Raw genomic sequence first — 72,089 nt, 5'->3', positions numbered from 1 at the left:
GCTTTGACCATGTTTTAGTTTGGGCCCAACGCCGACCTGCATGAACTCGGCTGGTTGGCACTCATTCCTGTCTGACCCTTTAAGCTCAGCCGTATCTTTCTTTCTTTCTTTTTAATCCAAGGCAAGTCAGAACGGCAAGTTGATTAAAGTATCATTGGTGTATTACAGCTCTCCATGTTCCAAGTGAGTCCATACAGCCGTTTATTATGGGAAATATAATATTCCATAACAGAGTTGTCAAAGTATTAAATTTGGATAGGATACCTGATCAAACCTGAATCCAATTAGTGGATTTGGAGGATATGGCAGCACCCAATTAGTAATCGGATTCAGATTAGGTTGAAGGTTTTGCATCCGAATTTGAATATGAATAATATCCAGATCGAATGACATGTAAAAAAAACATGTCTGCAATTTTAGCCAATCAGATCCAGACTCTGTAACACGAGCTCTAGCGTCTGATTTTGGAACCAATTTAATTAATAGGTGTGTCAACGGGTCGGGTTTACCCGGAACCAAACCCTATCGGGTCTGGGTATGGTGATAAATAAGAAGACCCAATTAAGACCCGGGTCTGGACCCAAAGGTTTGATTAATACATGGATCCAGTATAGTTTGTGAAATTTTATACCAGACTCGGGCCCGACCTAAGTTTACCCGCAATTTTTCAATGTAAAGATGATAAAAAATATTATTTTACCGGGTCTTTACAAGTCAAGTCAAGCCACGGCAAACACTAGGGTTTGGGCTCTAAACTTATTGCATGCATGAATTGCCTATTTCATGAGTTGGAACGAGCTCTTTACAAGTCAAGCCACGACCGACTTGTCTCGTTTCCCAGCGCTAGGCATACCCTATCACATCATCGATTTGGTTTTTCATCGAATAAAAACCCGAACCCAACGACCCGTATGCGTCCTTGTTTCGGTGCCTCCAATTTGTTAAACTGCATGGGCCCCTTTTTCCAGACCCTGAGCAATCTAAGTTTCTCTTCGGGGTGGGTTCAGCGAGATCCATATCCAAGCCCCAGCAAGGCGCACCACGACAGGGTTCAGGTTTGACCAGGAAGCGTATGACCTACATCACCACAGTTTGCAAAAAGTCGGATCGGGTCCCACAATGATCGCCCCGTCACCGAACGCGCTGCGCTTTTACGAGAGGAAATTGCGTGTGAAACCGGGGAGGAAGGGCCGAGGACTGTCCACACTCTCTCTCTCCATTAATACTCACCTACAATGAGCCTCGGTTTTTTTGACCAAGCAGAGAGACCAATAAGGACAAGCCAACTCACGTATCGACTGTCCGAGCCCGGGCTTCGGGAGGGGCACCCGACTATGGATAGACTGTAGTAGCGAATATTCCGTTTTACATTCCGTAACAGCAACTCTCCTTCTTATAAATATAAGGACACCTCCGCCCTTCCTTCTCAACCCAAACCCAACCAAGAGCCAACAATATTTTCCCCTTCTCTTTCTCTTCTTTCATCCTTCCTTTGTTTTTTTTTGGGCGACTAGGACACTGTCCCCCAACGCCATGGCGAAGAGGCAACTGGAGGTTCTGAACGCCCTGGACGCTGCCAAGACGCAGTGGTACCACTTCACCGCCATCGTTATAGCCGGCATGGGCTTCTTCACCGACGCCTACGACCTTTTCTGCATCTCCCTCGTCACCAAGCTCCTTGGGCGCATATACTACCACGTCCCCGGCTCCGCCAAGCCCGGCTCCCTCCCGCCCAACGTCTCCTCCGCCGTCAACGGCGTCGCCCTCTTCGGCACGCTCGCCGGCCAGCTTTTCTTCGGATGGCTGGGCGACAAGATGGGGAGGAAGAGGGTGTACGGTCTCACCCTCCTCCTCATGTTCATCTGCTCGATCGCCTCGGGTCTCTCATTCGGCAACTCCCCCAAGTCCGTGATTGCGACGCTCTGCTTCTTCCGGTTCTGGCTCGGCTTCGGCATCGGCGGAGACTACCCACTCTCCGCCACCATCATGTCGGAGTACGCCAACAAACGCACCAGGGGGGCGTTCATCGCCGCCGTGTTCGCCATGCAGGGGTTCGGCATCCTCGGCGGGGGGATCGTCTCCATCATCGTATCCGCGGCGTTCAACAAAAGCTTCCCGGCGCCCTCCTACGCGATGGACGCCACGCGGTCGACCGTCTCCCAGGCGGACTACGTCTGGAGGATCATTCTGATGTTCGGCTCCTTGCCGGCCGCGCTCACCTACTACTGGCGGATGCAGATGCCAGAGACGGCGAGGTTCACGGCGCTGGTGGCGAGGAACGCGAAGCAGGCGGCCGCTGACATGTCGAAGGTGCTCAACGTCGAGCTCGAGAACGAGCAGGACAAGATCGATGAAGTCACAAGCAGCCAGAGCTACGGCCTCTTCAGCCAGGAGTTCCTGAAGCGTCACGCCCTCCACCTCCTCGGCACCACTTCCACCTGGTTCCTCCTCGACATCGCCTTCTACAGCCAGAACCTCTTCCAGAAGGATATCTTCTCCGCCATCGGGTGGATCCCTAAGGCCGCCACCATGAACGCCATTGAGGAGGTCTTCCGCATCGCCCGCGCCCAGACACTCATCGCCCTCTGCTCCACCGTCCCCGGCTACTGGTTCACCGTCGCTCTCATCGACGTCATCGGCCGGTTCGCCATACAGCTGATGGGGTTCTTCTTCATGACCGTCTTCATGTTCGCCATTGCCATCCCTTACAACCACTGGACGCAGCCCGACAATCGGATCGGGTTCGTGGTCATGTACGCATTCACCTTCTTCTTCGCCAATTTCGGCCCCAATGCCACCACCTTCGTCGTGCCGGCCGAGATCTTCCCGGCGAGGCTGAGGTCGACCTGCCACGGTATCTCGGCGGCCGCGGGCAAGGCCGGCGCCATCATCGGTGCCTTCGGGTTCCTGTACGCTGCGCAGAGCAGGGACCCCACGAAGACAGACGCGGGCTACCCCACGGGCATCGGAGTGAAGGACGCGCTCATCGTGCTGGGTGTGTGCAACGCGCTCGGGTTCCTCTTCACCTTCTTGGTGCCCGAGTCGAATGGTAGGTCCCTCGAAGAGATGTCCGGCGAGGCCGAGCAAGACGAGCAGGGAACTCAGCCCAGCTACGCTCGAACCGTTCCCGTCTGAGCTCTCTCTCACCTGTTTTTTTTTTATTCTTGGTGGGGGTTCTCCGGGTAAATGTTAGGGGTTTGGGGGTGGGGGATGTGCAGCAACAGGTGATCTTGTGTTTGACTTGGTTTAGTGGATGCTATTGTGACTTTTTTGCTTGTTGCCCACTTCTTTCTTCTTCCTTTTTTGATTTGCATGGCAACTTTTTACGTTTGGGATACTTGTAATATGAATCTAGAATCTCAAGTAATTAATAATGAAAAAAAAAATCTTCGAAATCAATGTCATTGTGAGTTATTTGCATTTGTTGTGTTTCTTAGAAAACGAGCAACATGAATGTCTGTTCTTTTCCTACCCTATTGTGAATTCCTAAAGTTTTTTTTTTTTTTTTTTGAAGAAAGAAGGAAAGTTATATTAGAACGAAACAGCAGAGACGATGAAGAATCTTTTATACAGAAAAGGGCACAAATAGTCGGGACAGGTAGAATATTTACAGAAGAGAGTTAAAGGCAGTCCATCAAGGAAATGGACCCCAAAGCCGATTACCAATCCACGAATATGATCTTGGTTCGGGTGAAACATATCCGATTGAATGTCTACGATTACGCGATCCACATCTTGTTTTTTCCCCAAGAACAGCCTGTTGTTTCTTTCCTTCCAAGTCTACCACCAAGCATAAGAGATCCAACAATTTCATATCCTGCCCATTTCTTAGAGCCCTTGAAAAAATTGAGACAAGCAACAACCAGGATGGACAAATCCATCCATGTCTGTCTTAAAAGAAGAGGCTTGACCAAAAATAAGTGTATGGTTGTCTCGTAATCATGCTCACACAAGCAACAACCATTAGGAAACTGCACCTCCCATTTCTGGATATGATCGAGCTGAGTATACATGATCAGCTAACAAAGTCTTAAGTAAAAAATTGTGCACGAGACGAAGGACCCACTCTCCAAATCTATCTCTTCGGCAACCAATCCATGCTAAGTTCCAAATATGTTGCATAACAAAAAGCAACCGAGAACTCATCAGTTGAAGTGAAGAACCATCTGATATTCGACCCATCACCCAATTTGTATTTCCTCTTTAAAAAACCCAAGGTTGGCATTTCTCCATATCAGCTAGTAGCCATCACCACCACGACACAAGAGGCAATATTGAAATCTCTCTCTCTCTCTCTCTCTCTCTCTCTCTGGTATGCATCTTAGTGATCTTCCACTCCCTCCTGCTGATGCTACCTATCCTTTGTCGCAATCTGGGCAAGCGGCGTGAGCCCATTTTATCTGTCTCATGTTCTATTCTCTTGTGCTTTCTTTACTTGTTTTGGCTTTTGCTCTTGTTCAGTTCATGGGTTCAACATTTTGTTGATCTTCATGAGTGGTAATGTTGAATTACTTTCGGCTCTCTCTCTCTTTGAATGATGCCTTCTACTGCAAATGAAACCGTAACCTTATGTGTTTCTGTCACCGCTCAAAACATTGCAGGGATTCTCATTAGGGCCCTATAACAGGGCCTACAACACAACATCATTCCTTTATAAATATCATAGTTCCCAAGTAAGCAAAATTTCTGGAGTTTTTTGGATGGATTAGTCTTGATCCTTTTGAGACTTGCATTTAGCAAATTAAACAAGACTCGTATATGCCGAGGGGATAATAATTACACAATTGGATTATACATGAATTTTAAATGATTTATTTTTGGGGTCAATTAATTAAATAATTGTTTTAAAAATCGTCTTTTATAGTTTATTATACGTTGCTTTGCCTATTTATTTAATCGATGGTACTTTTTTTTTTTTTGCCTTTTTCTTTTTTTTAATAATTGTGTTGCTTGAAAAACTTGGGTCATGGCCAAAACGTTGCTTTCAAACACCTAACAGGTCCATGTGAATGCTGCGTATAATTACATTAGATGACAAGACAATTAGTAAGGGTGTCAACGGTCGGGTTTGGTTCGGACCCAGGTGAAATCTGACTTGGATCAGATTTACCCGAGTCTAATTGGGTCTACTATAAGAGAAACCATACCCAAACCTGATAAGAACCAGACCCTGATCATACTCTATAAAATAATATTTTTTTATCATTTTTACATTAAAATTTTGTGGGCCTTAATCCGAACTTGGGTCAGGCTCGAGTCTAATATAAAATTTCACAAACTATACCCGGATCTATGTATTAATAGGACCTTTGGATCCAAACCCAAGTCTTAATTAGGTCTTTTTATTTATCACCATACCCGGACCCTATAGGATTTGGTCCGGGTCGGGTCTGACACCCCTAACAGAGGCGTTGATGGCTTATTGCAGCTGACGAGTCGGGATCCAAGCATGAGCAATATTCTCATAAGCATTTTTGTAGAGAACGGATCGGGTGCCCAATACCGTTCATCCACGTGATGAGCGTCTACCAGAATAAATAGTCTGCTGCTTAGATGGGTCCCACAAATATTTTTGAAGCCATTTATGTTTTTAGATGAGCCGCATCTACAAAGAATGAATTATTAAAAAACAAAACAAACTAATGGTGTTTTGAGTGCCGTTCATCAATCCGGATGATCAACGGCAGATAGACAGCCATAGACTTAGATGGGCTTCCATTAATTTTTTGTCAGAACACCTCTTACTGTCGATATTACAGTTCAGGGTATTCCTGTGCTGAACTTTATTCATCACCAGTGTGTTATGTCGCATGGCGTAATTGTGGTAGTTCTTTGGTGACAGGCTCATTGGCTACGTGACACCCTTACCTCATGATTTACCTCCCGCCTGATTTAATAAAAGAAAGAGAGTGGATGAGGTCGGAGACGCCTTGGATGCAAACGACACCCATCAAACAGTAAATAAGGCTCATTGTGAGCCGTTCATTTTAAAGCATTCAAATGACATCGGGAAAAAAGAGTGGGACTCGCAATGAGTCCGACACAGCTTCTATCCCATCATCTATGCCTTTGGACTCGAGTTATGTGAACCAACCATTCATTTCACACTTCTTGTCAGTACTCGGACGTACTTGTCTGTGCATTCAAACGCTCAAATTCTGAAGCCGTAGGTAGGAAATTAGGGCTGGTTCCGAGCCGTGCTGGGTCTGTTCAGGCTTGCCTCGTTAAAGGTATACCCTTGCTAGGACTTAGCTCTTGAGCTCATCACGAGTTGAGCCGAGCGCAAGCTTGTTAATGAGCCCATCTTTATAGTCCAATCACGGGCTAGCTTGTTTTCTTAAATAAAATATTTTAAGTGTTTTTTTAAGCTTGATAATAATATATATATAACATATATAATATATTTATAAAATAGCCTATACATAATATGTAAAATATAATGTATAAATACATTTACCTAAATGAGCTGTCTTGCAGCTCGGCTCGCCGAGCTTCTCATGAGTCAAGCCGAGCCTAAAGGCAAGCTAATTGTCTGGTTTTCCAGCCCTAGGTGGGGTTGCCAGTATGTCAGATTTGTCTCAGGTATTTGACCCGATCACATATCCAAGAATGACCGAATGAGCATAAAAAAATTGTGACTCTGAATCTTCTTTGGTCGATCACAACCCGACCCAAGTAACACGGTGATCTGGTATGGGCAATAATTGTGTTTTCTGTTCAACCCGAGCTGGCTGACCCATGTACTTTCGTATATGTAATACCCTCCAAATTATGCCCATTGGCATTGGGATTATTTTTTTTGTTTGACCCAACATAATCCAAATCCAAAATCCAAATCCGAGTACTTGTTATTTCAGCAGCTTTGGATGCACCTTGATCGGTGACTTGTAAATGTTTGGGTCTAGTCTTACATGAAGCTACCTGCCTTTGATAAGACTAACTTGGGGTCGCCTTGTAGAATTGCCTGATTCACCGGTTTTCCAATTAGGTTGAGAATGTGGGGGCATTGATTTGATGCAGTTCCAGAATCAGCAGATCAAGTGTGATAGGGGGCATCCCCAATGTACACAAGTGGATCATGAAGCAATGGACGGTGAAGATGTCAAATCACTTTAAGAAAGTGATTTTGACCTCCCACCTCAATAAACTTTTTACAACCGAACTTGGGCACAGATGTAATATTGAAACTATGCAGGAAGACTAAGCCTAAAGCTTAAAAAGACAAGACAAATCACAATTGGCATGAAAAACGAAAAAAACGAGTAGTTAAGATTTTCTAATTTCAGGTAGTTGGCTGATCTAGACAAAGGATCCAAGGTGCAAGGACAGAGGTGTTTCTGACGTCATCCTCTCTAGCAATTAATGGTAAAATCTTAAACGCGATCTTCTATTTTCAGTTACAAATGCATTCATCATTTGCAAGAATATATAAATTGTTTTAAAACTTAAATAATTTTAATAAACCTACCTATTTAAGAACTATAACTTATGAATTATGATATATTGTAATTTTGAAAACCATTCATTATTCAGTTTTCTTCCTTTAAGGCCAGCTGTTATGTGGTGGTTCATATGTTCAATAAAAAGCAATTGGGACAAGGTTGACATCCCATCCCCATATGAGAAAATTGCTTACCTAAAAAAAATTTAGCATGCCCCAAAATTTGTTCATCTTTACAATCGTATATGTTCATCTTTTTTTACCTCTTTAAGTTTTATTCCTATAATATACATAACTTTCTTTTTTTGCTTTTAACGTGGTAACTAAAATTTAATTTTTCTTAAACTTTTTTTCATTTGTTGTGCGATCGTAGAATGCCATTGCGGTTAAAGAGAAAGTTTTATAGGACGACTATTAGACCCGCTTTATTATATGGTACGGAATGTTGGGCTGCCAAGAGACATCATATTCAAAAAATGAGTGTAGCTGAGATGCGGATGCTTAGATGGATGTATGAAAATACAATAAAAGATAAGATTTGGAACGAGGAGATACTTAAGAAGGTAGGTGTTGCACTCATTGAAAATAAGATGCAAGAGAATCGTTTACGGTGGTTTGGACATATTCGACGAAGGCCTAATGATGATCCGGTTAGAAGGTTGGAGAAATGGAAAAATATATTAGTTAAAAGAGGTCGGGGTAGGCCTAGGAAGACTTGGATGGAGATGATACGAAATGATATGAATGCTTTGAACCTCACCGAGGACATGGCATTGGATAGAAATGATTCGAGGAAAATGATTTATGTAGAAGACTCAAAATGAATTTATTTTTTTGGTTCATATCGCTGACCCCAATTGTTTTGGGATGAAGGGTTTTCTTTCATTTGTTGGATAGTTGGAAAAACAATATGTGACAATATTTTATAATGGTATTTATTTTATTTTGTTTTTTTCTTGCTATAGTAAGCTGTATAGAAAAAACTATAATGACAGTTATTTCCTTTAGTTTTTTCTTGCATATTTACTTGTTGAAGAGTCGACCCAAGTCGTCGCCGCATCACCATTCTAAAGATGTCGTCGGCGCTGCAGTCTCTCAGAACGGACAGACGGGAGACTGGACCTATGGAATATAACCGGGCCTGCGAGGCAGAGACCTTGTAACGCTTCCTGGAGTTGGAGGTGATGATCGGTGGAGGATAGGGATGGCAGTGGACTGTGGCAGCGGCAGGATACAAGGCCTCCACCCTCACCCCTTTTCAAAATCCGGACCACTTTCCCTGGGACAACTTCTATTGGGATTTCTGTAGATGGTTAGCCAACTTGGCTGGGGACATCGTCGGAATGACAGGCAACCGGTGAAGCTGAAGGCCTTCCGGTAAAAGGGCATTCTGCATTGCTGGACAAACAGAACGATCCACAGCATACCCCTCTTTGTACCTTTCTACATCGTCCACCTGCTCTACATCTATGGACGAATTCGACTTGTTGAAATCAGTTTTAGAGGAATTCGATTGGGATGATGAGTCTGTTGGACCCGTCCCTGGGCCACTATGTTACAACGATGAAGCTTCAGCTTTGTAAATTTATCCTTGGATCCAGTTTTGACTTGTCAGTGGGAGTCGATCGATGAATCGGGCATGTATGTGTTTGTCAAGTGAATCGTCGATCCACAATGTAAACAGAATTAGTGTTTTTTGTTTAAAAATCTTATGAGCCTACGTACGTTGAACTGTAAAACTGTCCTGGGTTCAGGACCTGTCCTGTTCATATACAGTGTCTTGAAGAAAAGAATGGAAATTTAGAATCGCAATTTCGACCAACATGAGTCATTTGCACCCTTGATTCATTGCAGAAAATTTGATCAGGGATGCATATTTCCACAAATGCTCAGTTCTTGGGAGGCAAGCCGATACTAGATGTGAGTACGTTTGTTTCCTCCAGAAGAACCGGCCATCAAAGACCACTGCAACATCTTGTCATGTCAATCTATAGAGATCTCGAAGCGCATCTTACCCATCATACTGGCATGGCCGCTTTGGGCGATGAGCCAAAATTCATAGAACTCTTCGTTATGCTAGCCCATGAAGGAGTTGTAGGAGAAGAAGCTGACGGCCTCGACTATGAGAAGCATCATGACGCTCTTCTCCGGGGAACACTCCATCGATTTGACTTATCTTATAGGGCCCGGCGATAAGGGCAGGCCGATCATCTAACAGTCAATAAAAAAAATGGCTAAAATTTCAATAACTTTTTACAGCTTTAGCAAATAGAGGGATGACGAGTTTTTTTTTTTTTTTTTGAAAGAAGAGATAACATGAGTTTGTTTTAAGGAAATAAAAGGAACAAAAGAAATTGTGTATCTCGAGTAGGTATTTATGCCATGGTACTATATATATGTGAACAAGCAGGCTGTTGAATATAACTAAAATGTTTGGAGGAATTATGGTAAATAGCTATAAGTTGCCTTTTTTAAAAATTACTTTAAAAGTTGGGATCATACTTTTGAAAGATAATGCTTAATAATTGTGTAAAAATTTATTAAAACATGAATACATGAATAAAAGTGTTTTGCATTTTAAAATAAGACAATAAAGATATAGAAATGAGTTAATCATGGAAAGTAATTAACGGCACGAGTTTAGTTTGGTTTTAATTTTCAAGAACAAGGTAATATGAATCTAAGATCACCAATGATGCTCAAGCTTGAAATTCAGTAAAATTAGATCCATATCAAAGTTTCTCGGAAGTGTAGCATGAACTTAGTCCATGGCTTAACCCAACTTAGCTGCAAATCACCCACAAAAGGGTGACTATGTAAATTTAGATATATTATAGGACATAGGTGCAATTAGGGGTGTCAATCGGTTGGGTTTGACCCAGACCCGACCTGCATCAAAACCTATTCCTTAGGGTTTGGTGATAAAAAAAAGCTTGTCCGATTAGAATTTGGGTTAAACTCAAAGGGCTATTTAATTGCTATAATGAGTCATCCGATCCCACCGAGTGGCTGTGCATCTATTTTTGTGAAAATAAACAACTGACAAAACATGTTACCATTGAATCAGACTCATTTGCCTTTTCGCACAGTTTGTTGGTACCATAAATGGACCACACTAACGCAGGGGAGGGGGTTGTTTCATTCATCTGGTAAATTGTGCACGATACCATGTGATTAGGGTTGGCCGGGCTGCTGGTTGCTTGGCTTATGTTTGATAGGCTCGGTAACTGGGCTCTATGAGATAGCTGAGTTTGTTCCGATCTCTTGTCATCTCGGGAGAGGAAAGAGCGATACAAGCATAGTGAGACATCTTGAGTTTTTGAAAGCTGAAGGTACCTCTTATCTTCGTCTCACGAAAGTTAAGGGACAAGTCTATCAATGAGTCCTAGGTGGTATAGTACCACAATTCTGTAGAGTTAAGAATGCATGCTCAATTTTTTGCTTGCGATTTTGGTTTGGTGTAGGCTAGGACCTGAGACTTTAGTTTCATTCTTTCAACCGCTGTAATGCAGGATTGAATCGTTCAAAAAGAAACCAGTTAAGCCATAGAAGGCCAAATAAAATACATAGAATAATAAATACTCTTACGATTATTTTTTAATGTCTATACCCTTTATTGTACTAAATAAGTCTAAATAAATAAAAGAAACAATGAATTAGATTTTTATAATCGTTGTGATCATATGCATACACATATATATATACATACGTGAACATGTAAAAACTACTAAGATTTGCATGTCATTGCATGTGAATAAAAAGACATGTTTATTTGGTCATGCAATTGACCAGTTGATACAAGCCACGAGCTTGATTGTTGCATGTAAGGTGCATGTGTGTGAGACATACAAAAAAGGTCGAATCAAGGCTTATATATATATATATATACAAAGGTACATAAATATTTTAAGAATGAACATGAGAATTCATAATTTGGATAATGCATATCATAGTCATGAATATACTCTTTTTGAGGATAAAGAAAGTAAAAGTTTACATTCCCATGAACTATTGTGTTTTATTTCACATTAAAACATACTATGAATTATGAGTTCTCATTCATTTATGCGAACACCTAACATGGATATGAATGAATGTAATGTTTATTGTCATGAATGAAAATGAATGTGAGTTTGAGTATGGATACAACTTATGTAATTATGAATGCTATGAAATGAATGATGATAAATGTGATTTAATGTTTTGTGCATGTTTTGATGTAGATTCTCTTGACCCTCATTTTTTTAAACAAGAAACACACTTTGATTGTATCATTACAAACTTGATTTATATTTTTCAAGTTTACTTTTGGGTTTTTTATGGGCAAGTGGTTGATGCCCTACAATATTACAAATAACTTCGTGGAGAATAGAAGTGAAGTACGAGTTTTTGTACGATTGAATGCTCAACTTTTACTTATTATGATCCCTGAAAGACCCAGATAGTTTTTTATAGTTATAAACTTATAACAATTTAGCTCTTTTATGTATGGATCTTTATGTTTGAAGAATTGCAATATTTTGGAAAGAAAATATTTCTTAATTTTGTCCTTTGACTTATACAATGGTTATGCTTATGATTTAAAAATTTTAATTTTTTACGTAACTCCTCAATTGTCTTAAACTTTAAATAAATTGTGTCTTTCATATTTTTCTACATGTAAGGATTCTTAAAGTAATAACTATTAAAAAAGTTTTAAATTGGTGATTTTGTTCCCACCAAAAGTGTTTTAATAAGTTTAGTCCCATATCTAAGAGAAATAAGTTTTTCTAGTGGTTTAAATAGAGGGTTTGTTCTTTATTCTTTACTTTGGTAATCCATGTGTCCTGGGGTGGCTTGCGGACGTTGTTGCGCATCGTGCAGGAATGAACGCGCCGTTCTTGCACACGCTTGGGGCACTTGAGGCGCAATGTGGCATTTTGAGGTGCATAGTCAAAGGTGGGTGACCGTTCAGGGACCTTTTTCATCCTTATTTCAAACCATCACATTTATGGCCATTAATCTCATTTATCGCAAAACGTTTTGATCTTTTTAAGAAATCTATAAATTTCTTCCTTCTTCCGTCTTTTGGAGATACGAATTTCTGACTCTTCAGGTTTCTCCTTTATCTCTTCCCGATTTTGGCTTGCAGAGTTCTGGTGTGGGAGAGGTCATCTATTATTGCGAAGCAGTGACTATCTTGAGGTTTAAGCCTAGTTGTATCCTGGGAACTCAGTCGAAACCAACCCCTTTTTCGCATCTTCGAAATTCTCGGAGTGGGGCGATTTAAGTTCTAAGAATAGCGATCTTAAGAACGTGCCTCTAGGCTTGTGATCTCCATTTCCACAAAATCATTGTTTTGTTACAGATTTGGACTAACAATTTTAGAACTTCAATATGGCCTCTGGTTCTACATCCAACTCTATCAATCTGCTCAGTCGTGACCTTGAAAAATTTGATCGATTTGATGGGTCAAACTTCAAGTGGTGACAATCAAAGGTCTCTTTCTTGTTGTCCGAACTGCATATCGACTATGTCCTCAAAAAGGCTTGTCCCACTGTCACTGCTGGAGAAGTTGAGACAGAAGAACAGAAGAAAGAGCGAGAGAAGTGGCATACTGACAACTACCTATGCAAAGGGCATATCTTGAACAGTTTAGCTGATTATCTCTTTGACATATATTCTCCATTGGAGTCAGCTAGAGAGCTGTGGAATGTTCTCAAGATCAAGTACAATGCAGAAGATGCTGGTAACAAAAGGTTTATCGTAGATCAGTATGTTAATTTTTTTATTGTTGATGATAAGCATATACTTGCTCAAATTCATGAGATGCAAACATTGGCCTATAAGATCAAAGGAGAAGGTATTTATCTTGATGATGACTTCTAGGTTGCTGTCATCATTAGAAAACTACCGGATTCCTAGAAAGAATATATGAATCATATAAAACATAAAAATGAGAAAATCACTTTAGTTGATTTTCTTAAGGACATCTGAATTGAGGAGGAGGCTCGTCTTCATGACAAAAAGAATTTGAGTCCTAAAGAGGGTTATCCTAAAGTGAATTTTGTTAGTAACAAGGGTGGCAAAATCATGAAAACCTAGAAAATAAAAAAGAATTTCGTGAAAGGGAAAAAGTCAACTGATAAAAAGAAAACCAGTTGTTATGTTTGTGGCAAGTTTGGCCATTTTGATAGAGAATGCAAAGAAAGGAAGAGGACTGGTCCTAAGCCAAATGAGTCAGAGGAGAGGCTTGTTGTTGTAATCTCTGAAACCTTCATGGTGGCTGCAAATAAGGACTGGTACCTGGATAGTGGAAGCATTGTTCATGTGGCTAACGACAAGAACTTGTTCAAGTCGTATGAAGTAGTTGGGAAGGGATCCAATCTCTTTATGGGAACCTCTTCCTCAAGTTAAGTGTTGGGAAAAGGGAGTGTGGAAATTAAGTTCACATCCGGGAAAGTCCTAACACATGAAAATGTCTACTATGCTCTAGAAGTTCAAAAAAATTTAATATCTGCAGATCCACTGTCATGAAATAGTTTTAAGATTGTTATTAAGTCTAGGATTGTAACTGTGACTAAAGGGAAAATCTTTGTAGGAAAAGGGTTTGCCACTGGTGTCATGTTCTAGATGAGCGTAAATGAAGCTACTACTTCTGTTTATATGGTTGACTCATATTTTCTTTGGCATTCACGATTAGGACATATAAATTCTTGTTGCATTCATAATATGAATAACTTTGGATTTCTTCCTTGTCATGTTAGAGTAGTGTTGAGAAACTTTGTTTTGATGTCACATAATATGATACACTGTCTCATTTGATTTTATATAATATGATAATATGTCCTCTTGAAATATGTTATATTATGACTGAATATGTTTTGCCATAAATCTAACGAGTATTTGATGCAAGGATATCTCACCCAATAAGGATGGAGACTTCCTGTTCAAGTACAAATATGGTGCAATCATACTCCTTGAAGAAAAAGCTTGATGAGCCATGCATTCCTAAAGTTCAAATGAAGAGATCGGCTACCTCAAGATGAAGACTTCTTTCTTCTTTAGAGTCATATGTAACAGAACCTTTAGGAACTTGCATATTGCATATTACATACTCATTCATAAACACTATATCATAAAAGTATACGATAGTTTCAAAAAGCTCTTTTTTGAAAACCAATAATTGTACCTTCTTACAACCTTTTATGAAAAAGATATTTTGTCATGTAATAATTGTACCTTACACTATATACAAGACAACATGAAAAAAGGAATGTAGGAAAAAGACAAAAACATAAAATCGGCTACATGGAGAAAACAAATATAATATGTTTTTGAAAAGACTCTAGTTACCGTCTTTAAAGAAATATTTCTAATATAAGAAGAAGACAAAAAAACATAAATCGGCTACACAAAAGAAAAACAAATAAAATATGTTTTTGAAAGGACTCTAGTTACCTTTTTGCAAAACCATAAAATGTCGACTTACTTGAAGTCATCATTCTCTTTACAAAGCATTAAATACCTCCTGTAACAAATCCTTGTTAATATCCTTCTCAAAGAATGTCGACCTTCTTTTGATCCTCATTCTCTCTGGAGACTTTGAAAAACACAACATAAAGAAAACACTTGACATGACTATGTACAAATAAATATCTCAAAGCACTCATTGTACTTACACTCATTTAAAGCAAAGAAGTACTAATGTACCTCAAAGCATTAATTAGAATAAAGACAAAATTACAACCCAACGTTCAATGTACTATTATAAGAAATAGACTTTTTACATAAAATATGTATTACCTAAAATATTACAACGACTAGTGTACCCTCTATTTTACTTTTATGAAAAAAGGCATTCTCGAATTTCTCTAAAAGATATTTTTGAAATGACATAACATTTCACATTTCAAAAAGTTATAATCCCAAAATGCAACGACTACTTTTTAAAAGCTATATAAACACACTCAAATAAACTATTCAAACAATGGAATGGAATAGACGTGTGAGCTTACAACGAGAAAAATTCCTATTCGATATTTGAAAAGAGAGCCTTGAAAAAGAAAGAGAAAAAGAAAAGAAAGAAAAGAGAAAAAGTCAAGTCCAGCTCTTTGACAAAGAGTATCCTCTGAGTGACAAACAGAACATTCTGAGAATCCTTCATTCGTGCATTCATATCATTCTGAAGGTTCTATAGGAAGTATTGTAACTCTGTTATTCACTGTATTCCTTCTTTGTTGAAAGAAGTAGACCTCTGTGAAAGAGGGTGTCGCCCTTCTCTGTTGAGAGAAGAAGACCTCTGTGAAAGAGAGTGTTGTCCTTCTCTGTTGAGAGAAGAAGACCTTTGTGGAAGAGGGTGTGCCCCTTCTCTGTTGAGAGAAGAAGACCTCTGAGGAAGAGGGTGTTGTACTATTTATCCGGTGACTCGGATGTTATAGTGGAAAGCTCAAGTGGTTTGCTTGGGGACTGGATGTAGGTCTGGATACTGACCGAACCAGTATAAATTCTGTGTTTTATGTGTTGTGCCTTATTGCCTGATTATTTTATTTTATCGATCTTTATCATATTTCACTATTCACCCCCCTTATAGCGGAATTTCAAGTAGAACATAATCATAAGTGTGAGACATGCATTCAAACCAAACTAACTAGACTCTTGTTTCCTAGTGTAGAAAAGAATTATAAATTGCTTGAATTAGTACATTTTGATGTGTGTACAATGGATAATGTTTTGAGTCATGGTGGCAATAAGTATTTTATTACCTTTATAGATGACTACTCAAAATTTTGTTATGTTTATTTGATGAAACATAAGTCTGAAGCATTTTCCAAATTTCTTATTTATCTTGCTAAAGTACAAAATAGGTTTAAAACAAAGATTATGCATTTAAGAACAAATAGAAGATGTGAATACTTAGGTGGGGAATTTGATAATTTATGTGGGGATAGTGGTATTATCCATCAAACATCTGCTCCTAAAACTCTTGAACAAAATGGAGTAGCAGAAAGAAAAAACAAAACACTTGTAGAAATGATGAATGCTATGCTTCTTAATACGGGTTTGCATTCCAACTTGTGGGGCGAGGTACTTACTGCTTGCTATATTCTTAACCGAGTTCCTTATTCCAAATCTGAAAAATCACCTTATGAATTGTGCTTTGGTAAGAAACCTAATCTTAGTTATTTTCGTGTTTGGGGTTGTTTAGCATATGTAAAAATTCCAGAAAATAAAAGAAAGAAGGTTGGACCTAAAGCATTTAAATGTGCATTTGTTGGATATGCTGAACATTGTAAAGCATATAAATTTCTAGACAATGTTAATGATGTTATTGTTGAATCTAGAAATGCATCTTTCATAGAACATAAAAATGCATTTGATTCTCTTCTTGATGGCAGTCGTATTATAGTAGATGAATATCCTGTTAATGACATGATTGAATATTCTAATGATTGTGTTGTTGAACTAGAAACTGAAGTTAGGCACAATTAACGCATTAGAAAACCAATCAATTTGGGTTCTAACTTTTATATCTTTCTAATTGAGAATGATCATGTGTCTTTTCGAGAGGCAATGTCTTTTCAAGATGCTACTTTTTAGAGAGACGCTATAAATGATGAAATTGAATCAATTATGTCTAATAATGTTTGGAAATTAGTGGATTTACCTGTTGGTTGCAAAACTATTGGCTGCAAATGGATTTTTAAAAAAAATAAAAGCTGATGGTACAATCGATAAATTTAAAGCTCATTTGGTTGCAAAAGGTTTTAAACAAAAAGAAGGTATTGATTATTTTGATACTTTTGCTCCTGTAACCAGAATTTCTATTATTAGAATTCTGATTGTCATGACTGCCATATATAAGCTTCAAATCCATCAAATGGACGTGAAAATGGCCTTTTTGAATGGAGAATTAGATGAAGATATATATATGGATCAACCTGAAGGTTTTATAGTGCTAGGGCAAGAGCGCAAAGTTTGCAAATTTGAAAAATCCTTATATGGATTAAAGCAAGCCCCTAAGCAATGGCATAAAAAATTTGATAGTTCTATGATACATACTGGTTTTAAAATTCATGATGCTGACAAATGTGTCTACAGTAAAGTAGATAGTAGCTCAATTATTGTTATCTCTTTATATGTTGATGATATGCTTATTTTGGGTAACAATAGTGAATGCATAAATCAAACAAAAAGATTTTTATCTTCCATGTTTTGCATGAAAGACTTGGGTGTTGCAGATGTTATTTTAGGAATCAAAATTGTAAGAAATAATAATGGCATTGCATTATATCAATCACATTATATTGAGAAAATTCTTACAAAGTATGAATATCTTAATAGTTCACCAACATGCACCCCATATGATCCAAATATGAAATTGACTCCTAATGTTGGTGCAAGTGTTCAACACTTAAAATATGTCAGTGTTGTAGGTAGTCTTATGTATGCAATGAACTGCACAAGGCTTGATATTGCCTATGCAATGAGTAAAGTGTGTAGATACACTAATAATCTTGCTCATAAACACTGGAATGTAGTGAACATTATTCTTAGATATCTTAAGCATACTTTAGACTATGAAATTCACTATATCTAGTTTCTTGCTATTATTGAAGGGTATAGTGATGCAAGTTGAAATACCGACTTTGAAGATTCCAAATCTATGAGTGGTTGGGTTTTTACCGTTGGTGGAGGAGCAGTTGCATGGGGGTCTAAGAAACAAACATGTATAACTCATTCTATAATGGAATCTGAGTTTATTGCTTTGGCTTCTGCCTGTAGAGAAGGTGAATGGCTTAAGAATATGCTAATGGATATTCTACTAGGTGAGAAGCCTATACCTGCTATTTCAATATTTTGTAATAGTCAATCACCTATACATAAAACAGGTAATATGAAATACAATGGAAAGTCTAGACATATTAGTCCAAGACACAGTTTTATAAGATAAATGATTGATGACAATATTATATCATTGAAATATGTGAAGTCATGTCAAAATTTGGCAGACCCATTTACGAAAGGCCTTTCGAGAGATGTCATCAATAAACATCAAGGAGAATGGGAAATAAGTCAATTAAGTCATCACCTAAGGATACTCAACCTAGAGTGTTGGAGATCCCACATGCCTAGGTTCAATGAGAAACGAATTGGTGAATGACAAATATTGAGCATATTTATGTAAGCACATTACTGATGTGTGCTCATGAGCTGTAACCATGTGAGGGTTCAGCTAATAGCTCTTAATGAGTTTGTAGGCCTTAAGGCTAGGGTGTGTGTTACAGTACACCTAGACAAACTCACCTATGTGAGTGTAGAAGTGTGAGTTACTTCTTATGAGAATTGACAATTCTCTAGAGCACTCATGAATCCAGGAAAGCACAAGGCTCTAAATGTGCGAACATGAAATCCACACAATTAAACTTTTGGAGACCTATGTATGATTGAAAACTCCGTTAACAATATAAGGAGCTAAGTTCAAGGTAAGTTCACTTAGCACCTTGGTTAATTTAGGTTTTCTTTCAATAAGTGGGGGTTCAAGTCTTGCAGACACTCTCACTGATGCATAAGTTTCTATGCAAGCCAAATATATTTTAAAACAAGTGGGGGATTGTTAGAAAAGTTTATAAAGTGGTGATTTTGTTCCCACCAAAAGTACTTTAGTAAGTTTAGTCACATATCTAAGAGAAATAAGTTTTTCTAGTGGTTTAAATAGAGGGTTTGTTCTTTATTCTTTACTTTAGTAATCCATGTGTCTTGGAGTGGCTTGCGAACGTTACTGTGCATTGTGGAGGAACGGATGCACCGTTTGCGCACATGCGTGTGTGCTTAAGGGCGCTTGAGGTGCAATATGGCGTTTTGATGGCGCACTTTGCACTTCTCACGCTCGCAGTAGTGCGAGGTGCGTATGAGGTGCAAAGGCCCATTTTGACCTTTCAATTTTCGGATTGTCTGGCATTTTAAAAGGTTTTAATTTGCTTTTATGGTGCATTATGACTGTTGAACGGTTTTGAAGACCTTTGAGCATAGTCAAAGGTGGGTGACCGTTCAGAGACCTTTTTCGTCCTTATTTCAAACCATCGAATTTATGGCGATTAATCTCATTTATCGCAAAACGTTTTGATCTTTTTAAGAAATCTATAAATCTCTTCCTTCTTTCGTCTTTTAGAGATACGAATTTCTGACTCTCCAGTTTTCTCCTTTATATCTTCTCAATTTTGGCTTGCAGAGTTCTGGTGTGGGAGAGGCCATCTATTATTGTGAAGCAGTGACTATCTTGAGGTTTAAGCCTAGTTGTATCCTGGGAACTGAGTCGAAACCAACCCCTTTTTCGCATCTTCGAAATTCTCAGAGTGGGGCAATTGAAGTTCTAAAGATAGCGATCATAAGAACGTGCCTCTAGGCTTGAGATCTCCATTTCCACAAAATCATTGTTTTGTTACAGATTTTGACTAATAATAACCTCAATCGAATTGTGTTTATAGATGATTATGTACTGAATTTGATACTAGGAGGTACATTTGTGCTTTCACTCAGACGAGCCGTCTAATATTTATAACGGTTGGAATGTGGTTATAGATGAATTTGTTGACATATTATTTTCGAGAATCATGCAAACTTTTATAATTAATAAAAACTTTCAAATCTTTCTTAAATTTTTGGGTTTAAAAATGTTAATTTAAAAAAAAATTGTTATAGAAAATGGCTGCCATGGTACTACTATGGCTATGATTTTATGGTATGCAAAAGAAGTGTAGAACAAACAAAGACAAGGGAGAAATGAAGAAAACAATGAGAAACAAGGAGACATATATAATAAAAGAAAGCGTACAATTAAGAAAAAAAGGGTAATGATGGGATAGGTGTGAAATGTGTAGAAAATCCAAAACGCGTTGAATAAGTGATTAATTTCATCACAGCAAACTCATGGTCATAGCATGTAACCATGGTTAATTAGCTAAAGGTCAAAGTAGTTAGGGATTTTGAGTCTCTTTTTGGGTAAGGGTCCTTTTCTTGAAAAGAACTTGGGTGGGTGGGCTTTTAGAATAATGAGCAGACCTTAGCTAGATAAACGGATATTTTCCATATATTTTGCTACCCACATGTTGCTCTTTTACTTGTTTACTCACCATTAGGGATGCAAGCCGGTCGGATCCGGAACAGCTAAATACATGAAAAAAATTAAGGATCTGAAACAGTAAAACATTTCGGGTCCGATCAACCCATTTGCAACCCTACTCACCATTCGAGCTAATCAAAACTCTACCTGCCTTGTCCCCATATACCAGTCCCACAGAATTTTAGAAATCCATAATTGGAAGAGGACTACCACTACGGCTCTATTTCGAGTAGTGATGAAAATTAGGCCGGCCTATGTTCAGAACGGGACCTATGACCAAACTTTCTAGCGGTCAGCTCAAGTTTGGGCTCAGTTATTACCAGACCCAAGTTGAATGCATGTCTCAAGAGTCAAGACCCAGCTGTTTGGCTTACTTAAGGTAATAGGCAGGGTTCATCACCATGCTTGGTTGCCAACAGGCAACGCCAGGTCCGGTTTATGCGACCCCCAGACTGGCCAAAATTGGGCTTAAGCCCAGTTTGTGAACAATATCCAAAAGCTAGTCAACAAGCACATGGTCTGCCAATAATCTCGGGTTTATCATGAACTCGAGCTAAGCTCAGTTCACCCAACTGGGCTCACCACTCACCAGAAGCACAAGCAGAGCCTGAACACCCATACTATAGTCCAGTTCATTTGCACCAACCCTGGGAAAGACTCTTGGACACCAGCCCTGTCGGAACCAAACATAGGCCTTGCTAGGCTATTTGCATGGGCTGGTTTTGATGACCAGTGGCCCATTGCCCACCTCTAATATGAATCTCAAAATTAAGTTAAAATAATAAAAATTAATTTATTATTCAAGAAAAGTGGTAGCTGCCTACCACTTTTCTGGCCTACCGTCAGCTTACTGCAAAGTGTTTTCGGGTTGTTTTCTGTAATCTTAAACCCTTAATTTTTAAACCTTATAAAAAACTACCTGTGTCAAAATAGACCATCCAATAGTCGATTCCTATAAAATCAGGCATGTAAAACACATCTGTGTGGTCAGATTTAAGAAAAACATAAAAAAAAAAATCTTAAAAAACCATATACACTGGTGGTAGGCTAAAACAGTGGTAGGCAGATACCATTTGCTTGTTCAGTCATTATTCATTTTTATAAGTTCGTCAAGCTAACGTATAACTGTTTAGTTATACACTGCCGGTCCCAAGCCCGGATAAAGGAGGAGGGTTGCGGTAGGCCTGTGACAGCCAGCATAAAAACTTAGTCATACCCTATGAAAATGAACCAATATGAGAATTTCGTTGGGGCGTTCCCTACTGAGCGACGCGCTGTACTCTCTAGGCCCGGAGGCAGTGATAAATGGGCAAGGGTTACTAGGTCGTCGCCCAAAAGCGACGCGTCACACCGGCGCCCGAGTGTGGTGTCAAATAGGCAAGGGTTCCCTCACTTTGTTGGACGGGTGGGGGTAAAGAAGTTAGTCTAAGACCATAAAATTATGGTTAGCCACTTGGAACATAGGGTCTTTAACTAGTAAGTTGGTAGAGTTAGTAGATGTTATGTGTAGGAGAAAGATTGATATTTTATGTCTACAAGAGACCAAATGGGTAGGTGAGAAAGCAAAAGTGATAGAATCTTGGGAATATAAGATTTGGTATACATGAATAAATAGGAATAGGAATGGAGCAGGGATTGTTATGAGTCGTTAGTTTATAGATAATGTAGTTGAGGTCCGTAGGAAGGGTGATAGAATTTTACTTATTAAATTAGTATTAGGTACGGATATTATTAATATTATTAGTGTTTATGCACCTCAAGTAGGTTTAGATGATTCCATTAAGCATGAATTTTGGGAAGATTTAGATGGAGTAGTACAAGGGATATCTTATGGAGAAAAGCTTTTCATCGGTGGTGACCTTAATGGACATGTAGGCATTAGTAGGGATGAATTTGAGAGTATCCATGGAGGCTATGGTATAGGAGAAAGAAATGAAAGTGGAGAAAGGATTTTAGATTTTTGTTTGTCCTATGATATGATCTTAGCAAACACTTGGTTTAGGAAGAGGGAGTCTCACCTAGTAACATTTAAAAGTGGGGTTAATACGAGTCAGATAGATTTTTTCCTACTTAGAAAAAGAGATAGGGGTTGTTGCATCGATTGTAAGGTTATACCGGGAGAAAGTGTAGCTACACAACATAGAGTCTTAATTTTAGATCTTAGAATTAGACAATGCCGCAAAAGGGATAGACATAGAATAGATCCTAGAATTAAGTGGTGAGCACTGAAAGGAGCTAAACAAGGAATGTTTGTAGAGCAGGTAGTTAAGGAAGTTGATTGGTGTCTCGAGGAGGATTCAGAATCAATGTGGAATAAGATAGCGAGTGGCATGAGAAAAGTGGCTAAGGAGGTATTGGGTGAGTCTAAAGGCGGTGCACCACTGGGTAAGGATACATCATGGTGGAACGAGGATGTCAAATCAGCTATTAAGGTTAAAAGAGAGTGTTATAGAAATCTAAGAGTCGTGATAATGAGAATTTGGAGAAGTATATGATAGCAAAGAAGGAAGCTAAAAAAGTAGTTCGAAATGCGAAGGCTAAGGTATATAAGGGGGTTTATGACAAGTTGGATACCAAAGAAGGCAAGAAGGATATTTATAGGCTTGCAAAGATGAGAGATAGGAAATCGAGGGATTTGGGTATGGTTAGATGTATCAAAGATGAAACGCAAAGGGTTTTAGTCAAAGATGAGGAGATTAAGGAGAGATGGAAAGATTATTTTGATAAGCTATTTAATGATAGTCATGCTCAAGATCTTGGAGACTTCTTCATTCCTTTTCATGAGATAAATCGTGACTTAATGCGCAAGATCAAAAGAAAGAAATTGCAGAGGCTTGGAAGAAAATGAAATCAAGAAGGGCAGTTGGTCCAGATGGTATACCTATCGAGGCTTGGAAATGCTTGAGAGAGAAAGGTTTAGAATGGTTGACAAATCTTTTTAACTTGATTTGGCGAACAAATAAGATGCCTAATGAGTGGAGGAAGAGTACTTTGATGCCTTTATATAAGAATAAGGGTGATATACAAGATTGCACAAACTATCGTGGTATAAAACTCATGAGTCATACTATGAAACTTTGGGAGAGGGTGATTGAGTCTAGGTTGAGGAAGGTTGTCATGATATCGAAGAATCAATTTGGTTTTATGCCTGGAAGATCAACTATGGAAGCTATACATCTTCTTAGACAACTTATTGAAAGATATAGAGAGAGGAACAAAGATTTGCATATGGTTTTTATTGATTTAGAGAAGGCATACGATAGAGTACCTAGGGACGTTCTCTGGTGGACAATGATGAAGAAAGGTGTTTCTCTCAAGTACATTAGTATAATTAAAGATATGTATGAAGGAGTAGTAACCAATGTCCGCACTTGTGGAGGGGTGACAACCAATTTTCCGATAACGGTTGGGTTACATCAAGGATCTGCTTTAAGCCCTTTTCTATTTGCGATAGTGATGGATGAGCTTACGAGATCAATTCAAGAAAATGTACCGTGGTGTATGTTGTTTGCTGATGATATTGTTTTGATTGATGAGTCTAGAGCTGGGGTTAATGCTAAGTTAGAATTATGGAGACAGACATTGGAAGCAAGAGGTTTTAAGTTGAGTAAGAGTAAGACAGAATACATGGAATGTCGGTTTAGTAAGCAACGAAGTAGTGATGGGAGTGTAGTGAAGCTTGGTGAGCAAGAAATACCGGTGGATGATTGTTTCAAATATTTGGGATCTATCATTCAAAAGTATGGAGAAATTGATGGAGATGTAAATCATAGGATAAAGGTTGGGTGGATGAAATGGAAAAGTGCAACTGGAGTGTTGTGCGATCGTAGAATACCATTGCGGTTGAAGGGAAAATTTTATAGGACGACTATTAGGCTCGCTTTATTATATGGTACGGAATGTTGGGCTGCCAAGAGACATCATATTCAAAAAATGAGTGTAGCTGAGATGCGGATGCTTAGATGGATGTGTGGAAATACAATAAAAGATAAGATTCGGAACGAAGAGATACGTAAGAAGGTAGGTGTTGCACCCATTGAAAATAAGATGCAAGAGAATCGTTTACGGTGGTTTGGGCATATTCGGCGAAGGCCTAATGATGCTCCAGTTAGAAGGTTGGAGAAATGGGAAAATATATTAGTTAAAAGAGGTCGGGGTAGGCCTAGGAAGACTTGGATGGAGATGATAGGAAAGGATATGAATGCTTTGAACCTCACCGAGGACATGGCATTGGATAGAAATGATTGGAGGAAAAGGATTCACGTGGAAGACCCAAAATGAATTTCTTTTTTTGGTTCATATCGCTGACCCCAATTGTTTTGGGATGAAGGCGTAGTTGTTGTTGTTGTTTGTTGTTGTTGTCAAGCTAACCTATTGGACTAAATTGGGCATAATAATAGGCAAGCAAACCTATCATACTAAATAAAAATGAATTTATTATCTATAATTATAGGTCCATCCTAGCCCCCCATACAATTTAGGAAGTAGATCAGGTCATGCTGAACATGAGCTTTTTTGCTCATGCCAACATCGTGGCCGTCTGTTTGCATTTTGGATGAATGCCACGTAGCTGCTTCATAAAATTTAGGCGTAGAATCTCAAGCCATGATAATATATATACGTGGAACTTAAGATGATGAAAAATGAACCCGTCCATGAAACCCGTTTGCAAGAACGATTTAATCAGGCAGGCAAAGAATGAAAATGGTTTTTGGATCTATGCACCTAATCCTTTCCTCTTATAGGCAAGCTCGCAAAATTCTTTCAGTTCGGCATGCAAATGGATTGGATCTGGTGGGGCGCTCCAATCTGAATCTGGTATATTATCCTAATATATGGATCTTATACTACAATCGTAACTTATTTTATTACACCAGTAGTGACTGAGTTGGATCCTTTTATTAGACCAGTACTCAGAATCATATTCGAACAGTTTCTATGCTTTAGCTGCAAAAATTAATGCCTCAAACCAATTTTTACCGGATCTACAGCACCATATAAAACTAAAATGCAAATTCATCACCGTCATTAGACATTAATTTGTAGGCAGATAGAGGGGAAGGTGGGGGGTTTTAATTTATAAATTGTATTTAATTTAAGAAAATAATGTTTTCCCTTTTTTTCAAAAAAAAAAGAAAAAAATAATAATTTTTCCAATTTGTATTAATCATGGTATCAATAAAAAAATTCATTTATTGGGCTTTAAAGTCCTTGGCACTTTCTACTAGGTTGTTTCGAGCGTGGGACACTGCTGCCTGGTTTTGGCCAAGCTATCACATCCCAGAAGAAAGCGACCGTTGGGAAGGGAACAAGTCCATTGACTTGACTTGTTAATTTTCCGCCTGACATTTTCCTGTGTGTGTTCCCTTTCTCAATAAATATGACATACTGTTCTTCCCGTCCTGTCTAAATTTAATGCCTGTGTGTTCTGGTCACCTGGAAAATGTTGATGACGAGAAAGTCTAAAAGATGGAAAAACAATCACAATTACTTTTTCATGTTTCACTAACCTTGAGAAAGTATGATAATTGTGATTTATAATCACAAATACCAAAAATCACATAGCATTGTGTCGATTAGACCAGCTCTTCAGAGGAGGTTAAAACTGGAATGATTATCCTATCTCTTACCCTCTACCCGAGCTTGACACTTCTAATACTACTTTGGGCCTATCAAGAGCTTTTCAGCGAGGCTGAGGTAGGGGAAACAAGTTTCCTCGTGTAACAAGAAGCTTCTGGTAACTATGGTCACGACAGTAGTGTTGCTTTTGGGATATTTGTAATATGATCATAAAAGCAATTAACTAAAAAGATAGTGGAAATGAAAATCATTGTTTGGTATTTATTGTTTATTCTTTGATAATGAGTTAGGTAAACAATTATTATTTCCCTACTCTTGTGATCTCTCTCTCTCTCTCTCTCTCTCTCTCTCTCTCTCTCTCTCTCTCTCTCTCTCTGTGTGTGTGTACTGTACCCATTAGGGCTTTGACAAGCCTACTCCATCCTTTCTATGCCCTAGTGGTTGCTACGCAAATTGGGTTGGGTGAAAACACTCGAACCTTCAAATGGATTAGTCTTGAGAGCAAACAAGGCTCGTGCCCGGTGGCTATATAGTTCATTATTGGATGCTTGGCTTGTATTTTCTGTAATGTTTTTCTTAACCGACAGAACCACTTCATTTTTGGTGATCTTTACAACTTGTGTTGAATCCATTGGTGTCTTTAGCTTCTTGAATAGGGGAGAGGGCCCCTTGTAAAATATTGATGCAAATGAGTCGGACCCAGGATGAAAGGTTTTGCAATTTTTTGTTCTTCTAGATTCAATCTGGATCCGACTTCTCAAGTATTTAGCTGTTCCTGATTTAAACTGTTTGCACCTCTATTATAAAATTGAGGGCAGATCTGGTGAAATTACATTGCACACTTTAGTGTGCCGCCGCACCTGGAGTATGACATGTTAGTTGTGGGACTCGACAGAAAATGAAGGGCAGATAAGGTGCAATGTAACACTAAAGGTGTTGGATCCAGTGTGGTTAAATGGGTCTCACATGAAATCCAATTACTCATTTAGTGGGCCATTGAGATATGCACCACCAGGATAATGGTGTGGCCCATTACATATTGGATTCTCCAGCATGTTTGAGAATTCAATGAGACAGTTAGCCTGGATAACGGCTACCCAGGGGAGGTTAAATTCTTCAGCCTCTGCCTCTACACAATACAACTGAAGAGGTTCAAGGATCCCTTCTGATGCAGGCCGTTAATCAATCATCTTCTTCTCGAGTCTTCTTGTGCACACCCTGATCCAAAATCCATTAGTGGTATCAAAGTCATAGTTCTGGTGTGCACAGAAACTCATCGTTGATGCAAGAACGGGAAGGCTAAGTCAACACCCTGACGTAGCACTGCCTTCAGATACCGCTGGTCCATCCTTGGCCCCATCCCATATTGATCGTCGATGAACCCGACAAAAGCAGGGGAGGAGGTTATGCACCATCTTCACCAACGACACAATGTAGTAGCCCTAGCCCACTATCGGACCGGGCATAAGCCAGATGGAACTAGAGGGGTACACTGCCTAGTCTGGCACCTGCACAGGTCTATCGGGCGCTGGCGTTGACGGTGCTCAGTAGGCCGGAGGCATCCCTGCTCCCGGTGGAGAGACCACTGGTTGGGGTTGTGTTGGCTGGTACCGGATATTCTCCTGAACCAGTCGTCGACGCCTTCCATACGGTGGAAACGCCCAACTTCCACATGGCGAGAGTAAGATCCAAAGTCGTCTCTGGTGAGTTCTGCTGATTAGTCGCGTCCTCATGGTCAGAATGTGGCCTCATCGACGATCTCTAGGGGCGGCAGTACACCATCGTCGATGTAAGACTGGATCTCAGCGACCTCTGATGGGCCACTGATGGAGAGAGCATACTCACCCACCCTAAGCAGATGTTGGTGGATGAGATCCCGGAACACCGTCGAGATGAGTTCTTTCGGCGACCATTTTCATGGAGGCCGAGATGCCAGAGGTAGAGGAGTGTTGGATGCCTCCTAGCCAGGGTAGGGCGAGCAGAGCGATGGCAAGCAGGAGGCATCTAGCAAGGAGCCTCAGAACTTTGTGATTAGGTAGATGCAAGGCAAATGGTGAATGTGTCAGGCTGCAACCAATGATGGTGATGTCAAACAGGGTCTTCCAAGACAAAAAAAAATGCAGCGAAGCTTCTGAAGTTTTTGACTGGAAGACGGGCGAGGGTTTGAAGGAAAACATCCTCATGGAGGAGAACGGTGGTGAAGGATTGGTCGATCATCTCCAGCTAGGGTTCTGTGAGAACGGAGGCATGGTCACAGCTGGGCAAGGCAACGAATCGATGGTGTCATCATCATCATCGTCCCCAATCACTCTTTTTCTGACCACGAGCAGTAGAGCCATCAGAGCACTGACCGACCTCTTTAGCGAAGCCTAAGGGAGCAGGCTCCTGCCGGGAAAAGAAGGGAGGCTGCTAAATGGGAGCAATGTGCCTAATAAATTTTTTTTTTTTGCAGATGATGCATGGAGAGCTCGTTTAAGACCAGAACTCAGAACCCGCTCAAGAGGACGGTCTCATGGCAGAACCAGACGAAACCCAAATTGAGGAAAAACCTCGAGCCCAGCCCAGAGACAGCATCTCCTACCGGGGCAAGAAACTTCCGGATGACGAGCGAGTAGTCAGAATCTGACTCGCACCACAAGTAGATGAGGTCGAAAGAGGTTGAGGATCGACAGGCTGTTAGACTCCATCCGCCAGAGGTCAGACGCTTTCAATGGTAGGGAGGAGATGAAAATGTTGAAGCAGATGTTGAAGTGCAACACGACCCTTCGGAGCTTCTCAAGGTAAAGAAGGACTTGGCTGGTCGACGGCATTCGATGGGCAGCGACATTGCCAGAGGGTGGAGGAGATCCCTCAGGAGGCCAGCCATTACCAGATCCGTCAGCTGAATTTTATGGCAATAGTAGTGGCGATGGCTACGACCATCGTCCCCATTTTCCTATTTTGTTTTCCCCTTCCCGTAAAAAGGGGGAAACCCTAATGGATTCCCTTTTGTGGGTAAAAAAAAAAAAGAGAAATAAGGTTTTGAAAAGGGGGCACAATTGCCGCCCCTGTTCTTTTTTTGAAGAAGGAAACCCTAATGGGTTGGAAGCAGATACGTTGGTGGTGCAACATAGGGAAGTCGTCACCATGATGGTGGAGTTGGCGAAGGCGGCCGAGATGCAGAGGATGGTCGTGCTATTGGAGGTGCAGGCGCTGCTCGTGGATGAGTGCAGCTTCTCAATGCTCATTCAAGGGTAGAGGAGACCCGCTGAACGGTGGATGCGGAGGCCATGGCGGAGGCATTGTCCCTCCTCTGAGTAGGCAGAGGTGGTGAACACCCCCTGTGTCGAATGGTAGTGGCAAAGATGCCACTGTGTTTCCTTTTTTTTCTGTTTTCTTTCTTTAGGTGAGGTGGTGGAGCAGGCTTCACTACCCTGCCGGATGGGTGGGTGCCAGGAACTGCAGCACAGAGCGACCGTCAAAGAGGAGGAAGGAAGCATTGTTGTTGATTGAATAGGCGGTGGTGACCTCAGAGATCCCCATCGGATGCTCGTTGGAAACCTCTGGCCGAAAGATGGCAGAGAACCCCATTTTCGTGGGGTGGTTGCACCAGCCGAGTTGTTGCACCAGTCGAGCGGTTGTCGGATCTTCAAGCGAGGAGGCGACGCAGTTGCCGCATCTCTCGACGAGGCTTTATCTCCACCAGACTCTCACCAGAAATCGCGATCGCAACACCGACCATAGAGTAACTTGAAAAAAAAATAAAAACAAGGGTTAGGGTTTCTTAAAAACTTGAGAACCCTTTATCTCTTTCTTTTGTTTTTAATTTTTTCGCATTCACTCCATATTTTTATGTGATATTACATTTTGGTAACTCTATTATTTTTAGAATAGAGGCTTTAGTTTTGAAATTTTCAAAAACAAGTCAGTCTTCTGGTTAATACCCAAGACAAGGACATGTTTTTTGAAATTACAGAAGACCAGTTTAACTCAAAGATATTATGTTTTTAATGTTCTATTTTTTATTTTACTCAAAACTATTTCTATCTTTTCTGATTTTGCAGAAAAGTGCTTCTGGTTAGCGGAATACCTCATAGAACATCATCCTGATAGGTTTGGATTCAGTTGGTACATGTATTTTTGTAAAAGAGTTGGTTGAATCCGGTAAAACTTTTGGATCCAGAAGTTCTTTAACTTATTGCATTGTTCTTATGCTTAATATTATGATTCATGTTTTGGATATGACATCGATTGGATTTATTGGGTCATAATTTGTATAAATTTGGATATGGTATGACTTAGTATAGATTCAATTTTTATATGGATCAAGTTGAATTTGAATATGATCCATTGCATTGGTTGATTGGATTTGATCAGTATTAGATCAGATGTCTAGATCTAGTAAGGTAACATAGACCTAGTTGATCTAGTAAATCATATTAGATTTGCTTGAACATATACGAATCTGAATAGAGCAAATTAATTGAATATAGATCCAGTTGTATTAGTTTTAGATCCAAACAATATTATTGGATCTTGTTAAATTTGAGTGAATCTAGTGTTATATCCGGACAAGTATAATTACCATAGGGGATCCAAGTTTGTGATTGATTCGGATAAATCTATTACCATATGAGATATGGATCTAGTTTGATTCAGTTTTGGAGATTGGATCCAGATGAGTATTATGCTCAGATCCAGAATTGATCCAGAGACAAATCTAAATAGATAAACACATACCATATGGATCTAGATTTGATCCAAGTTTTATATTGAATCTGGATAATATTAGGCTAGATATTTGAATCTAATAATGATATATTTTGTATGGATCCAAAATTTACACAGTTAGATCCAGATAAGTGGAACACTGGATGTGTAATATGGATCCATTGGCATTTGAAATATATGGTTTTGGATATTGATTTGGATTATGTCAAATCCTGTAAGATCCTTGATTTTATTTAAGCTTGTATGAAGATCCATTTTAATATGGATCATGTTTGACTTGATAGATAACATCTCAAGTCGGTTTTGAATATGAAAACCTACAAATCCAATAGATTTGGATATATATATATATATGGATCCGATAATGGTTCTAAACTTAAATGTTCAAACTTGTGGTTTGATTAAAGCCTTGTAATTGACTTATCATATCTAGGATATCCAAATGATAATGAGATGACTCTCATTGGATATGGATCTAATGCATATCCAAATTGAATTTGGGTATGGGATTTATGACTTACTTCATGATGGAAAAACAACCTAGTTTGTGAATAACCTCATGATAGGGATATATCGTGAAGGAAAAATTCAACTAGTGTATGTAAAACCATATGATGTCATGGCTTAATGCAAATATTGTTTAAACGTAATGCATTGGAAAAGTGGGAGCAGAATTATAATTTTACACATGTATGTGAAGATATTTATGTGATAATGCTCCCTATGGTATGTTTGTATAAATGCATAAAGAGATATTTTTGTTAAGACAAGGAAGTTGTACACGATAATTCAAGTATGATATTTTGATAATGAACAACTGGAACAACTGGATTTCAGCTATGGAAATAAAGAAAGAAGAAAAGAATTGAAGAAATTTACAAGTGAATTGATTAAAGATTTCGTGCAAGTGTAAATCTCTTTAAATTCTTAGATTTTTGGAAGAGTCTTACTTTGATTGCATATCTAACTTGCATTACACCTAAAAATACTTAGAAAAACTTTCCTAAAAAGAACCCTTTGCAAAAATCATTTTAGAAAGCCCTTTACCTATATTTTTAGTTTTATCAGTCGACCAATAAGTCTTATCAGTCGATCGATTTTCTAACACCTATTTTTCAAAACCAAATGCCTATTTTCTAATTAGTTGACTAATCTACTCTTAGTCGGCTGACTTGAGAGTTCGATTTCTGGAAAGTTTAACAGAAGTCGACTGAAAGTTTTCTTTCATTTTACTAATGATTTGTCATCAGTCGACTAATTTTTCTTTAGTCGATTAATTTTTAAAATCCTGAATTCAAATCTTTTCGGCTAGACATAGTAGTCAACTTATTTAATAATCAGTCTGCTAATTTTTTATTTCAGTGGACTGATAACTTTTTTAGTCGACTAATATAGCCATTTTTTTTAACTTTTCTAAAGTCGCGTTCTTTTATTTTTCAAACATTTTGATTGTTCAAAACTGTCTGTTTGACACCCCTTCGTACCACCAATGTCTAAAATTCTTCAGTTATAAATAAGAGTGAGATCTACACTCAAAATCAATGAATTGAAACATCAAATTCTATATTTTTCACTCCTATTCTTTCAAGCATTTGTTTTTTCACTCACTAAGTTTTTTTACTCAAGTTTTTCACTCCAATTTCTTTTGTGAGACAGTAAAATCATGAGTTGAGTATTTTTGAAGCCTCTGCAAACCTATTCCATTTTCTTTGCATTCATAAGAAAGGCTCATAGGCTGATTGTAAGTTGTTTATTTCAATTTTTCTGTAAAAGGATAGAGTTTCCTTGGTTTAAAGGCGAAGTTTGCTTTCAGAAGGGTTGTTGCTGAAAGTGGAATCGATTTTGGTCTGTTTGATCTTGTGGTGACACAAGTTTCATAGTAAAAATCTCAAGCGAGTTTTGCTTGGGGACCGAATATAGGTCTAGAGGACTGAACCAGGGTAAAATCTTTGTATTTTTTATGTGTGTTTGCTTTGCAGAATTCAAAATCTTTTAAATTTTAAAGGTGAAGTTTAAAAGCACTATTCACCCCCTCTCTAATGCGGGTTGCATCGATCCAATAGTACTTTCATTTGGTATCAGAGAAAGATTTGCTACTATTTGATTTTACCATCATCTAGCATGACAACAACATCATCTTCTCAACACAAAGAAGGATGCTTCTCAGTCTGTCATCATCTCCTTAATGGAACAAACTATGGATACTGAAAAGTAAGAATGACAATATTTGTACCATCCATGGATCTTGAAATTTGAAGGGTCATTTATGAAAAGTATCAAGCACCATCAACAGATTTTAGCGTATGGATCGATGAAGCAAAGAAAACCGCTTTACTCAACGCCAAGGCTATGAATGCTCTATATTGTGCCATTGACAAGGTAGAGTTCAATCGAATCTCTCAATGTTCCTCTGCAAATAAAATTTGGCATACTCTTCTTGTGACTCATGAAGATACGTTAAAGGTCAAGGAATCTAAAATTGCTTCTTTAGTTCATAAATTTGAATTATTTAAAATGAAGCAAAATGAGTCAATTTCTGAAATGATAACAAGAATGACTGACATTATAAATACACTCAAATCCCTTGGAAAATATTATTCACAAGTATAATTGGTTAGAAAAGTCTTGAGGCGTTTAACTCCAAAATAAGAGAAAAAGACCACAGCAATAGAAGAAGCTAATGATTTGAACACCCTTTCTCTTGAAGACTTGGTGGGTAATTTGATGGCATATGAAGTTCAACTTCAAGATAGACAAGAAGAAGAACCAAAGAAGAAATCTCTTGCATTCAAGGTCACTTCAAATTCTGAAGATTCAGATGAGGATGAAGATATTGTCCTTATCACTAGGCAATTCAAAAGATTCATAAAAAAGGGAAGATTTCAAAGAAAGGTGAAGAAAATTGAACCATCAAATTCTGATGAAGTTAAGTGTTTCAACTGCAAAAAGGTTGGACATATCTAAAGAGATTATCCTCTTCTCAAAATCAAGCCTAAGGACCAATTCAAGAAAAAAATGGCATTTCAAGAAAATTGGGATGAAAGTGACTCTTCTTTTGACGAAGAATCAAATGAAGAAGTCACCAACATGTACTTTATAGTACAAGAAGAATCGGTAAGTTAAACTGATTATGATGAGTTATTAGAAGCTTTTAATGAATTATATGCTAAATTTAAGAGTCTAAGTTCTAAAAATAAAGAGTTGAAAACATAAAATTTGACTCTTGACTTTAAGAACAAAGTGTTACTTCAAGAGATAGAAGATCCTAAGAAGGAAAACTTTTCTCAAGCATCTAATATAAAAGAAATTGGCATTAGAACCAATGCTTTACAAGAAGAGATATATAGTTTGAAAGAAAAATCAAATTATATTCTATCTATAGTAACTAAGTTGACTAATGGTCAAGAAAATCTAAAAAAGCTTCTTGGTTCTCAAAGATGCTTGGTTAACAAAACTAGATTGGGATATAGTTTCTTTGATACTCAAAATAGACCAAACTATGTGGTAAAGAATCATCAAAGTCAAAACTCAAAATCATTGGTTCAAAGAACTCAGTTTTGTAGTCATACATATCATGGTAGAAACATACCTCATCATGGTACTTCCAATGCATATAAGCCTAGACATGTTTATCCATCTTATCATGCTTCTTTCTACAATTCTAGAAATGCTAAAAGATTTTATGATAGAAAGAGTGATTATTTTCAGAGGAAACCAATATCCAAATGAATTTGGGTTCCTAAGACTAACTCTCATGGACCCGAAAATGAAAAAGGGTCAAATGTTTTGTCTTCCAATTCTATTGTAGATACACAAAATAAGAAGCAAGTGGATCTTGGATAGCGGTTGTTCCAAACATATGACTAGAAGGCCGGAGTTATTTTTCACCCTTCAAAGTAAGGAAGGAGGAACAGTCACCTTTGGTGACAATAGCAAGAGAAAAGTAATCAGTATTGGTAATATTGGTAATCCAAAATTTTCTTGATAGAAAATGTTCTTTTAGTAGATGGATTAATACATAATTTATTATCTATTAGTCAATTATGTAACAAAGGTTTTCTCGTTTCTTTTGAACATAATTTATGTTTGATTTTTTATTCTTGTTCTAAAAAGATCATCTTTAAAGGAAAAAGAAGGAACAATGTGTATGAAATTTATCTTGATGAGTTACCCACCCTCAATGAAAAATGTATTATTGCTTCTAATAAAATTCAATGGTTATGGCACAAGAGACTCGGACATATTAACTTCAAATTAATTTCTAAGTTATCCAAGAATGATCTTGTTAGAGGCCTACCTAGAATATCATATAAAAAGAATCACTTATATGATGCTTGCCAAATGGGTAAACAAATCAAGAGTTCTTTCAAAGCAAAAGATATAATTTCAACAAAGCGTCATCTCGAACTCTTACATTTAAATCTTTTTGGACCATCAATAATTCAAAGTTTGAATGGTAGTAAATATGTTTTTTTCATAGTAGATGATTATTCTCATTTTACTTGGGTGATTTTTCTGAAAAGAAAAAATGATGCTTTTTCTGAATTTTCTAAACTCTGTAGAAGAATTATAAATGAAAATTCTACCTCCATTATTACTATTCGTAGTAATCATGGAGGAGAATTTGAAAATGAATCTTTTCTAAAGTTCTGTGATTTACAAGGAATATCTCACAACTTTGCTTTTCTTAGAGCGGTTCCCCAAAATGGAGTTGTTGAAAGAAAGAATAGAACATTGCAAGAATATGCTAGAACTATGTTTCAAGATAAAAATTTACCAAAATACTTTTGGACTGAAGCAGTAAATACAACATATTATATTTTAAACTGTGTTCTTATTCGACCGTTGTTACATAAAACCGATTTTGAATTGTATTATGATCGTATACCAAAGATCTCATATTTCAAAATTTTTGGTAGCAAATGCTTCTTGTTAAACACCAAAGATAATCTTGACAAGTTTAATTCAAAATCAGACAAAGCAATATTTCTTGGATATTCTTCTAAAAGCAAAGATTACCATATTTTTAATAAAAGAACTTCTTGCATTGAAGAGTCTTTGCATATTGTATTTGATGAGAATGGTGAGCAGGTTGTACCTCTAAGCAAAGAAGAATAAGTCATACCTCAAGGAGAACCTTTGATAGAAAGCACTTCACAAGAAAACATTTCTCAAAATCTTCCACCGATTTGAAAAGAACTTCGTAATCATCCACATTAGCAGATTATTGGAGAAATAAAGAGTGGTGTCTAAACTAGAAGTCAGTTTGAAGAATATATTACAAATATTGCTTTTATATCAAAATTAGAACCAAAGAGTATCAATGAAGCTTGTGATGATAAATTTTGGCTTTTGGCCATGTCTGAATAACTTATCCAGTTCACTCGGAATGATGTATCGGATCTAGTTGATAGACCAAAGGATCATTCAATAATTGAAATGAGATGGGTCTTCCGGAACAAGCTGGATGAGAACGGCGAAGTCTTTCGAAATAAAGCAAGGCTAGTAACATAAGGCTATAACCAAGAGGAATGCATAGATTTTGATGAAACCTTTGCTCTTATGGCTCAATTGAAGTTAATTCGAATGATGCATGTTTTTGCTAGCTACATGAATTTTAAGTTATACCAAATTGATGTTAAGAGTACATTTTTGAATGGATACATAAATGAAGAAGTTTATATAGAACAATCACCAGGCTTTGAAGATGAGAAATATCTAGAAAGAGCCTACAAATTAAAAAGAGATTTGTACAGACTCAAACAAGCACCAAAAGCATAGTACGAGAGACTACAAAGTTTTCTAGAACTATCTGGTTTTTTCATCGGTCGGGTAGACTCCACTCTATTTATTAAAAATCTAAATTCATATATTTTTATTATACAAATTTATGTTGATGATATAATATTTGGTTCTACTAATGATTCTCTTTGCAAAGATTTTGCTAAAGCTATGCAGAAAGAGTTTGAAATGAGCTTGATGGGCGAATTGAACTACTTTCTTATACTTCAAATAAAGCAAACTGAAGAAGAAATCTTCATAAACCAAGTCAAGTATATAAAGGAACTTTTTAAAATATTTGGCACGAACTCATCTAAATCAAGAAGAAATCCTATGAGCACAATTACCTCTCTTGACAAAGATGAAAATGATAAAACTGTAGATACTAATCTCTATAGAGGTATAATCGGATCTCTATTATATTTAACTACTAGTTGACCTGATATAATGTTTAGTGTAGGTATATGTGCTGGATTTTGAGCTAATCCGAAGGAATCACACTTAATTGTTGTAAAACAAATTCTTTGATACTTAAAACATACTTCAGACTTTGAATTCTTTTACCCAAAGTCATCTTCTTTCAATTTAGTTTCATATAGTGATGCAGATTTTGCTGAAAGCAAATCTGATCGCAAGAGTACTAATAGAACTTGTCACTTCTTAGGATATTCCTTAGTCACTTGGTTTAGTAAAAAGCAAAAATTGGTATCACTCTCAACAACTGAAGCAGAATATATAGCAACTAGTTTAGCATGTATACAAGTATTATAGATGAAGCAAACCTTAAAAGATTTTGGTTTGAATTACTCCACATTAATTATTTATTGTGATAACACTGGTGCTATAAATGTTTCAAAAAATCCTGTTTAGCACTCACGAACTAAGCATATTGAGGTGAGACATTATTTTTTATGAGATCATGTTTTAAAAGGTGATATTTCTTTGAATTTTATATCCACAAATGCACAACATGCAGACATTTTTACTAAACCACTCAAAAATAAAGATTTTATGAGAATTAAAAGAGAACTTGGTATTTGCTCATTATTGGACTTATAATTTTATTTTACTTGAAATTTTTTAAGACTAACATTTTTCTTGAACTTTGATTGCTATGATAACATTTTTTGTTTGTAATATTTTTGAACTTGTATTTGTATGTATCTTTTTTATACTATGACTCCACCTACTCCTTTTGATCATGACAAAGGAGAAGAACAATATGCAATAATATGCATGTGAATAATGTGTGATATATGGAGAACAATATGCATGTGAACAATGTGTGATATATGGAGAACATTATGCATGTGTGATGTATGTTATTTGATATGCTAACTTCTTATATTTTGACAACATATTGATAAGGGGAGTAAGTTATTCTATCTGTTTATCAATGTTCTATTTGTGACTAGTTTGTCATCATGAAAAAGTAGGAGATTCTTAAGACAAGAAAACTGTACATGATAATTCAAATACAATATTTTGATGATGAACAACTGGATTTCAGCTATGGCAATAAAGAAAGAAGAAAAGAATTGAAGAAGTTTACAAGTGAATTGATTAAAGATTTCGTGCAAGTGTAAATCTCTTTAAATTCTTATATTTTTGTAAGAACCTTACTTTGATTGCATATCTCACTTGTATTACACCTAAAAATACTTAGAAAAACTTTCCTAAAAAGAACCCATTGAAAAAATCATTTTAGAAAGCCCTTTACCTATATTTTTAGTTTTATCAGTCGACCAATAAGTCTCATCAGTCGACTGATTTTCTAACGCCTGTTTCTTAAAACCAAATGTCTATTTTCTGATCAATCGACTAATCTACTCTTAGTCGACCGACCCGAGAGTTCGATTTCTAGAAAGTTTAACAGTAGTTGACTAAAAGTTTTCTTTCAGTCTACTGATGATTTTTATCAGTCGACTAATTTTTCTTTAGTCAACTAATTTTCAAAATTCTGAATTCAAATCTTTTCGGCTAGACATAGTAGTCGACTGATTTAACAATCAGTCTGCTAATTTTTTATTTCAATCGATTGATAACTTTTTTAGTTGACTAATATAGCCATTTTCTAAACTTTTCTAAAGTCACGTTCTTTTATTTTTTAAACATTTTGACTATTCAAAACTGTTTGTTTGACACCCCTTTGTACCACCAATGTTTGAAATTCTTCAGCTATAAATAAGAGTGAGATCTACACTCAAAATCAATGAATTGAAACATCAAATTTTGTGTTTTTCACTCATATTCTTTCAAGCATTCATTTTCTCACTTACTAAGTCTTTTCACTCAAGTTCTTCACTCCAATTTCTTTTGTGAGTCAGTGAAATCATGAGTTGAGTATTTTTGAAGCCTTAGAAGCCTCTACAAACCTATTCTTCTTTCTTTGCATTAATAAGGAAGGTTGATCATAGGCTGATTGTAAGTTATTTATTTCAATTTTTCTATAAAAGGACAGAGTCTCCTTGGTTTAACGGAGAAGTTTGCTTTTAGCAGGGTTGTTGCTGAAAGTGGGACCGATTTTGGTCTGTTTGATCTTGTGGTGACATAAGTTTGATAGTGAAAATCTCAAGCGGGTTTTGCTTGGGGACTCGATGTAGGTCTGAAGGACTGAACCAGGATCAAATCTTTGCGCTTTTTGTATGTGATTGCTTTGCAGAATTCAAAATCTTTCAAATTCTAAAGAAGAAGTTTAAAAGTACTATTCAACCCCCCCCCCCCTCTAGTGCTGGTTGCATCGATCCTACAGTACTTTTAATTTTATTTTCATGCATAAAATACTAAATGATGTTGATCAGTCATATTTATAACTATTTAGATCCAAATATACTAATATGAAATGTTCAGGTAGTGGTCAACATGTGATAATGCACATGAAAAGTGGGAGTATTTTCTATGTTTGACAAATCATAGATTTATGAATTTAATAAATTTCATATTATTCCACCAGTGTGCATGCCTATAGAATAGTCATGGAAGAGCCAAAGAACCCTATGACTATGTGAGACCCAGATTATGATGTATTAATTTTTATCTATGGACTGCATGACTTAGTATGCAGTGAACAATGAATACATGAAATCTATGACATGATGGAAAAAACAACCTAGTTTGTAAATAGCCTCGTGATAGGGATATATCATGAAAGAATAAATTCAACTAGCGTATGTAAAACCTCATAATGTCATGAGTGCAATACATAATGCACTGGTTATGATAAAATATGAGTGTTCGCCCCATATGGCCAAGTGGGAGATGTTGGATCTTGTGTGGATAAATGGGTCTCACATGGAATCCAATGACCCATTTAGTGAGCTATTGAGATATGCGCCACCAGGATAATGGTGGGGTCCATTACACATTGGATTCTCACTACAAGAAAAATGTGAATTAGCGATGAACACTATCTGTCACTAATCCGTCTCTAATCCATCACTAAACAGTTTAGCAATGGATTAACGATGGATAATGTCTGTCGCATAATCCTAGCCGCTAATTAATGATAGAACTTATTTGTCGCTACGTTCATCGCTAATTTGCGGTAAATTAGCGACGGACATGATCCGTCGTGAGTATATTGTTATTTTAAATTAGCGATGGATAATATCTGTCATGAGTCCATCACTGTTTTAAATTAGCGATGGATAATATCCGTCGCTAAATTTTTAAAAAAAATAAAAAAAAATTGCTCTATGTCGGGCGGTATTCCGGCAACAATAGGTCAGACTTGTACCACACCACACATGCATTACACCCGAGCGGCCCGGCCTGCCATAGCAGGGTCTTTTGCATAGAACCGGCATGCTCTCCGGTGTGCTCTTTAGTGTGCTCTCCTACGAAGGCGGCAATCAGCGAGGTGATCGTCCAGACGAGGCATAGCTTCAGTCCGTCGTTCATGTAAAATGACTCTGGGATGCCTCCTTGGTCCTCAGGGCCGCAATTGGGGTCCCTCTCGGCTTCAATGGCGAGATTGATGGAGAGATCATAGCCAGCAGCGGGCCACCGGTGGAAGGAGGGGGCGACGAGGATGGCACAACTCTCGAATGAGCCCCCGAACTCGGCCTGCCACTTGAGGAGGGCGCCACTTTCGATGTCGAGCTTGCCGTCGGGGAGCTTGATGCAGAGCCGACGGAGCTCCTTGAAGGAGCGGAGGACCTCGTAGGGGGAGTGCTGGGAAACGGTTTAAATCAAAAAAAATTGAACGAAGAGAGATGGAAAATTTTGGGCCTCAGATGGGACAGTTTAAATAAAAAATTAGCGAGGGATTAGAGAGGGAATTTGTCTGCCGCTAATCCATCACTAATTAGCGACGGATTAGCGATAAAAAAATTCTTTTGCTAATCCTTTGCTAATTAGCGGCAGATTAGCTACGGAATAATTCCCTCGTTAATTTCATTGTTAATTACCATTTTTCCTTATAGTGTTTGGTGATGGAAAAATTCCATCGCTAATTCGTCGTTCATTAGCGACGAAATTACGAGGGAGATATTTCTGGCGCTAATTTTGCAAATATTTTGAATGTTAGCGACAGATAGTTTTCTCTCGCTAAACTGTCACAAATGTCCGTCGCTAATTCACGTTTTTCTTGTAGTGTCTCTAGCATGTTTGGGAATCCAATGGGACAGTTAGGCTGGATAACAGCTACCCAGGGGAGGTTAAATTCTCTAGCCCCTGCCTCTGCACAATACAATTGAAGAGGTTCAAGGATTCCCTCTAATGCAGACTATTAATCAATCTTCTCCTTGAGTTTTCTCGTGCACACCCTGATCCAAAATTCATTAAAAGGGTACAATGTGATTGCACCTCATCTGTCGTCTGTAACATTGCCTTGTTGCTAGAAAGTCACCCTCGACCTCTGCGGGTGCATGTGAATGGGTACTCGTACGAATACAATGCAGTGTCAAGTTATCGACAAGGCATTAATTTGAAAAAAGAACAGCTACAATGTGTTTGCACACTTTTAGTGTGCCGCTGCACTCGATCACCCTCCATCTTGGAGATAGGACATGCCAGTTGTGGGGCTCAAGAAACGATGGAGAGCGATCAGGTGCAGCGGCACACTTTTAGTGTGCAATCACATTGCACCTGTTCTTCCCTCAATTAATTTAGGTATAACATGATATGTACAACTGACGACTTTCTTTTAGGTTTATAACCTAAAGAAATCGCACCTAGCACAAAGACCTGGTCGTGCTGGCTCAGCCTGCCATACCTACTCTCATCATGTTGGTGTTACAAAATTCTGAGGCTAGGATCCCTAACCCCAAGACTTGCACAGAGTGGTGATGCCCATGAAAATTGAACCTAGACTGGCCATGTAGCAGTCATGGCCCCACCCACCAAGCCAACCCCCCCCCCCCCCCTTGGGGCGGCAGCTGACGAGTTGGGCATCCGAAGTAACCTGAGCAATTTCATCAGACCATAATCACATGGCTTTGATTTTTGAGAGGGGGCCAGTTCTGGTGTTGTCGGTCTCATGCAATGCTGCCCTGTGGTTCGCCGTTATGATCTCCGTCACCGTCCGGTTTGGGTATTCTTTCCAAGATGGGGACGTACTCGCGAGTATAATCAACGACCTCAGTTTCAGTGGACCCAGCGATGACTTGGGAATTCTGAGTGTGAACCAAAATGAGGAGCAGTTTCTTGTAAATATCGATAGGTTGGATGCTTTTCCTACAGTTTATTCTAAAAACTCTGTCGTCACTGTCTTGAAAGACAATGACTAAGAAGAGAGGACAATAGAGCACCTACTAATATTATTGAACATATTTTAGCAACAAGTGAAACGGTAGGAATTCCTTACAGATAATGAGCACAACGAAACGAGGAAGGTGGCTTTTCACTCAGAAAGACGAATGAAAAGCTGGCATAAGATTTTTTTTTTCTCAGGGATAATCCCCCACCCACCACACCTATATTGGCTGGACCACCCTCTTGGTGAGATACGCCAATTTATCAGAAAAATTTGAATCTCATATATTCCATTAATTGATGTAATATTTTTTTCTATATGCGTTGTTAGTGTGGGCCCCATCCACGTTTAATCTATGGAATTGGAGTTCAACGCCGGCCTGCTCAAGGCATCTCAGTTGTCGCTCCATAGTCGGGAAATCGTTTTCCTTCCTCCTTGATAAACGACGTGACACCTATCCTGAGGGAACATTTGCATCGCAAGAAATGCCTCAAAAATGAGGTGTTTTCCCCCGGTTCCACTTTGCCAATGCAAACGTTATAGTAGTTTAGCAAGAAATCGGTGGCCCCAAAATCACCTTAAGAAGAAGGTGATCTGACATATCAGAGCGGGCTATATGGGTGCCACTTGTACTGAGCTACAGTAAAAGAGGGAGTGGGGTTTGTGGTTACTAATTCTGGGTGAGATTACTTATCTTATTTCACCCAGCGTGCTGACAGTGCAAGCCTTCCTATAGTGGGACGTTGCAGGTTAAAAAACCGAGTGGTACTTTGAATAATAACTGTTAAGGTCTGCCTAACCTCAACTTGCTTTTCAAAAAAAAAAAGAGATCTAATATCCTCACCATCCATTGATTCCATCTGATGGTTCCTTGTGCAAGTCATGGGGTCCACCAAAAAAGGTGATGTTAAATCACTTTTCAGAGTAGGGTTGTGAATACCAGATATTGAAATACAAGGGTATTACCCTATTTGTAGTTTTTCTGTTGAGATAGTTTTCTTGTGTATTCAAAATCTATTTCTCAAAGTCCGACCTAGATTACTCCTAGTGAATGGTTTTTAATGAAAGATTGTGATTTAGCCAAGGAAGTTTAATTTTGTAAGAAGGTTTAGAACTTGAAATATTATATTCCAAGTTTAGAAGGAGGGTGGGTGGTTTTATTCAAAGGGCACGCATTTTGAGACCGTCGATAAGTGTTGATGACAATTTTGAAACTGCTAATGACACATTGAAAGTGCTAACGATAATTCATCATTTTTTAACCCTTCTGATGACACATAAAAACTGCTAACGATAATCCCAAAACTGTTAACAACTTAACAAAATCGTGTAAAACAAAACTGATAGATTCATTTATTTTGGTCATAACATCATATCCGATTGTCAATTTAGGTGATTTTTAATGTGTTGAAAAAATAAAATCAGTAACGCTTCAAAATTTTAACCCAAAATTATGAGATTTTTTTTTATAGTTTGAAAATCACAGAGAAAATTATATACAAACAAAATCGGTTAAAGAGATTGGGCGGGTTACAGATCTATCAAACCATTCACCGTATAAAATTGACTTTAACAATCACATAATTAATTTAATTCAGTCTCACAGTTTGAAAATAATATCAAAGTCTTAAATACTTAAATAACAACTCAATATCTGTATGATATATTGGGGTAAGACTCACTGAATCCCTAGTAAGAGATATTATTTAATACATGTAAATCAAGACTAGTATATATGAATATATTCTGATAAATTCACATAATTATTCAAGAAATTATCTATTCCAAGTATGCATAACATCGCACTGCATAATAAGAATATTATTTATAAACAATTATCATTTTATGCATGAGTAGGTAGATAATATATATATTTAATGATGTGAAACATATAGCTTTTTCATGCATAAGTGACTTGTAATTTCTTTTATTTACTTTTCTTTTTATGTGATGCATGTCATTCTTAAATAAATACACAAATAATTATGGTTTTCACTTCTTAACCTTGTGGGTACTACACGGGCTTAACCTGAACCAAGACCATAGCTCATGATGGTAGTTTCAAATAATTTGTAGCTTAACCTTGATAAGCTTATGCTATTTTAGATACGAAGTCATCACGTCTTTTCGTATCAAAGCGCTACCACTACGAACCGATCACGTCTTTATTGTTAAAAGAAAATCTAATAGAGTTTTACTTAATGCAAACTTAAGAATCCTAAGCTCAAGTTCACTTAAGATTGTTCTAAAACAACTTAATGTGAAGGCTCAACATTGTTCAAGCTTGAGCTCATAAATGTGTATAAAAAATTTATATGTGTATGCTTGTTGGACTCATTCTTCATATGAAATACTAGAATTATTGATGTGGACTCGGTAAGCACCGATCCAAGATCCAAACAGATCTTAATATGGGCGGAAGTTTCTTTCACTAAGATTAGTCTGATAGGACTCTGGGAAACAACGTTTTCAAGGCTTGTGTGCTCTGATTTGACAGAGGCAGCCTAAAGAAAAGTTGTATATGATTCACACACCTTTCCAACAAATTTGAAATCACTGGATTCGGATCAGGGGTGTCCATTCCACAGACTCGCAACTGGGACAGGTAGTCAAATCTATGACAGACTCCCCATATTCGGTGGTCAGCCTGTTCGAAGAGGGTTTTGACTTCTCAGACTGTAGAGTTAGAAAAAACACCTAAAATAAGAATTGAAGATCAAATTCAGACCTTTTCCAGAAAGCTATGGCTCAGAATTTTTGAGCAACTCAATGCGCCTCTACTGAATTTTAAAAATCCTTGACGAGCTAGTTGTTAACAAGCCTAACCTGATAAATGGGTTATAGTTGTCCACACGAATCACCCCGGATTCGGGCACTCAAATGAGGGTTTCAGAAGAAACCCCAAACTTCACTATTGTGCAGCCGAATGTTATCTAATTAGACTAACTTTCATATTTCGATTTCATATCATAAATATTCAAATATTCAAAAATTAAGAAGCCATACACAGAATGCTATAACAGGGAATATCATATTCAGACTTAACAAAAGTACAGAAAGATGAATTTGTTTGGACTACTTGCAGGCTGAATCAGTTAAAATGGAAAACATGAAAGTTATAGATCTTTGTCTTAGCTTTCAACAGAATCAAACGGATTAGATTTTTATGGAAGGTATTGTGATAAATTTTCAAAATACAGGACACCATTCACAGTGTTCTGGACGGGATAGGAGCTGACAGGCTCTGTCCAACCGACGACTTGATAGGGAGTTTCTGAGACCCTTTTGGCTTAATCAGGCCACAACTTCAACTGCAATGTTGTAGGTCTATGTCTTATCTTATCAAGAAGTCTAAGAACATTGGAATTGGACCAGTATCTTAGCAGATACAGTTGATTTGTTGGAATCTTCTCTAACAACTCTCGAATCGGGATTTTAATTTTTGTCAGAAAAATGAAATGGATAAACCACAATGCTCAGAATCAAGATATGACTGGAAATCACATTCAATAACATAAAATGCTTCTAAACACTCCATATACTGACATGAATCAATTTGTTTGCATTTATATTCAACAAACATCAAGATCGAAGCACAAAAATAATAAGAGATCAAGGGATGAAAACACAGTTTCGTAAAGAAGATGGTGCGGTTGAGCGGCAGCCAACACCATCACCAGTTCATGGACGGTGGGAGATGTTGAGCCCTCTAGCCGTGGATGTGACTCTTGCAGCAACTCATCCAATGTGACCTTCTCCAATCGAACCTTCAACCACACACCAAGCTCCAACTCGCGTTTTCCTTTCACCTTCTTTCTTGATGTGTCAGCAAGCAACATGTCTGGGACTTTAGCAGCTTAACCAATCCAAATCAAGCCAAATGGTAAACAATAAACTTGTAGCGCAAGATCTTAGCTTTCCAGAAAGATATATATCATGCAATTTGTACTAGTATCTAGGGAGATACTGTCAAAATACTGAGATTATATTCACCCTTCAAAGAGTCTCTTCCCCTCTTTCATCATCATTTCGAATTTTTTTTTTTCTCAAAACAACAACCTTTATCCCTCATGGTCGACCACCATGAGGATCTTAAGTTCTCAAATAGTGAAATGATGATGCCACCTCCAGCTCTAATCACTCACAAAGGGGGGTGGGGTTCTCCAAGTTGCCACCCACTTGCCCAATGCATGGGCTCCTTTTGAAAAAAGGCATCATTGCCTCCAACAGCCACATGCTCTTTTTCTAAGTCAAACTTTGAGTTTGACTAGGGTCCTTGGTTGTCCATATGAGGTGGTTCCAACTAGGATTGGACCTCAAGTGGTTTGGATCTTGTGTAAGATCCAAACATTCAATAATCTGAATCCAACTCTAAAAATGCAAGAAAAAAATTTTACCTGACTTCCCCATACACCCTCTAGTGCCACAAAAAGATCCTAAAAGGCACTAGAACTATCTGGATCCATAGAATCTGGCACCTAAAAATAAATATAAAAAAAATAACATAAATAAAATACGTAAAAAGTCTAAATGATTCCAGATATATAAAATACAATCAAACATTGAAATACAATTTATGAGAAAAAACAAAATATCTCATAAATTTGAACATGATATTCAAAGTGGATCTCGGTACACAAAGATCCAATTGGACCTAGATGATCCTGCATGATTGGATCTGCCACGGATCGCATCCAAGATCAAATCTAATGAGTTTGATATGAATCCAACTTGTCTTCAATGCATGGACCCTCAGGATGCTCTGCATCAATTATACCCTGCAATGCTCTTTTTTGTTCAATTGGTTACATATCTGGATATTACTATGCACTTTTACCTATTATCCAACTTTGGTATAAAACATGATAGTGACAGAGATGGCAGTTATAGTAGGAGAGGCAAAGAAAGGTCCAAAACTTGCAACTATATATATATATATATATATATATATAGACACACACAGAGAGAGAGAGTAATGAGTTTGTACTAAATAAAATATGTGCTTTTATATTTATATTTACCATCATGTTAAGTTGCTTGTCTTCTTGAAAAATAATTAAGTCCAAAATCATGTTAACTAATCTAAGAATAGAACTGGTTTTTTGAAATACTCTTATTTACTTTTTTGTTTTTTATGCATTCTTGTGCAGCTTGTCAATGAACCACATTTCTCTGAGGACATGTTTAACTTTGACTACAAGGTAAGCCTCTATCAAGTGTTTTGTTGTTAATCTTAAATTATTATTAATGTATAGGAAGTGAATAATATTTGGTGTATTTTCTTTTTCCTTTTGCCCCACAAAATTTCATCTTTAAGATAGTAAAACATTGGAGCCTCACATTTACTTGAGTGTTTGTGATTTTGAGCATTATGTTCTTAATAGTTGTCATAGGTACTAACATGTTTTATTTTTTTATGATAGAGAAGTAGAATTAGTTCGTTGGCACATGAAGTTAATTATTTGATTAATTCACTATTGAGAGATTAAATTGGGCCAATGATGATAGAGATTCCAGTCAATCATGTCAATGATTGGTCAACTTGAATTTCTGTTTTTGTTAATGAATATTAAAAGCTATCAATCATATACTTTCATTTGACTATGTAATTATTGTTGTTTGATATATTATTGTTTGAGTGATTCCATTTGCATTTTTATTGTTTGAATTTTGTTGAATGTCATGTTTGAAGTTGAATGCATGTTTTATATGAAAAGTTTGTAAAAAAAAACTAATAGAAAATTTTATTCATGCCGATTTAAAGCCTATAACGGCGGCATTCCTATGTCGCCATTATAGATCTTAACTTTGTTAAAGTCTATAATGTTGAATTCATACTTGTCATTATAGGCTATAACAAAATTCAATTCTCATCGTTGTCTCCTATAATGTCGACTATGAAGTCACCATTATAGGGTCATGGTTCTTATTGGCTAAGTAGCTCCTATTGGGATGTATCCTTTAAAGGCTACTTGTAATTATTGTTGTTATTACTTAACAATGGCCAAAACTAGATGGCCACTTTTTGTCACCATTATAGGTCTATAACAGTGACAAAGAGAGCAATAGCGGTGACTTTCATCACTGCTATTGACCCTCATTCTTGTAGTGTGTGTATCACCCTCCATCATATTATTCAAGATTTTTTAGATAAAGGAAAGTTCAAATTCGTTGGAGAGGAGCAACTAGCTGAAAATGATAACCAGGACATCTACACAAATATGTTCCTTGATCATGAGCAAGCGAATGGTGTAGAGGCGATCAGACCAGCATACAATTTGGGGCAGCAAAGGCAGTCTCCATCCCGCAAATGTCCTAGCGTGGTGGTGATTCCTTGTATCAATGCCAACCAAGAGGACATAAACTAGTTCCAAGTTAATAGCATAGATGATAAAATTTGGTTCCCGTGGTGCCTTAATTTGTAAGAATAATACTAATTTTAAACTTGTGGATGCTAACAATATTTATGGCTTGCACAGAAGCATGAAAAAGTTTTGGAATTTTGTCGACAAGTGAGAGCTTATGGATATTCCATTTTATGGATAATCGTTTACATGATCCACTACAACAAAGCAGTAGATTAGCGACGACCACATTCCGTCGCTAACATGGTTAGCGACGGATTAGCGACAACGAGGCGACAGTATGCTTACGTCGCGAATATTTCGATGCTAACTGGCGACGGAATTATTCTGTCGCCAGGTCCGTCGCTAATTGCGACGGAATAACGAGCGCTATATTCTGTCGCCAATCCATCGGTACTAAACGACGACCACGGCTTGGTGACGGATTTACTTCCGTCGCTAGATTAATATAAATAGCGACGGATGGTTCCGTCGCAAACACGAAAAAAAATTAAAAAAAAATTATTTGAAAATTAAATACCGAGCAATTTCTATTTCCTGTACAATTTATATTTCCTGTAAATAAAAAACAAACCACACAAAAAATTTCATATAACAAGAATCTACAACAATTAATCGTTCCACCTTAAAATTAAGAAGTTTAATTATTTACAATTCAACAATTACAATTAGGAAACATAAAAAAAATAGAACTTCTTCAACACAGTCCTCTAATCATCGCCAAGATTTTGTGTGTCTTCTTGTTCATTGTCTTTATCTGTCCCTTCAGCTCCACTACGCTGATTATCGCTAGCAGCCTACACAAGAAAAGAACAGTCAGTATTGATAAACAAAATATAATAAAATAAATTACACACTATATGTGATTCTATCATGTGCTCATGTGTGATCTAAGGCAATAAAAAAACTCTATATGTGATTCTATCATGCTCATATGTGCTCTAAGGCAGACAAAAAGTTTTATATATATATATATATATATATATATATATATATATATATGTGTGTGTGTGTGTGTGTGTGTGTGTGTGATTCTATCATGCTCATATGTGTGCTAAGGCAGTCAAAAAATTGAATATGTGATTATAGCATGTTCATATGTGTTCTAAGGCATCTAGAAAAACTCTATATGTGATTCTACCATGCTCAGATGTGCTTTAAGGCAGGCAAAAAACTATATATGTGATTCAATCATGCTCGTATGTGTTCTAAGGCAGTCAAAAAATTGAATATGTGATTATAGCATGTTCATATGTGCTCTAAGGCAGGCAAAGCAAAAAAATTTATATGTGATTCTATCATAAATGATATATAGCATGTTCATATGTGTTCTAAGGCAGTAAAAAAACTCTATATGTTATTATAGCATGCTCATATGTGTGCTAAGGCAGTCAAAAAAACTGAATATGTGATTATAATATGCTCATATGTGTTCTTGGGCAGTCAAAAAACTATATATGTGATTCTAGCATACTCATATATGTTCTAATGCAGTCAAAAAAACTTTATATGTGATTCTATCATGCTCATATGTGTTCTTAGGCAGGCAAAAAAACTTTATATGTGATTATAGCATGCTCATATGTGCTCTAATGCAATAAAAAAACTCTATATGTTATTATAGCATGCTCATATGTGCTCTAAGGCAGTCAAAAAACTGAATATGTGATTATAACATGCTCATATGTGTTTTTAGGCAGGCAAAAAGTTATATATGTGATTCAATTATGCTCATATGTGTTCTAAGGCAGACAAAAAACTGAATATGTGATTATACCTGAGAGGGACCTGGAATCGAAGATCCCCTATCCTAAACAGCGGCCTTGATCTCATTTCGGAGAAAGGGGGCGACGGTGTATTGGAAGTAGTTATTCAGTGATTCATTAATGATCTCGCGTACATCATCACTGGAAAGAATAGTCGGCTGCTTGGAGCTTATGTCGGCGCAAGAAGTCGGTGAGTCGTAACTGGAAGAACCAATAACTGGTGAAGTGTTCATATTACTCCCAAACCCGAACACGCGACCTTTTTTGGGTTCACCTGCTGCAGTCACCCATGCTGTAGGATCAAATGATGGATGTTGAGTAGCGTCATTGCCATATCGCTCTACCATCTGTTGCTCATATGCCTCCTACAAAATAATGTTTAAAGTATTCATTAATAATTAATGATAACATTATGATAACTTGCATATATATTGCATTGATTATTAATAGAATTAATACATACCGTTGTCGTTCTCGCCTTCTCTGATACGAAGACTCCCGTGGTCTTCCGTTTATGTGTTTCTACAAACACATCTTTATATGGTACACTGCCTCCTTTTTCTGCTTCCTGCGAAGTTAAATGACAAAAGATTTAGTACACAAGTTTGCAACAATACTTATAAAATTAATATTATATATTGATGAGTTACCATTTTCTTTAAGTGGCTCCCAAATGTCTTAGATCCACCTGTGTGTAGATGGGCTTCGAGCATCTTCGATCGATTTTGTGCAGCCTTCGTAGAGCGATTTCTAAATGCATCTCCATCCTACTTATCGCACATTTCATCCCAATAATCTCTCCTGATAGTAATAGGACCATGGCCCTTCCACAGTAATGGATCATCTACTACGCCAGATGCTTTTTTTGCTGCAGTCTTCATAGTGTGCAGCATGTCTGCAAATCGATTGGCAGCCACCTTCTGCCACATCTTTCTTGCATCATTTTCTTCCACCGTAGTTGCGAAGCGATTCGAAGCCTACAAATATTTTCAGTCATTCTGTAGACATTGCTTAAATAAATTAACTATGAAACACATTAACTATGAGGAACAACTGTATACCATGAATGAGGACCACAATCTGTCTAACACCTCCTTTGGGTACTCTTTCCATTGAGCAACTGGTCCTGGTAGATGTTGAAGAAGTGAATTCCTAATCTCCCATACTACTTCTTGTGGCTCAAACCTCGTGCTGCACATGAATTGTTACACAGTAAATATCAATATAAAATATTTAAAAGATATGCAATAATTGAAAACAAAATACTTACGGTCGATTATCGATATACACTATTCGAATGAGTCTTCTTGTGCCAGCCTGAGAAGACCTTGTTTCCTGTGTTGGCTGTTGACTTGTGTGATCAACTGGTGTAGGTGGGTCATGTACAGGCGCAACATCATCTGTAAAAAAATACATTAGAAATTCTCAGAATGCGCATTTGAACTAATCAAGCATCCAATTAGTTATATGATATACCTATCATAGGAGCCCGTGAAGATGAAGGCTGAGCCTGGCTACTACTGGATGAGCAACCACTATAACCTCCACGAACCATATTCTAACAAATAACATATGTCATACAATACATTCAAATAATTCACATCAAGTATTACAATGCATTCAAGTCATTCACATCAAGCATTGCAATGCATTCAAATAATTCAAATCATTCACATCAAGTATTGCACTAATTCAAATCATTCGTTGCATAAATTATAATACATTCAGATAATTGAAATCATTCACATAAAGTATTACAATGCATTTGAATCATTCGTATCAAGTATTACAATACATTCAAATAAAATTTTTAATCATTCACACCAAGTATTGCAATACAACTCACATCAAGTAATACAATGCATTTAAATAGAGGTTTATAGTATAAGATTTTGCTCACTAGTTTGAGAATTCTTCCTCGTCACTAGTTTGACTTTCTTCTTCTTCTTCTTCTTCTTCTTCTTCATTGTTTGCCCATCCACTTGGTACATCATTTGGATCACATTCCTCTATGAATGTTTCATCGGCCAATGGAGATATGACATGCATATCATGCACAACATCGTGACCATAAGCGAAGTCATAGACATCATCTGATTGATAGTAATCACTGTCTTCAACTAACTCATCTTCCTGTAACTGATCATACTCGGGGTATAGTTTGGATTTCACCTTGCAACTGCCCACCATTCATTTCTATCTGACTTTTTTATACTCGGATATGAAGTATAATAAACTTGTTGAGCTTGCGAGGCTAATATGAATGGTTCATATGTTCTAAACCTGGATTTATGATTCACTTCCACAATGCCTGAAGCTTTGTCGAGTCTTGTTGCAGTTGGATCAAACCAATGACACTTGAATATCGTAACCCTGTTATTCATGCCTAAGTAAGTCAACTCCATTATTTCCTCTATAACACCGTAGTAATCATGTTCATTTTCACCGTTGCTGCTACCCTTGACACACACGCCACTATTTATCGTTGATTTGTTTATACCGTAGTCTTTTGTATGGAATCGATAACCATTTACGATATACCCGTTGTAGCATTGCACAACTTTGGTCGGACCATTTTCTAAATCACATATTCCTTGATCTTTAACATCACCATGGCGAACCTACGCACAGACATAAACAATGATTGTGATCACGATCAATTAAGTAACTTAGTGTTGTTTATAAGTACAAAATTTATGTTAGCTTCTTTACCAACTGTTTCAACCACTCCACAAACTTAGTTTCACGTTCTTTTTGTACTTCTGCATCAGTGAGATGTGAAACTTCGCTTTGCAACTCCAGATCAAATCGTCTGCAAACCACAATACTTATATTACCGAGCCATGTATCCACATATAGAACATAAAAGGATTTATAATTGAGTTGCATATACATATACTTACTCGATGTATGGGTCGATCGCTGAGCAATTAAAAAGAATATAGATGTGTGCTGCATCTTGCTCTCTATCTGTCAATAGCCTTGATCGGCAACTACCAAATGCATGCCCAAGTGGTTGAAATATCGACAGCTTGTCAGCTACAGTTACTTGTTCTCCATCATCGTTACGGGGCGGGCATGTGTAACGTGTTGGAATATGAGGTTCGAAGTACATAGATGAGAAATTTGAAATCTCTTCTAAAGTGTACGCCTCACAAATAGAGCCTTCTACTCTTGCTTTATTACGAACCTTTTTTTTTAGGTCGAACATGCATCTGACAAGAATATACATTTCAAATTTTAAATATCTGTCATTAAAGAGACAAATATAAAAAAACATATACCTTTCAAATGGGTACATCCATCGATATTGCACAGGGCCACCAACCCTTAGTTCATATGGCAGATGTATGATCAAATGTTCCATAACATCGAAAAATGCTGGCGGAAATATCTTTTCTAACAGACAAACAGTGGTGATGACAGAGTCCTCGAGATTCTTTACATCTGATACAATGACCTCCGATGCGCACAATGTTCTGAAAAATCCGCTCAACTCAGACAATACCCCCCATATAGGTTTGTCTAACATATTATGGAATGCTAGGGGTATCAATCGTTGCATAAAGATATGACAATCATGGCTCTTCAACCCATATAATTGTCCATCATCAATCTTCACAGCCCGAGCAATGTTAGAGACATATCCATTTGGAAATCTCAGTTGTCTCAACCATTGACATACATGTTTTATTTGATCAGGTCCGAGCACGTACTTCACCTTTGGTTTCAGTACTTTGCTATTATACTCTTTGAGTTCCAATTCTGGTCTTTTACATATTAATTTTAAATCCATACGGGCCTTCGGATTATCTTTCATTTTTCCTTTAATATTCATTACTGTATTGAACACATTATCAAACACATTTTTCTCTACATGCATCACATCCAAATTATGTCGTATCAATAGGGTCGGCCAATACGGTAGTTCCCAAAAAATAGATTTTTTCGTCCAATTGTGATCCTTCCCAAATCCACGGAAGGGTGTAGGACTGCAGGCATCTGTTAATACATCTGGAAAGTATCGCAATCTTCTTAGAATCTCTATGCTGAACAATCTTGAGGATGGACCTTTCGTTTCAGTTGTGCCTGCTTTAAATGCATTCTTTTGACGTCGGAACGGATGATCGCTGGGTAGAAATCGACGATGGCACTCAAACCAGCAAGGCTTCCTTCCATGCCTCAATCTAAAAGCTTTGGAATCCTCCATGCAGTACGGACAAGCCAACCTCCCATGTGTGCTCTAACCAGATAACATACCATATGCAGGGAAGTCACTGATTGTCCATAGAACAGCGGCCTTCATGTTGAAATTTTGTTTTTTGTGGGCATCATACGTGGTAACACCGTCATCCCACAGTACTTTTAATTCATCAATCAATGGCCTTAGATATACATCAAGATTTTGGCCAGGTGAGGTCGGACCAGGGATCAACAGAGACAAGAAAAGATTTGGACGTTTCATACACAAGCTTGGTGGAAGGTTGTATGGAGTTACAAATACTAGCCAGCATGAGTATGGAGTTGATCTACCCCCAAATGGATTAAATCCATCTGTACATAGACCGAGTCTAACATTTCGCACTTCCATTGCGAAGTTCTGATGAGTACGATCAAAGTGCTTCCAAGCTTCAGCGTCAACAGGATGTGTGATCTTGTTTTCATCGTGTTGAACTTTATTTGCATGTCATCTCATGTGTTTAGCTGTCCTTGAAGACATATACAATGGCTGCAATCTAGGAGTGATAGGAAAGTAGCGGAGCGACTTGTATGAAACTTCCTTTGATCTCGTGCTACCATTGCCACTTGTCTTTGGCTTGAACTGAGGATGCCCACATGACGGGCATGATATGTCGTTTTCCTGCTCCTTGAAATACAACATGCAGTAATTTGGACAAACATCAATCTTTTTGTAACTCATACCTAGAGCGTTGACCATAACTTTCGCACGATAGAAATTTTGTGGCAATTTCTCATCTTTAGGCAACATACTTTTCACAATCATGCACAAACGGTCAAAACATGATTGACTCAAATTATACTCGGACTTCAAATTCATTAGTTGAAGAACTGCAGACAAGATAGTGTGACTCTCACAACCGTTCCAAAGTGGCTCATCAGCATCTCTAAGTAAATCATAAAATCTACTAGCTGCATCGTTTGGTGATTCTTCATCTATGGCAGTTCTTACATCACTAGAACGCATAGCAGAACCCAGTTCTGTTCCTGCGGCATCAAATATCAAATTCGTATATAGATTATCGTGCACCACATTCACCCGTGCATCAAAATCGTTTCTAAATTCTTCTCCATGAAACATCCAGTTCTGATAATCACTCACAAAACCCTTCCTGTATAGGTGATGTCTAACGCCATGAGGTTCTACAAATCGATTATTCTTACAAATCTTGCAGGGACACCTAATCCGACCTGTGGGATCTACTGTACTGACACTCGCCGTTGCAAATTCAATAAAACTGTCAACACCATCCATATATTCATGCGATAACTCATTGTCCACTATCATACGGTACATTCATTCACGGTTTGCAGTCATTCTGTCGTATGATGTTACGAATAGTATCCTAACGAATTAAAAAAAAAAACAATCAGAATGCTATGATGAAGAAAACATCAAATTTATCATGCAATATACTATGTCAAACAATAACAAGAATTTTGATGCATGCATTGATAACTTAATATTTTCAAGTGCAAACTATTAATGACACGATACAATCATTTGAAGCATGCTTTTATTATAAAATTTCACATGGAAGTCAAAATCAAATTGAAAGTAACTACATGCAAGCATGGATACAATTACATCAAACATTGCAATACATCATAATCATTCATATCAAACAAATGGCAAACATGTACCTGCAGCAAACACACTTCAATATCTCACTAACTACTACTATGCTTAGCATGGACTCCGTACTCCAAAAATAAGAACACTTCTATATTCCTACATTAAAATCATGCTCAGCATGATCTCCGAACTCCAACAAAGCAGTCCTAGATATCAACAACTAAGTGAGTGTGTGAACAATAAAGTGTTGCATTCAATAAATTAAATAACATGTGATACGCTTGCATCACTTACTCACCACGGGTATTTACCCGATTTGCATTGTTTTTGTCATTTACTTACCACAGGTGGCTGAGCACGAGTTGGTTCCGTTGAAAAATCTGCACAAAAAAATGCAATTTTAAAAAAAAACTTGCCACAAAAAAAAAGGCAGTTGTTCCGGCAAGGGGTCGACTCCCCTGCTGTTCTGGTAGAGGGTCGACTCCCCTGCCTGTTCTGTCATGGGGTTAACCCCCTGCCTGTTCCGGCATGGGGTTAACCCCCTGCCGGAAAGGCAGGGGGTCGACCCCCCATGCCGGAAACGCAAGGGTTAAACCCCTGCGTTTCCGGCACGGAAGAGGGTTAAACCCCCTGCCTTTATGGCAGGGGGTTTAACCCTTGCTGGAAATGCAGGGGTTAAACCACCTGCATTTCAGGCAGGGGGTCGACCCCCCCTGCCGGAAACGCAGGGGGTTAAACCCCCTGCCGTGCCGTAAAGGCAGGGGGTTAAACCCCCTGTCGTAAAGGCATGGGGGGTCGACCCCCTGCCGTGCCGTCATCCCTTTACGGCAACGGCACGGCAGGGGGTCGACCCCCCTGCCTTTCCGGCACGGCAGGGGGTTTAACCCCCTGCCTTTTCGGCAGGGGGTCAACCCCCCTTGCCGGGGTCGACCTGCTGGAAACGCAGGGGTTAACCCATCTGCGTTTCCGGCAGGGGGTCGACCCCCCCTGCCGGAAACGCAGGGGTGGGGTTAAACCCCCTGCCGTAAAGGCACGGGGGGTCGACCCCTTGCCGAAAAGGCAGGGGGTTTAACCCCCTGCCGGAAAGCACGGCAGGGGGTCAACCCCTCGTGCCTTTATGGCAGGGGGTTTAACCCCCTTCCCTGCAGGAAACGCAGGGGGTTTAACCCCCTGCGTTTCCGGCAGGGGGTCAACCCCCCATGCCGGAAAGCACGGCAGGGGGTTAAACCCCCTGCCTTTCCGACAGGGGGTCGACTCCCCCTGCCGGAAACGCAGGGGGTTAAACCCCCTGCATTTTCGGTAGGGAAGGGGGTTAAACCCCCTGCCGTAAAGGCACGGGGGGTCGACCCCCTGCCGGAAAGGCACGGCAGGGGGTTAAACCCCCTGCCTTTCCGACAGGGGGTCGACCCCCCATGCCTTTCCGGCAGGGGGTTTATCCCCTTCTTGAAACGCGTAGGGCGGGCGAACCTGTCTCCGGCGAGGCGACGGTCGGTCGGCGGGGCGACGGCTCGGGCGGAACGTGGGGCGGCAGGCGACGGGGCGGCGGGCGGCGGCGGAAGGCGTCGGGCTGCGTAGGGAGGGTGGGAGAGAGGAAACAGGAAAAGAAGGAAAAGGGTTATGATCAGATTTACGCGAAAATTAGCGACGGATTGGCGACGGACGTATTCTGTCGCTAAGCCGACGCAAATATATACAACTCCTTAGCGACGGAATATGTTTGTCGCTCACGGCGTCGCTAAGTAGCGACGGAAAAATACCGTCGCCCCATCCGTCGCTAACCGCAGCATGTTGTTGCGACAAAACTGGTCCGTCGCTAAGCCGTCGCTACTTAGCGACGGACCATTTTCCATCACTACATCTGCAAATATCACGAAACGTAGCGACGGATTAGTGACGGTTGCTAAGCCGTCGCTAATTGGCGACAGAAAAATGCCGTCGCTACTATCCGTCGCTAATTAGCAATTTTCTTGTAGTGATCGATTAATTTTTTTTGGAAGAAAAATATTCAAATTTTAGTTATAGAAAGAATTATAGTACATGTAGAAGAAGTAATGAAGTATCACTCCTTGAAGACAGACAATACAGAAATAACATCCTTAAGCAAACCATCACACTTAAAGTGAGATGTGCATAGTATTTTGAACAAGTTGTGAACCCTGTGTAGGCCACTTTAACGATAACAAAGCCTGAAGTTTTTTAAAACAAAAGAACATATAGAAGAAGAAATACTGTTTATGTGGTTCAGTGTTTATGAACACCTACATCCACTGTGCAAAGTCTCAACTCAACGTGATGGATGAGTAGGTTCCATTGAGAGCCTTTATATAGATTTTTACAAACAAGTAAAATATCTAAACTCTCTCTATTGTTCATATTATCGTGGACTTCTCTAGAATTATTGTGATTCTTATCACCCTTCATTGGACTCTTTGTAATAGACTTGATAACCTTTATTTGACCAGGACTCTCATTATAATTCTCTATTTGACTGGGACTCTTATCATCCACTTGACTTAGACTAACCGAACTCTTCATTTGTATTTGACGCGAACTCTGATTATCCTTATCACTGGGATTCTTCATTTGAAGTGAACTCTGATCAATAAACTTATCAATAGGATTCTTCTTACGTGAACTCTGATTATCCTTATCATTCTCTCTCGAACTCGAGTTGGGGTGAATTCATAACCCAAGTTTGCTATGAAGCTGATCAAAGGCAATCTTAGGAAGAGCCTTGGTTAAGATATCTGCAACCTGTTGAGATGACCAAACAAACTTGGTGATAAGACTCTCATGCACTACCTTTTCTCAAACAAAGTAAAAATCAATATCAACATGCTTCATGCGAGAATGGAAGGTAGGTTTAATGGTAACTTGAAGAGCTGAAAGATTATCATAGAATAAAATAGGTGGTTCAGACAGATATATCCCAATATCTCAAAGAATAAATGATAACCATATAAGTTCTACTACAGTCGATGCCATAGCCTTGTATTCGGCCTCAGTGTTGGAATGAGCTATTGTGTGTTGTTTCTTGGCACTCCACGATATGCAATTAGCACCAAGAAAAGTGCAAAATTGGTGGTAGATCTTCTGGTAAGAGGGCATCCTGCCCAGTCTGCATCAGAGAAAGAATACAACTGAAATGGAGTGTTGGCCAATAGTTGGGTACCATACTTAATAGTGCCATGAATATATCACAGAATTCTTTTCACCATTTGAAAGTGAAATTGAGTGGGGTTTTGCATAAACCGACTAATATAATTTACGCTATATGAAATATCTGGTTGTGTGAACATCAAGTATTGTAAACCTTCAACTAGACTTCAGTATAGCATGTAACGCCCCAAATATTTAACTCAAAAAAATTGGAATAATTTTTTTTTATTAAATCACAACAGAAATATTTTATTAATCCCTTGATTAAATAATTTGGGCGAGTTACAAAAGATAAGACAAACTCAATAACATTAGGCAAATTAAAATTTTGCCTTAAAAGATTACAAGTCATAAATAATATAATTAATTAATCTTTTAAAGTCAGAGTTCCTCAAGACATCCACAGAAGATATAGTTTTATGGCACTGTCTATAGCGACGCCCATAATTGTCTCGATATCTTTATTTGTTTCTTGAAAAATAATAATTTAGATGGGGTCATTCTACACCCCGTCTAAGTAAGAAGCATAATATCAATATGAATGTGATTAGTGTCATGTGTACAAGTATATGTGCAACACATTGATATAAGAAATGTCAAACATTCAAACAAGTTCTGAATGTACAATTCATCCAATACAAACCTTTTATGGTTCAATACATAAAGGAAAAATATTAATGAGTGACACATCATATGAATGAATCATGTTTATGTTATAACAATTTTGAATGTAAAGGAAAGCATTACTAAGCTATGCATCACATGAATGAATCACACTCATATTATAATAAATGCAATATCAAGCACTGTGTATACTTGAAGACTGTCAAATGTGTTCTGACTTTATGTTTCTCTTGTTAATTACCATGTGGGTACGCATAGGCATTCGACATTGTAGCGGACCGAGACCACATGGGGGTCTATTATGCTTTTTAAATTAATATCTTGTATGACTAGCTGTACGGATATCCAATAGGGACAGTTCACGACCGAGAGAGAGTACTCCCCAGTGGCTAGAACTAGAATTAGAATGCACCTTGGTAACTTTTGCAGAAGACTTGAATCTACCACCTAGGACACATTGATAGTCCTGGCCCCCTAACTCCAAGGACTGAGGACCGAGTGAGATGCCTAGCTCTCAAAAAAACATAATTGTCTCACGGAGCTTGTACCATCTACCCTCTCCAAGGTAGATCATGGGTTTGGTAACATACACCGTCTTTCAGGTGTACCCAGAACCCTGGGAAGCCCGTAACATATATTGTTGTCAAGTATACCCAGTATCCCACAGTTAGGTTATATGTGCATATTTTTCATTCTTGTTTGTTTTTGTGTGCTAGTCATTGCACCACAAGGGATTCCCAAAAATCCCAACCCACACTTGGGGTGATCTCAGTGTATGCACATTACCCATCGAATGCCCAATTAGCACCAACAATATTTTCTCAGAAATTTGACTCAACTCTGAGCCGAGTACTTATACCTACAATATTTTAAATTTTTCATTTCTGAGCTAGGGTGTATGTTTCGTACCCTACTGACCATGCACTCATAGGGCATGTCTCAAATACAACTTTTTCATAAGTGCTCATATGGCACTACCATGGTCCTGTGAGACCGCAAGCTCATTTTTGAGCTTTCACATGATCATGGCATGGCAATTGTCCTTTATTAGGCAAATTTTTGCAGAACAAGCACATATCAACTGACACGAAACATTTGCATGCAACCACAATTCCATTTAAAGTGTGAATCAATTTGCATCATAAGTGCCCCTATGGCACCATAAGGGTTCTGTGTGCTCAGTTTCAATCTTATACTGTCATGCTCCTGTAGTTTACTTAATTATGCAATTATAACAAAATATGTATAGAAAAAAAATATGTGATTCATGCATTGAACATTGGTCGCAACATATATACGTCAACTACATATAAAACCATGTACAACATGATTTCGTCATTGATATCTCTTTTAGTTGCCATATTAACATACATTATTTTCCTAAGAAGATCATCAAAATTTCATGAGGCTAGTAACCATGTGCATTGCGGTGTGTTCTGCTATAACCAATGTATGTTCACATTTATGAGTTTTCGACCCACTCGGGGTATGTGTACTATAGTGAATTATTGATGCTATACATATGTATACACAAAGTGAGCTTTTTTTTTAGACCTAACTATCCTGGCAGATGTGCATATACTAGTGTAGCACAATCACAAGTAGAAAGACAGGTTTACAATCATAACATGTTTGCATTTGCCTTTGTAAGATGTTTATTAAATTGGAACATGTTGGGGTATGACATTTATGAGTGAAATTTACAAAATTCCAAATGTAACTTAGTAGTATATGTGCAGAATGACATGCCAAAAATTTTGCCTTTTTGCTAGAGTTGGTAGACCCAGTTTGCTACACATCCATGGTTACAATTGTCGCCACTGTTAAATACTGCAGTCAGATACTATGGTGTTCAACAAAGCAGCAAGACCATGTTACACCTTAGGTGATGACAGTAACAACAAACTCTATAAGGTGGTACATTAGGGTCAGGCCAACCTCTACCTGATGTGTCTCACAGAGTGACGCATTTTGCGGTTTGCCCTCTGGGCAATATGTTAATTGAAGATGAAGCATCTAACAAATGGTGGTGTACTGACTTACTATGAGGAGGGTGCAGTTGTAACCCTGAAGTACATAATATCGGGTCAGACCGAGTCAGACCAGCAACATCCCCACTCTCGGTAACTTTTTCTAAGTGAGCAGAGCCCTAGTTGGGTGCAGTTACTGTTGCCCCTATTCGTCATAGTGGAACGGGTCTGCTATGACCAACAGAGCATGACAGTGGGCTGTGAGCTATCATTGGCAGCCAGCTGGGCATTAACTAGCTGGTCTGAAATATAATGTAATCATATATATAGGAGGATTCGAACCAAGGATATCGGGCGTACAAGGGGATTTGAACTACGTTCTCTTCCTACTGAGGCAACCAACCTCACCAGTGTGCCAACTCTTACTTGGTTGCACTTCTTTGCGACTAAAACTACTTCAATGATGAGTGGGGCTAAGGGGAATCTGAAATGGAGGGGAGTTACAAAAAAATGAAAACTAAGGAGGGTTACAAAACCGAGTTTTGGAAACTCGCCCCTTCTTCTCTCTCTCAAGTTTTCTCTTTTCTCTCTCAAGTCTCCCCTATCAACCAGCTGGGTGACTCATCATCTTCATTGCTTGCCGCCATTGATACCGGGCGTCCACAAGGAAGAACGCCTTACTTCTAGATTCGCATCTTCACGAGGTAGGTGTACTATTCCTATTTACTTATGCATATTGCCATGAAACATTTGTGTGTGAGTCTGCAAAAAACATTACAAAAAAATTAGCTTTCTTTTCTTGTACCTCGGTACCCTGAGAAAATGAAGTAGTAGAATCTGATTAGAAAAGAAAATAGCCTAAAATTGAGTATAGGCACAGTAGTGCCGATGAAAGGGCCTTCTTTGTGCAAGGCTTGACTTATCGAGCTCAAAAGCATAATTGTAAAGCAAATGTTCTCTATGTGAGTTGCTAGTTGTGACTATCTATACATTGTGTTCTTGGTTCATAGAACTAGTTTGTTTACTTATGCTATATCATGCAGTGTTGGGTTATCCCTCGAGAAACCCATGACCTACCATCGTAGTTGGACCTCTAGACAGGTACTGCTTGTACACCACGATGAGTAAGAGGTGAGGTCAATGAGTACCTCGAAGCGTGCAATGAGCACTAGATTGAAACATATAAAAATAATGATATACGTCTTCATAGGGAAACAAGAGCAAAACATGTAGATTTAAACCAAATAAATTGCAATTGTTTCCCCTCTCATCATAGTCGTACCTTCAGACGGGTACGATCATACTTTTGGACAAGTACGTCACATTGGTGTTACAATGAAGAGGTTGTGGCAACCTCGATTTATGCTTATAGTAGATTGTTGAGATCACATACATGGTGACTTTTCGCCTTCACAGGCAAGATGCTCAAGTGGGTTGTTAGACCATAGCATGGAGATTGGGGCGGCGGTTAAGAAACCCCCATCATGCCCTTTCGACCTCACGGTTCATCAAGGGAGAGGATGGATGGTACAAAAACTCTGATGGACAGGTTGTTAACAACCACCCTACAGGCAAAAGGCCTGACTTCCTCTGTCATCAGAGTTAGGAGAAATTGGGATTACCATAAATTATCCTAGGTGGTAACTCTCAGGTACTTCTGTAGAAGTTGGATGCATCCATGGGCCATGAATGCCTTTGGGGATTTACTTTCTTGGTCAGTGACCATTCCCTTAGGAGCAGACTCAGTCAGTGTAAACACCCCAACTTTTTCTCATCCATTATCAGACAATCCCCCTCATGCAGAGCCAACCCTGTTAGGTCTGTGTAGGAGTCAAACCCCGAGTCTGTTTCAGAAAATCACCATTTTACCCATTTTTACTAGAAATTTTACTATTTTACCTTTAGGTCATCTCGGACCTCAGTTAGTCGAAGTCAACCAAATTCATCTGTAACCTCAAAATAGTTAGAATATCAGTCATTTCAAACTCATCTGAGCTCACAATGAACATACCATTTTTATTTCTGATAATTCTTGCCAAAATGGGATCATTTCTTCAGAAATGAGCTCATTTCTCACTCAAATCCAAGCCAATTGTCTCCTAGTCAGTCATATTCCTCTGAGTCTAGCTTGAGCTCACCAGAAGTTCAAGTGCTCCAGTTTCAGTTCAAAACCATTTTCTAGTGTCCAGAAGCCCATTTTAGCATGTTTTAGCTCTTTCAGCTGAAATTGAGTTGAGTTCAGTCAGTTGAGCTAGTGTTCGACCTTCAGTTTTAGTTCATGTCAGTATTACTGACCTTTGTTACCTTTGTTCCAGCTCAAACCCAACTCTGGTCTGCAATTCACTTCACTCCAGTAACCATTTCTCTAAAAATGACAGTTTTTCTTGACAATTCAGTCTGGGAGTTCAGTCGAGTCAGTGTCTTGTCAGTTCATTTGAGTTCTGAAACCCTAGAACCCAGCTCAATCCAGATCGTTTCAGTTCAATTCAGCTCACACCCCAATTTTCAGTGTCAGTCTGGTCCGATAGAGCCCGAAAACCATTTCTTGAACCATTTTACAAATTTTATCAATTTTAACAATTTTTGAACTGGTACAAGTGTCAATCAAAGTCCAATATCCAAAATCCTTCATTCAGGGTCTGCATTTCGCATAGCATTTCATGGCATTTCTCATCATTTCATATCATTTCTCAGCATTTCATACCATTTCATCATATTTCATTTTATTTCATTTCATTTTCGAGGTCCAGAACTCCAGTTTTATAAATTTCAATCCAGATTGAGTTTTAAAAGTTTTCAGAAATCAATTTCAAACCCTAGGTTTCCAAAATTGACATTTTTACTCCCAAGATTCTAAATTTGAAAATATTTTCCCGAGAAAAACAATCCGGATTTCTTTTAAACTCAAATTTTTAAATTCTACACTGGATTTGCTTCGCAACGGGGTATGAAACTTTAAATTCTGAGCTCATTTCAAAAACTGCCAAAAATAGCTCATTTTGTTCAGAAATTTCTTGAAAAGACTATCCTACCCCTATGATTCTCAAAATGAATTTCAAATTTGGAAAGAAAGCCCACTCTGAGATGGCTTATCTACTTGTATTTTCTTTAAAAAAAATAAACATTTCTTTTGCTTTATTTTATCATTTTTTTATTTTATTTATTTTTTAGTATTTTTTTTTAGATGTGGGACCCACAAGAGGGGTCGACCAGCCCCCTCTCCCTTCCTCTTTTTTTTTTCTTTCTTCCTCTCCTTTCCTTCTTTTTCTTTCTTTTCTTTCCTTTTTTCTTTCTTCTTTTCCTTCTTTCTTCCTTTTCTTCCTTTCTTTCTTTCCTTTCTTCCTTCTCTTTTCTTCTTTTCTTTCTTCCTTCCTTCCTTTCTCTCCTTGGTCCAGCCCACTCACGTATCACCCTTCTCTTCTTCCTTCTTTCTCTTCTCCTTCTTCTTTCCTTTTCCCTTTTCTTTCTTCTTTCCTTCTTTCCTTCTTCCTTCTTCTTTTCTTTCCTTCTTCTTTTCCCTCCCTTTCTTTCTTTCCATTTCTCATTGTCCAGCCCCCTTAAGACCCCTCTTTCCTTTCTAAAAAAAAATGCATCTCACGTACCCCTCTCAGACCTTTAGCTCTCTCATCTCCCATTAACCCCTTTTTATTAAAAACTTAGGCTTTTGTGTTTATTTTTCCTAAGTTATAACAAAAAGAGACATACGGCTGCCCATCTCACGCCCAACTCTGCAGCCTTTGGACTCCTCTTCTCTCTCTCCCCCCACTAATCTTTTTTTTTTATTGCAGCTCCTTCCCAAGCAAAAAGTGCCTAGCAGTTCCACCACCTTCAACTTTCTGAAATTTCACTAGAGGAGGGGGGGTGAATAATGAAATATGAAATAGATCGATAAAAATAAAAATTAAAGGCAATAAGGCACAACACAGAAAACACAGGATTTATACTAGTTCGATCAAATTACTGACCTACATTCAGTCCCCAAGTAAAACACTTGAGCCTTTCACTATAACATCTGTGTTACGGGATAAATAGTACAACACCCTCTTCCTCAGAGGTCTACTTCTCTCAACAGAGAAGGAAAAACACCCTCTTTCCCAGAGGTCTACTTCTCTCAACAAAGAAGGGAAACACACTCTTTCATAGAGGTCTACTTCTCTCAACAGAGAAGGGAAACACCCTCTTTCACAGAGGTCTACTTCTCTCAACAGAGAAGGGATACAGCAGAAAACAGAAAGTTACAATACTTTCCTATAGAACCTTCAGAATGGTATGAATGCACGAATGAAGATTCTCAGAATGTTCTTTTCTTTTCACACACAGTTGATTCTTTTGTCAAAGAGCTTTTCTTGACTTTTTCTCTTTTTTTTCTAAGCTCTCTTTTTCGAATATTGAATAGGAGTTTTTCTCTTTGTAAGCTCACATCTCTTATGAAATACTATTTTGTTTGTATATATATAGTCATAAGAAAATAGTCGTTGCCCTTTTTGAAATGATTGTCCTTTTGGGATATGAGGTGTCAGATCATTTCAAAAACAACTTTATGTGAAATAATATGTGTACTATATTATTTTTTTGAAAAGTCTTCTTTCCATAAGTATAGTATTTGGGGTACACTATCCGTTGTTGTATTTTAAATGAGATATAATTTGTAATGGGTTTTTTCTCATAATAAATGATTTATAGTACATTGAACGTTAGAGTGCAATCTATCATGTAATTTTGTCTTTACTTAATTTAATGATTTGTAGTATATTAAAATTTTTCTTACAAATAGTCACTTCATTAGTTAAATGATGTAAGTACAATAAATGCTTTGTTAAGTACTTTATTTATAAATAGTCATTTCTTAAATGCTTTTTGAGGTGGCATTTAATGTTTACAGAAACAATGATGGCTTTAAGTATAAGTCGACATTCTTGAGTATGGATTTTGTTATTAAATAAATAACTGGTCATTTCTCAAATGCTTTTTGAGATGGCATTTAATGTTTACAGAAAGAATGATGGCTTTAAGTATAAGTCGACATTCTTGAGTATGGATTTTATTATTAAATAAATAAATGGTCATTTCTCAAATGCTTTTTTGAGATAGTATTTAATGTTTACAGAAAGAATGATGACTTTAAGCATAAGTTGACATTCTTGAGTGTGTATTAAAAAATAAATGAAGTCTTTTCCAAACTTAATTGTCTTGTTTAAACAATGAGTAGTTTTGTATATAAAATAATATTTGTTTTCTCAAATTGTCAATTCAAGATAGACGATTGTGTATTATGAGTACATTCATTTTGTCTTTTTCTTTCATATTTGAAATCATTAGCTTTTATATCATTTCAAGTTGTCTTTTTCATAAATGCTTGTAAGAAAGTACAATGATTTGTTTTAAAAGATGTTTTTAAAATATCGTATCCTTTTATGAAAGCTTTGCTTTTTGTAAATAGATGGCTTGTATGATATCTAAAGCATGTAATATGAAATATGCAATATGCATGCTTCTGAAGGTTCTATTACATATGACTCTAAAGAAGAAAAAAGTCTTCATCTTGAAGTAGCCGATCTTCTTGGATAGCCTTTATGAATGTATGGTTCATCAAGCTTTTTCTTCAGAGAGTATGATTACATCAACTAGTTGTACTTGATCAGGTTGTCTCCATTTTTCTTAGGAGAAATAACCTTGCATCAAATACTCGTTAAATTCATGATAAATCATATTCAGTCATAATATAACATTTTCATGAAGGCATATCATCATATCATATTAAACCATGTATGACAACATATCATATTATGTATCATCAAAACATAGTTTCTCAACACTTTCAAGGCCTCAAGCCATACCTTGGCATCCACCACAGCGACTCCATCGTCACAGTTTCAGCCTTGAAGCATCATCTCCAGCCGGTCCTTTGGAGCACCACCTCTTCCTTGGCTACAACCTATCTCCTTCATGCCTTGCTCATCTTCATCAAGGATAACCTTCCCCTTTTTCAAGGTAAGATCTCCCTATTTCACTAAAGGCTTTCATTAAATTTTATCTCCTTTATATATATATATATATATATATATATATATATATATATATATATATATATATATATATCATGAAATGTTATATAAAATTAGAAGATCCGTCTGATCCATGGACTGGATCCCTTCTTTTCAATAGCGACATTAAAGTGAGATATACCCCTCTGATTTTTATTATTTTCTTTGTAGCTTTCATATAGATTTTACTCTTCAAGCATCATATTTAAGATCCATGGAATTGTTTACATGTTTAGGTTAGCTTCACTAGAATCTTGTTGTCATTTTATAGGTCTGATTCTGAGTTTCCAGACCCATCGTTATTTCATGTATGGATTCCCTTCTAAAAATCTCAAAAATTTTATGATGATCATATTTGTTTGTCTGTGACATCCTGCCAAAATGTCGGATCTATTCGGGTTTTAGAACCACATTAAACATATCGGATCCCAAACTGGGAGTTTGCCCTCCAGAAATTCCAATTTCTGTTTTAGCAGACAAAAACCTCTGAGATCTCCTAGATGAACAATCCGAATTTTTTTCGAAAAAATACAGTGAGTTCCTGTTAGAGTCTACTGTTTTTCAGTATTTTTCTAGATTTTTCCAAGTAGTTTTGTTCCTGCTAAAAATAGATTTTTCCATGCCCCAGAGAAAATCTCACTTTTTCCTTGTCAAGGTCTAGACCGACCCTAACCTACTGTGTCTGTTCAACCCATAGGCTTGACACCAAAACTTCCAACATAGAAGTTGTTCCTAACCCTTTCCTTTGTCATTTTCCAAAATTTGGGAATTTTTAAAATTGCCTAAGTAGTTTTCCGGGAATTAATTTCCCTGTCTATTAGATTCCCATCTTTGAGAATTTCAGAGATCCAGGTTTCTGATAATCCTCTGCTCTCTCCCAAACCATAACTTGAATCCCAATACTGTAAAAATAGAAATCTTCCTATGTTTGTCAAGGATATTTTCTCAGAATTTCAACTATTTTCTCATCTGTATTATATTTTTCTCATAATTTTCCCCAAACCTATCTGTCTGCCCTAAATTCTAGAGTTGTCGGATTCTGATCCGACTTGCCAGAGCTGTCCAGCTCCGACCATAGGTCAAAACCAGAATCTGTAAAAGGCAAAAATATTTGCCTAACTGTCCTCTGTCACCCCCATAAAATTTGGGAAATTTTTATGGAAGTTTAGTACCCAAAATTCAAGTTAGAATTAGCATTTTAGGTAAAATCTTGATTTTTTAGTATTTTTAGTTATTTTCCACATAAAAAATAACAAAAAAATAGATTTTTGAGCTTCACTTTGTTTTTAGGGTTAGTCTAGGTGTCCATGACAAATTTGGATCAATTTCAAGTTTATTTGCTTTATATGTTAGTTTACTTTTAAATTTAGAACCGAAAATCAGGCGAAAATCAAGTCAAATTTGATATTTTGTGATATTTTTGTCATTTTAAAGTTTTTATCATGTAAATAAGCATGTCGTGTCATATTAGGGTTAATTTCAACATCATTTGCATTTTAATTTCCTGTTTTTGCAAAATTTATTTCAGAAAACCTTGGTTTCAAGGACATAGTCAAGGTCATCAGGGGCATTTTGGTTATTTTGACCTCAATTTCGAAATTCTAAACTTCAATTCTCTAATATTTCATGCATATCATCATATTCCATCATATTGTGTTTGATTTTATTTCATTTGATTTTCAAATTTCTAAATTTTACAAAAAATCTTTCAGAAAATCTTGATTTCAAGGTCATCAGGGGCATTTTGGCCATTTTGACCCCAATTTCGAATTTCCAAGTTTATTTTCGAATTTTATTACTTATTTCTCATGTTCATATCAAAAGGGGTATGAATTTGGGTTTATATCTGAATAACATCCGATAATTTCTAATATTTTCAGATAAATTTAAAAAAACCTACATTTTTGTGCTAACATATTTTCTAGTTTTGCAGGAGCATTCAAGAAGAAGACTTTTATTTGCTTATTTCATTCAATTCAATGTAATATTAGGTTGTAATAATTTGGAATAAGAGTTACTTTTCAGCTTAGAATAAGATTGCATTGCACATAATTTAATTTCTGCAATTTTCAATATCTGATGTATGATGCATATGCACATTTTCCAAAATCACTATGGTTGACACGAATGGCACGTGCACAATCTCTTAGGGAGTTCATGAATTTGGTGGGATTCATATTTATGGTCATAGTCAGAATACGAAGAAAACCAAGATTTGCGATCTTCGTATTAGCCACATTCAGCCTACACTCTTAGGCTAAATTCAAAAATGCACTGCATTTCTCAAAAACTCAAAAGGGTTTTCCAATTCCTCAAGGAAATATCTTTCAAATTCATGTTCATTCATTCATTTCATTCAAATTGCATTATTTTCAAACTCATTTCCCAATTCCATTTCAGAGAAATCATTTTCTCAAAATTTCCAAGTCTTTCTCAAGATTTGATTTTCTCAGAATTCTGAATTTTTAAATAAGATTTCAAAGTATTTTCCAAGTTCAAAATCATGATTTCCCAAGATTTTCACATTCTCAATTTCATTTTCAAATCCCAAAATCAATTTTCTCAAAAACTTTGAATTATTTCTGAAATGGACTTTCCTAGAATTCCCAAATCCTATTCAGAAATCAATTTTCTTAAAAAAAGCTATTCCAATCTCAAAAATCGATTTTCTTAGAGTTTCCCTATTTTTCCTGAGAATCCATTTTCCATTTCAAAAATTATTTTTCAATGAACTTCCTGATTTTCTCAAAATTCTAAAATTCATTTTAGAAATCAATTTCCTCAGAAAAGCAATCCAAATCTCAAAATCGATTTCCCAAAGTTCAAGTTTTTCTGAGAATTCATTTTCCAATGCGAATTTCTGATTTCCAATGAAATTCAGTGATTTTCTCAAGAATTCCATTTTCAAGCACTTTTTCAGTCATTTTCCAAGTACATCTCAATTTTTCAAAGCAAACATCATATTTCTAAAACTTACATTTTTTCAAAATTCCATAGCACATGTCTGATTCTCTATGCATTCTAGAAAAATAGAGCATGATTTAGATAATTTAACTTAGTCAAAGTACACAATTGATCCTTGGTTCGATTACCCCTGGTAAAGGCTCCAGGAACGGTTGAACCTCGTACCGACAGGCGGATCCCATTCCACATAATTTTTCCGCAAATTTTCAAAAACGGAGGTGAGTAATTTTCAAAACCATTTTCAAAACTTTGGTCGAGTTTGACTCGCAAAATCATTTTTCTCTCTCTCTCGCAGAGGAAGGGGGAAAAATTTTGTGATGATAACAGTCAGTCATCCAAGTTAATGAAAAATACCTGACATAATAAACCCCCGGATCGGTCTCGACTGTTTCTATGTTTCGCGTTTGTGCATACCCACAGGCCAGTTAATATCATAACTTAAATAATAATTTGCTCATAATAGTTGTAGATTTACATTAGTTGTTTCCGCTTATGATGCATGCCCTGTGAAGTATAGTGATAATCATGATTGAATTAGACTTAAGTCTCTTATCTTCTAGTTATACATGTTGTCACTACGCTTAATGAAATATTTGCTTATCTTATGCATATCCTGCTTTATTTTATTCTACATTGTCTAATTGTGCACCCTACTAGTTTGTCACAAAACTGACCCATTTCATGGGCAGGTGAGGAGTAGGGTTTTTGGGTAGCCGATGGCGCGATGCAACGTGACTCAAGACTTCCTTCTTTCTGCTGGCGTTTTGGCTCGGAGTTTTGAGATTTTGTTGGATTTTGGATTATAGAAAAACATTTATTTGTTAAACAAAAAAGTCTATTAATAAATGATTGCTTATGTTCCTTACTATTTTGAGTAGTTGTTTTATGTTGGTCTTCAAGCTAACGTATCCAGAATTTATCCACTTGTTTCCCTTTTCTAAAATTGCTTTCGCTGATGTTTTCAAAATATAAAAGGGTTTGTTCTAATGTTTTCAAAATCACAAGTGGTAAATTTTGGGGCGTTATAACTATATATATATATATATTGAAGGATATCGATTTACATTGAAGGC

General features: G+C 37.7%; 1 protein-coding gene and 1 long non-coding RNA gene across 2 annotated transcripts; one reads left to right on the top strand and one right to left on the bottom strand.

Moving 5' to 3' along the window:
- Positions 1-1,443: 1,443 nt before the first annotated feature.
- LOC149813388 (low affinity inorganic phosphate transporter 1-like) lies at positions 1,444-3,399 on the top strand. The gene has a single exon (XM_089992320.1). The coding sequence runs from the start codon at positions 1,534-1,536 to the stop codon at positions 3,133-3,135; it is 1,602 nt and encodes a 533-aa protein (XP_089848446.1). The 5' UTR covers positions 1,444-1,533; the 3' UTR covers positions 3,136-3,399.
- Positions 3,400-49,236: 45,837 nt separating this feature from the next.
- Positions 49,237-50,484, bottom strand: LOC149813387 (uncharacterized). The gene is made up of 2 exons (XR_016428213.1): positions 50,452-50,484; positions 49,237-49,471 (listed from the first exon to the last, which is right to left on the bottom strand). It is a non-coding gene; the product is annotated as an uncharacterized LOC149813387 (long non-coding RNA).
- Positions 50,485-72,089: the final 21,605 nt, after the last annotated feature.

Source organism: Nuphar pumila, chromosome 16, assembly GCF_984573655.1.
Source record: "Nuphar pumila chromosome 16, dmNupPumi1.hap1.1, whole genome shotgun sequence".
In the NCBI taxonomy this organism is placed as follows: Eukaryota; Viridiplantae; Streptophyta; class Magnoliopsida; order Nymphaeales; family Nymphaeaceae; genus Nuphar; species Nuphar pumila.
The sequence above is the reverse complement of the archived record's forward strand: the minus strand, read 5'-3'. Positions and strand labels throughout refer to the sequence as shown.

Excerpts from the sequence above, each read along its gene's own strand:
- LOC149813388 (XM_089992320.1), top strand. The coding sequence starts at position 1,534 with ATGGCGAAGAGGCAACTGGAGGTTCTGAACGCCCTGGACGCTGCCAAG.